General features: G+C 40.7%; 2 protein-coding genes across 2 annotated transcripts; one reads left to right on the top strand and one right to left on the bottom strand.

Moving 5' to 3' along the window:
* Nucleotides 1–1,784: 1,784 nt before the first annotated feature.
* On the bottom strand, nucleotides 1,785–4,373 carry LOC101745520 (cholinesterase 2). The gene is made up of 3 exons (XM_021347827.3): nucleotides 4,152–4,373; nucleotides 2,683–3,947; nucleotides 1,785–2,055 (listed from the first exon to the last, which is right to left on the bottom strand). The coding sequence occupies exons 1-3, from the start codon at nucleotides 4,338–4,340 to the stop codon at nucleotides 1,875–1,877; spliced, it is 1,635 nt and encodes a 544-aa protein (XP_021203502.2). The 5' UTR covers nucleotides 4,341–4,373; the 3' UTR covers nucleotides 1,785–1,874.
* Nucleotides 4,374–19,851: 15,478 nt separating this feature from the next.
* On the top strand, nucleotides 19,852–28,248 carry LOC101745376 (cholinesterase 2). Its single transcript, XM_038019040.2, has 3 exons — nucleotides 19,852–20,100; nucleotides 25,624–26,888; nucleotides 27,978–28,248. Exons 1-3 carry the CDS (start codon nucleotides 19,912–19,914, stop codon nucleotides 28,156–28,158), a joined length of 1,635 nt encoding a protein of 544 aa, XP_037874968.1. The 5' UTR covers nucleotides 19,852–19,911; the 3' UTR covers nucleotides 28,159–28,248.
* Nucleotides 28,249–63,851: the final 35,603 nt, after the last annotated feature.

Below are 63,851 nucleotides of genomic sequence, written 5' to 3' on the forward strand. Positions count from 1 at the left end.
TGATCGAACTACCTTGTCTGACTGTGCCCGCGCGGTCTCTTTCCCTCGATCTTCCCTGTCACGAATAATCGAATGTCTCTTTAAGCTATCGGGTGTTTTCCGAGCAATATGACCGAAGAAGTCTTGTCTTGATCTGCAATTGGTCTAAGATAGACATATTGGTTCTCTTCGCTGTCCAAGGTTTCCGGAGCATTCCTCTCTAGCACCACATCTCAATAGCATCCATGCGTTTACGATCAGCCGCTTTGAGAGTCCAAGGTCTCCGCTCCATATAGAAAAATGGAAAACACCAGAGTGAGCACCAGTTTTATCTTTGTTTTCTGGGTAATGTTACGGCCTTCCAGATTTTACCGAGCTGGGTTATGGCTCCCTTTGCCATTCCGATATGCCGTCATATTTCAGGTTCACTGGATCCGGTATTGTTGATGTTCGAGCCTAGGTAAATAAAGTTGTCAACGAGCTCAAGGCTTAGTACTCCACTAAGCTCCTACTTTTTTGTGCGATCAAAGACCATAATTTTAGTTTTAGATCTGTTGATGGCAAGTCCCATCTCCAACCCTATGTGATCCATCCTGTTCAAAAGCTCTGTCATCTCTGCTTCTATTGTGGCAAGTAGAGTTGTGTCATCTGCTTAGCGCAGGTTCGTCTACTGCACTAATCAAGTATTATTGTCTGTCTGCTCTGAACACACTCTACCTACCCCCAAATTTTAGAAAAGCCCAAGGTAATTTGTCACGTTCGCGCAGTCTAGAGAGCACAGGCTCCGATTAGTTCTAAACGCGTATGTAGTATAAGAGACACACAAAAGTGGTAATGTTAATGTTGCTGTTAATGGCTGACTTGTGTCAATTATTGAGCGTTTGAATAGATCGAGGAGATGGTTAAGTCTAGGACTGCTTAGTGCGTGCCGGGAAAAGTTTACAAAAGTTTAGATTTTATTTATTGCATAGTACATTGTATAATAAACAATGACTGTTTGGTCGGATTGCATCATTTTATGGAATCTCGATACATTACGCGCTAAAAGCAAGGGAAAATACCAGGTTAAGTAATATTAATAAGCTGTTAAGTCTAAACTCAGAAAATATAAAAGAATATCACGGTGAAAGTGTATATCTAAAGATGATTGTTTTTGTTACAAATTTGTGGCAAATTTGTTAAAGTGCGAGGTATGAAACTTGGGTTAAACAAGAATACGAACCTTTGTAAAGGCGAAAAGGCCTAGTTGAATTGTCCTATTTGGAATCTAGAGCAGTCATGGAGTCGCGTGGCTAACAAGGAGGGAACTTTAGGCAGGTAACAAAAAGAGAAAACTGAACGCATTGTTGAGCCTGAGAATGTGTTAGAGTCGACTCCGCTCCGCCACACACTGCCAATACTCAGTTACATTCAAATTACATATGTGGTTTTCACATTTTTAATTTATTTTTTCCCTAGTTGTTAGAAGCAAAAGGTAAAGCTACAATTTTTTTGGTCCTCAAATTTAATAAAAACATCGCCAGTGAAGAATTCTCACAATTATTAATTAATTTGCTATTAGTGTTGGAATTGTTTGAAAGTAATAATAGAGATGAAACCTAGAAAAACTAGTCAAAGTAATTTAGAACCATGAGCTGTCTTTGGATGGTAGGTTCAGTGAAGAACTGATCTTGATAGAGCTGCCCAAGTGTGTGTCATTTTTATGATTCTTACGCGACGAACTCGTAAATAAGGAAATTTTCGAAAACTGATAGTGGAACCCTTTGGAAAACTTGTGGAAAAGCCAATGATAGACAATACAAGCGTTTTTGAATAACACAGCATTTATTTTCGGTCGCTTCACATCTGACAAGGCTCTCTTCTCTCTTTATAAGCTATAACATTATTGCAAGGCATTAGTGAATGCGTTCCAGTTTTCCATACAGCTTGTAGAAGAGATCCCAGAAGGCCATGCGGTCGTGGAAAGGCCTGCTCTTGAGTCCGAAGTCGGCGCCGATCTCCAGGAAGGGCCGCCTGCTCGCCGTCACTGGCGACCACACGACTGGCAGCAGGTCAGATGTTTCAGGGGTCGGATTGCTGACAATGAAATGTGCACAATGAACAAATAATATCTACTTATAATAAATTTTACAATAATAAAGTAGCTTTTATTGTTACAGTTGCGCAGTCCAGTTAACGGCCCTTCTGGCGTTAAGTGGTTACCGGATGCTCGGACATCACGGCGCTAACGTATTTGATACCCTTTTCTTACTAATTTGGTAGAAATAGACAGGATTGTGGCACCTGCTCGCGCGGGCTCACAACGCGCCCTAGCGACAATGAAACATGTCGTAAATTTGAACATCATTTAACATTTATTGACTGTGTTAATTAATAACGCGGGATAGTTCATGACTCGTTTGCTCACCTCCTCTGTAATACGAGTATGTAGGCAGATAAATCATACTAAATGAAGATTTCAATTATCTACTAGTGAAACGCGGTCACGTTCCACAAATTGTATGCAAAACATCGATTTCTTAAAACAACTTGCGCGCTATCGACCGTGCGTTCATTGCTGCTGGTTCCAGGACAGAGAATCCAGTACCAACCGGAGTGCCGACAAAGGATTTATAGTTTAGCTGCGCAAAGAGGACAAACCAAGAGAAGTACGTAGACACATACAGGCTTAGTTTTATATTTAATAATATAAATCTGACATACCCGAACTTAGCAAAATTGGTCCAAAGCGTAGTGATTCTGTCAATGACTAGTTGATCCTCCTCCGCAACAAGCTCACCCGGCTGCAAGTCCACGGCCAGCAGGTAGCCGAGCTCGTCCGCGTGCGCCGCGCCCGGCGCTGTTATTCCAAGATGGTTTTTCATAGCGTTTCGACCGCCATCGTACGAGAATACATAGTAATATATGTCTTCGTTGCCCGCGTTCAATATCTTCTTAAGGGACCGCTCGACGGGATAATGAAAGTAGTAGTTTGAAGCAAAATTAATGAATTTATCAAAGACCTCCGGATTGAAGGGTTCGTCTGCGATGTAGAAATGAGTTACGTCTTCTTCTATCTCGTTCTCCTTCAAGTCGAAAGCTATATTCATGTAGTTTCTAATGGCCGGCTGCTCATATTCTTCCGGGCTGATCAAGGCGTGCAGAGTTAGCATTTCTCGATCGTTCATTCCGTAGATAACCGGAATATTGCGAAGCTTTTTAGGGTCTAAATTTTCTGGAGTATTAGCAAGAAATCTATAAACTCCATTATATTCATTTTCGATACAAGCTCTGAACAAGCCGAAGGTGGCGTCCGTCAAAGTGACCGGGCCATCAGATCTAGTCGCTCCGACCACCAGGAGCGGGTCTTGATCGGCTAAAAACGCTATAGCTTCTACGAAGTTGTCAGTTTCGAATCCCAATCGGCTGGCTATTCGTATCGGGATACTGTTGTCAGGTTTCATGATGGCTCCAGGAATAAAGGCGGATGCGCTCTGAACGATGACCTGGTTGAAGAACTTCTCTTGCTCGGTTAGTAGGTGTAGCTCGACGGCGACGCCTCCCGCACTTTCCCCGAACAGAGTTATCTTAGAGGTATCTCCCCCGAAAGCCTCGATATTTTCCTTGATCCATTTTAAAGCAAGAACTTGGTCCTTCAACCCCTGATTCCCAGGAACATCGGCGCTGTCCAAACAAAAGAATCCAAACGCTCCAAGCCGGTAGTTAACCGACACAATGATAACGTCATGTCGGACCAGATCTTCGAAGGAGTAATCTCTGCTAGTTCCGCTGCCAGACATGAAGCCCCCTCCGTGGATCCAAATCATCACCGGGCGCTTATTCCGCGACGTCGCCGTGTTGGGCACGTAGATGTTCAGGTTCAAGCACTGGAGGCTTCCGACCGCGACATTGTCGGTGAGTTGAGGACAAACCACGGAATCGTCGAACGCCTCGAATGTCTCCTCGAAGCCGGGGTGCGGCACTGAGGACTGAAACGAACACCGACAATTAGGTATTTATAATTTGTTATATTTGGTTATATTGGGTTACATTTGGTTATAATTGGTCATATTTATATTTGGTTTCTAATTACTTCTTCATCAGCGTCGAACGATTAACTCAGTATAATTGAAATGATTGGATGGTGTTTTATTCAAAGCGACATTAGTAATAAACCGAACTATCAAACTCACCCCAAAAGGATTATCCTCGTCTACTAACGCGTAGGGCACACCCAGGAACTTGGAGAACTCTCCATTTTCGGACCTAAGACCCTTGATGAGTCCCTTCCGGGTCTCAACGAGCGGGTCTACTCTCAGCCTCGCCCCCGCCGCCGACAACAAGGCGACCACGACCACCGCTAGAGTCACTGGTCGTAGCATGTTTGAACCAATAATACACTATTCGACGCTCTCAGATGTTTTATATAATACATTATCTCAAATTGATAATAGAACGATACTGTAATCTAGAATCTGAAAAATCTGACTTTGCATTTTAGTCATCGATAAATTCTCGAGTCATTCTTAAAAGATTAGCGTTAATTGGCTTGACTGTCTGGGACCGAGGATCGTGGGTTCGATTCACGCATCGGTCAAGCGTTCCTTGAATGTCATTAATATGTTTATTTGCTCTCTAAGCGTGTGTCGTCTTCCTCTTCTTCCTAGCGTTTTCCCAGTCTAGTGACAGGGTCCGCTTTCCAACTTAAACTCCTCCACTTTGAACGGTCTCTGCTTTAAGCCACACCGAGTTCTCACATAAGCTTGAGTTTTACCATAAATATTGTTAGTAGTTTTTTTTTCGCGTGAAATATTTACTAATTACTACTACTGTTTATATTATACATCAATAGAAGAGATTTTTTTAAATACCTATGTAATTAAACTCAGTAAAGCTTAAAACATGAACTTGCAAAAATATAAATCCTTCAAACATTGTTGCCAGATTTCAATTGAAACACGCACACTCTTTCTGTGGCTTTCGTTCCATCATATGGAATGTGTAAAAGCCCCCTTAAATTATCATAGCGCTTAGAGCACCTTATATTCTCTAAAAGATCCTATAAAGCATAATTAAGTTAATTAAGATAGTGTTAGTTGTAGGCTGGTGCCCAATCTTCAGTTCTGATGAAATCGGAAACATTCATTTTTACGTTTGTATGGATCGAGGTTTATTCCCGCTGCTGAGTTTTGCTGTGAGTAGTCCTCTTGGTTACGGAATATCGGATTGTTGAAAGGTTTGAGTATATCCTCAAGAATGGTTTTTGATAAATCAGGGCTTTTTTTAATAAAGTAGGTGGTATGGTAGGTAAAAGATATAGTGGTCAGTCACTCCTTGTATGCCAGCACCAAATTCAAAATCATTTATTTCAACTTAGATGTCAGTATAACACACTTGTTGAATGTCAAAATATAAATAACAACGTTAACTCTACCACCCCACCAAAACATCAGTGAAGCCGAATAAAGCTCACTTTGAGCCTTACTGAATAACTAAGGAGCTTCTGTATATGGAGCATATTTGAGCAGAGCTTGTTCATTCTGTTTATCGAAATTTTGCTTAGTAACTAAACTATTAGAGTCATTAGATCATGTTTATCTATTACCTCTTTTTACATAGAGTCTAAGAAGTTTTCTTGATTACTCTAGCGATATATGAATTATCGCTTAAGTAATAACCGGTTTCTCCAGCGTCTCTTACAAGCAGCAAGTTCTAAGTCATCTTTTAAAATATACGAAATGGTTCTTGATGTTATATACTCCTTACTACTATTTAAAGTCAAAAGGTACGATGATTTATGTTTGTACTAATATTTTTCCAAAATGTTCGATACCTTTGTTTCACTAACGTATATTCTGTTACCGCATTCTTTGGATCTTCCGCAACAAATAATATGTCACTCTGCGTCTTGTCTATTTCCTACCTGACCTACTTGAGAACAATATGAGAATGTATAATCATAGTGGTCAACAGTCGTTCAAGTTGACCGGAGCGCGCTTTGAGTTCATGCCGCTCAGCTACAACTGAATTTGTTTGTTCGATAGTAGACTTGACGGGGTCATCGACGCGACGGTCATAACCGCATTGTTGAGTCTAACAGGACAGACGCGCTCACTACCCCGTCGACGGTAAGCGGACACCCGAGCTCCCCGAGACCTCGCGAGTTGCGGCAGCCGTTGTGTATGCGAGGGTTAGGTATCATTTGCAGCATACAGAATAGCCTGCGGTGCCTGATCGCTAAAACGTTTGATGATTTGATAAACTGATAACACCGATAATTTAATAATTAATATTGTCTGATTGACTCCGATGTTGATGGAGCTAGATGACTGGCATTAGCGTGTGCACAATGAGTGTGCCGATCAATTATCAGTGTCAGCTAATTACGTGACGTTCGCACATAATTTCGCTGTCGCAACTTCCTGCGTTCGTTATCTCCCTCAACACATTTCCAATTCCACTTTGGTTTCAGATTTGCGAAGAGGATACGACACTGCCCATCGTATGTGTATTCTGCTGCGACTTTGTCACATTCATACTCATAATCTCGAACTAAGTAGTGGCATAAAATAAGGGATAACAAATCGAAATTTCAATAATTGTCATAAATTTGCAGCTACCTTCCGGCTCCACAACAAGAATGCACAAGATGATATTAACCGACGTGTGCCGGCAGCTCTTACACCGCTTATATGTACATATATGTATGTACATATCAAGGGGTGAAAAGCTATTTGGCTTAAGCAATATTTTTGCAACTTTACCATTTAAAGCCATTTAAAGTCAGAGTTAGAGCCATTTAAAGTTTAAAATTTGCACAAATATCATGACAAAAGAACTTATTCAGCTATTTGAATGTGTTAAACTTCATTGAAGTTCAATTAAAAACATCAAAATTTTGATACTTATGCCAAATAAAACGGACCTTTAATTACAACATTCATGTGTATTTCAGATTTCAGATGTAACGAGTTTTGGCTCTCGACGAAAAATTCAAACACTCCGTAGTTATACTTCTCTTTATTACTACAATTAATATAATACATAAATTGCCTTTTTCGGTACATTTTTCATGATCGTCCTAGTTCAGCTTTCAAATTATAATAATTGTTTGTAACTCCGCTCAATCCGTAACAAAGTCCGCCATCTTTTTGTGCGATCGCCCCGCGGTTTTCCACAGAGCGGAAGTGAACAAAGGCTTATTATAGTCATGAAACTAGTGGTTAAGTCATAAATCGTAATAAGTCTTAAGTCATAAGTCATAAGTCATAATAAGTCAAAAAAACGGCTGCCCCACCCTTCAAACCGAAACGCATTACTGTTTCACGGCAGAAATAGGCAGGGTGGTGGTACCCACCCGCGCGTATTCACAAGAGGTCTTACTACCAGTAAACTTGTTAATAGGTCCAGATACTCAGCGTAATGGGTATATGGCACCATCTACACGATGACGAAGTCTCAACGATTATCCTATCCTTTAATATCATAATAGGCAAGATGATGGTAACTTAACCTACACTTACAATACAAGGTATATGCATGTGTACCTCCAGTAATTCGCGTAAAAAAGGCCAACCTTCCGTTGTATTTATTCTTAATTCTGTAATTATTCTACAAGTTAATAGTCCGACTACTTTAATAATAATATTTACATAAATGAGGGGCATGAGTCTATTTAAAGTACACACTACAATTTAAATAAAATTATTCTAACAGTTTCATGCCTAGGTATAGTGTAGAAATGCAATCAGCAACTTATTTACAATAATGTTTTAGCTCGTTTATTTAAACTAGAGGTCCCGCAGTAGTCGAAATTCGACTATAATTAATTGGAATTGTAAGTTTGTACACTATTATGATTGTATTTTATACTTTTATAATCACAAATTTCGCCAAGACTACACTAAAAAAATATTAATAAAGACAAACAATATTTAATCTATTCTCAATTTGACAACAGACGTCAAGAACAATAGTTTGACAATAAATAAATAGTATGCATGCGTGTGTGCGTCAAATACATGGTATGTAGTGCGTGTAATGTTTTCTTTATTGATTTAATGTATCTTTTATGCATTATTTTCAAAAAATATGAGCATTGTGCACTTCTTCTCTATGTTCTCTATAAGTATGGAAAATTTCATACTACTCCGTCCGCATAATTTTCCGTAAAAAGGGATACAAAGTTTTTGCTTCACGTATTAATATAAAGATTACGTTAGTAAATATAATGTTCCTAACACGAGGAGTTTCCAGTTTGTTTCATAAATGTAGGTAAGGCGTTGCAGACTCTAGATGGGCAAACGAGCCCACGGCTCATCTGGTGTTAAGTGGGTTATCGAAGCCCATAAACATCAATAAGTAAGTGAATGTCACTAAAGATAAGATGTTTAAATCTGAATAATATAGTGTAACGGCTGTCCCAGCCTTCAACTCGGACGCAATAGTCCGGGTGTCGGTTCAGCCAGTACTCTCTCAGTACTCCTCTTATTAATGATATAACCATAAGCTACTCAAAATCACCATCAGGTGGGTCGTAAGAGTTTTTGGAAGATTATTGGAAGCTATCGAATGTCCTGGTGTTGAGTTATTGCCGCAGTCCGCTGCCTGGTAGCCGCTACAGTAAAATACGAAGACAGAGGCTCAATTGTGTTACGTTAATACAGTCCCTCCTCACTGTCTGCGGTGCAAGACTGCTTGCGGTAGAATCGAACTGCCGAACTCACTATACTATGTCTTTTTTGGATTTGGTTTATTATTACATGATGATTATTGATTAATTCAATACGAAAAAAATCAGCTGCGGCGTGTAGAATGTACTCGATAATGTCTTAAAACAGAACATACAGTAATCATAATAATCAAACGAATAAACACCAAATATTTTATTTTTGTATTGTTAAGATGGGTGGATCAACTCACAGCGCCTCTGGTATTAAATGGTGACCGGAGTACATTAACCGAGTTAATAACAGCACCCACCTTGAGATATGAGTTCTAAGTCTACAATACTTTACAATAAGTTTACAATTTCTACAATAATACGTTTCCTCACCCTTCAAACCGAGTCGCAAAACTGCTTCACGGCAGAAATAAGCAGTGGTACCTACCCATGCAGGCTTATAAAAAAAACAATTAATAAGATAAATGCATAATAAAATAGAATAAATCCAACAAAAACCTGAATCGCCCTACTTCATATTCACCAGAGACACTATCGTATTATAATATCCAAGTTCCGATCACCAACATTCGAGCAGACGATGTACCTACTCCAGCCTGCACCTGACCTACTTCAGAAAAAACTTTCGAGTGGCTGGTCGCAGTGGAGCAATGTCAGTAGTTGAGGTCCCCCGGGGCGCGCGGCGGGTCGCGGCGTGCAGCCACAGCCGAATATGATTTATTGACAGGTGAGTGCGCTCTCACATCCGACTAATCCAAAACACACTGCGAATATATTGACTACAAAGCAGTCGTACATTGTGTAGATATAACTAATTAGTTATAATAACATATAAATTATACTAATAAATTAATTTTTGTTTTTTAAGTTTTTTGGCAACCATATGAACCTAGTCAACTGGTTTTATATTAGTCTCATACAGAATTTAGTCAAAATAGGTTTAGAGGTTTGGTCGTGACAGGACAGTGAAGAAGCACTCTGAGTTACTATTGTATGTTAATTATATTATTGTAATGCAACGGTAATGTAACGGTACTACACACTACATATGCTCCTGTATTAATATATACGAGCTTATGGCCCAACTGATGGGGAGTGGTGACGGTCGCACATGGACGTCAAGAAGTCGTCGTGGCCTTAAGGATAAGACGTCCAGTGCATTCGTATCTAGCGATGCACCGGTGTTCGAATCCCGCAGGCGGGTACCAATTTTTCTAATGAAATACGTACTTAACAAATGTTCACGATTGACTTCCACGGTAAAGGAAACGCATTACTGCTTCACGGCAGAAATAGGCAGGGTGGTGGTACCCACCCGCGCGGACTCACAAGAGGTCCTACCACCAGTAATTACGCAAATTATAATTTTGCGGGTTTCATTTTTATTACACGATGTTATTCCTTCACCGTGGAAGTCAATCGTGAACATTTGTTGAGTACGTATTTCATTAGAAAAATTGGTACCCGTCAGCGGGATTCGAACACCGTTGCATCGCTACATACGAATGCACCGGACGTCTTATCCTTAAGGCCACGACGACTTCAACGGTGGGGCAGCCGTTGTAACTATAGGTAGTTTTCCAATGACAGCATAAGAGCGCATTATGCGGCATAATGCTCAACGTTGAATGTTCCAACTACAGCAACGCTTCGCACAATCGAGCAAAAGTACTGCTCTCGCGTGATACTCGCAATCGATACCGACTCAGTGACAGAAAATTGACAAGTGTTTTTTCTTTAAGTTGGCATTGATCGAAATTTTGTTTATACTATCGTTAGTAATATTATTTAATGTTGAAAAAAATTGTAAGGCTTTCGTTTCGTCGTAGTTTCTTAGAAATAATCAATGTTAATTAAAACTGTGCTAACTTAGCGCACTCTGCTGATGCATTTGAAAACTAATTCACGTTCCAATTAAGCTTCAGCATAATTCGGCATTGTGCGTCACTGAGTCGCATTATGCTCTGTAATTGGAAAACTACCATACTGAGACCTTAGAACTTATATCTCAAGGTGTGTAGCGCATTTACGTTGTAGATGTCTATGGGCTCCAGTAACCACTTAACACCGGGTGGGCTGTGAGCTCGTCCACACATCTAAGCAATAAATAAATAAAATTAAAAAAAACCAGGAACAGAACCAAGCTATTGCCTAACACCCGCCTGAACACTCTCAGAAAGCCTCCTTTGAAAAAGGGTATGTCATAGCGAAATTATAAAGGGTGCAATGTCTATATGTGCAACAACAAACAAAAAAACTAATAAAAATCTTGATAGATGTATTTCTTACCCATATAGGATTGAAAAGGTTCCAGTATATAAATCAGATAAAATAGACCTACTTCTACAAAAAATGAGCGTTCTAATGAACCTATGACTTTGTATCACTAAATTGATCAACAAGGCACCAAGGTGACGTTTTGAATAAGGCAGAAGTGGAAGTGTTGACGGTCCAGACAACAAGAAAAGTAGCATTGTTATCAAAGGACTTAATACATATGTACATACATATAAATAATACACACATATAGGTATATATACATATATGTTATCTTGAGTATTCGTGATGGTTCTGCGATAATTATTCAAAAATCAATAAAGCACCTGTTTCATGAATACAGAACAGACCAAATACAGCTACTGTTGCTGTAGGCGACCAGTTTGAATTATTTAAGCTGTATAAAATCTACTGCCCACCTGGGAATTAAATTTATTGCGCAACATTAACAAAATACATTGGGAGGTACTACATTCATTGCAGGAGGCGACCGAAAAATCAGCAAATAAATTCTGGGAAAAGTCCAGTACTATCCCAGACTATAAAAATGATAATGATACATGATAAATCAATATGATACATACAGCACGGAAACGTAATCATAACATTGGGTAAATTTTGAAAGTACACAGAATGTCACGCAAAAGTATTCATCCTAAACGTATTTTTGGCTTTAAACAGGAATTTGGAAGTTACTCGAAGATAGAGAGCGTTTTTCTTCGATATCCAAGAAGCTTTTGTTAGGAAATGGCGTAAAGTTGCCCTCCCGATACAACTTCGCGTACATATCCCACGCCGTATTAGGTTCGGCAACGCAGTTCCCCCTGTGGCGGTAGCCGTCTTAGAACACAAGATATTTGACAGACGCACGAATCTCGCTAACGGCATAAGCTTGCATATATATAAAATTCTGACAACAACGTTTGTGGCATTCGATCTACCCAGCAATTTCACCCGCTCGATGGAAGATCTTCCCTTTGTCGTAACCCCAAACCCCAAACCCGAGCCCCTCTTTGACCAGTTCATATCCCGGACCGCGAAGATTCGTCTACGGTGCTTTACTTACTCACTCTTACTTTTACTAGACTTTATCCGATAATTCCGATCTGGAAAAGATAATTGTTAAATGAGATACTATTCCATTAGAAATATACGTAAATAAAAATGAATACTCGTGTAAGCTCACCGCTGCTTTGGGAGCGTCGAGTGAGCGAGCGCTCGCGGCGGCTGTGACGTCACCGCTATCGTCTACATCAGCTGTAGCACCGTCCTAGCTGTGCAGTGTGTCGCCGGCCGCGCTCGGCCGCGACACATATTTTTTGCAGTTCCAGGAATTTCCGGCGGTCGCCCCTTTGAGGGCCACTCAGGAATTTAGTATCGTTCCTTATATTATACAGAAGATTCACATCGATTAGATCTCCATTTAACGTATTCATTTCGTAATACATTCGAATGAGAAAAAAAGAATTGAATATTTATCACGTCACCTGTTGGTTGCAAACATAAAGACAGAACCTACTGTTGTCAGCCGATGTGAAATCAATTAGGTAACGAGTGCATACATCATTTAACTCCGAGACACTCATTGTTGTATTTAATATATTGTTACTACTCGATATGTCAATATACATTATAAAAAAATCAGTGCTATTAAAGGGAGCGCACAAGGTGTTAAATAAAAAAATTAAGACGACTATATAGTGCGACACTCGCACGCAAGCGGACGACGCGACTGATACAGCGTAGCCAGTGTCGTGCGTAGCGCACATTGTGTTCATAATTGTTATGCAAATACTAATTAATGTAACAAATAACAATTAAGCATCTACGGGAATTTCAATAAAACATATAATCCGATGCGTGTGTATAGCGGTGGCCGGTCCGGGCGGTGCACGGAACTAAATTATGTCTTTATCGGCGTCTGGCCATCGTTAGACATTTGTCTACGATTTATTGTGTCGTGTGCTCGCTCCGCTGTGGGAACGCGTTCAGCATTTGTGTCGCCGGGGCTACAGTCGACACACCGTCATTTTTCCCCGGACACTGTCCTCCTTGTGAAACTGTTGTTGTTTCGATAGAGTCGAGACGCGGACGAATTATGCGTCGGCGGATTCCGACACTAATGTCGCCGTTAATGACACATTCCTTGCTCCGACCCGGAGTCACTTCGCCGTGATCTATTGTTTCCTCATTGCTTGAATTCATTGTGCAATGAATGCGAGTAAGCTCGATTGTGACGATGTGTCTTGAGTGAGGACGGGACACGGAATAGTTGGGTCCGCAGCGGGAGTCGGCCGGCGGGCCTGGGGTGGCGCCCGGCGCGGGTAAATAATGACATTTAATAATTGATTAATCGCGCGGGTGCCGCCGCGATGTTATCGGCGTCTCTCCTCCGTCGCTACGATCACTCGCTAATTAATTTAAATGAGTCGAAGGCTGAGCACAAAAACAGCGGCAGAGACAGAGCAGCGCCTATCGGGACATCGAAACCTCCACGCAAACGAAATGTACTTGATTTAGATGGTATCGACCGCTGACGATCTATGCGCTGCAGATATACTCAGCTGTCTTGAATTTGATCCTTGCTGAACGATTTGCTTCTGTTGCTTGTTCGTTTCAAATCTGTGTAGGTACTTATTATATACATTTTTGGAACACTTAATTTTGATAATTACCTACTGTTAAACATCGAAACTTGACAAATAGCGTATCCACAAGGTCACGTCGGCTATATCGACAGATTTTGTTTTCGAATAAATTGTTTTATGGAATTGGGATTTCTCTATTATTATATAATAGATACAATCAAAAATATATTAAAACGAGTATCAAATCCGGTCGGTCGTGGTATAGAACCCAATCACATTGACTAGAGATCATAGATTCGGAAGAGACTTTTATTGATTTACAATAATTCGACAATGTTCTGTAGAAGCAGCGGCCGCTCACAAATATTTATATTGGACTAGATTATGTACGTATGCTAATGGCTGCCTTTCAACGTATCGTTTCGCTGTAAGCATTCCGATCATTTTACCTTCAGTGTGTAATAATGTATTGCTACAAACTGTTGGGCGCCTTTAGGCAACAAACAAATACTATGTCAGTGTGATTCGTAGTGACGCATCGTCCCGTGGAGTCGAGTGGAAACATTTTCGGTCTCAAGTATCAGGACTTTATTGATCTTCGCGCGTGGGCTTCAGTAGCTGCCCAACACCAGATCAAACCTTTGCAGCACTCGTTTCTAGTCCTCTACTTATTTCTAATAATATTCTATGAATATTATTGTAACCATTAAAATTCCTAAAAGCCTTAGTATTATAATATACCTGGTATACCTACGTTAAACGTCAAACGTAAAATCGAAATAAGCGGAGCTAAGGTACCTGCACCAAATTATTTGCTATCCACACCTGATTTGTAGAAAATCAAAGACTAAAAACCAGAATATACGCTAACGATGTAGGTAATTGTTACAGTAATCCGTTGCTTAGTACTTAAACTGAGGCGCTACACTCTTAACTACAACTCATGCTCATTAACCACTCTTTGTAACTCTCTAAATAATAAGTATACAATACTAGAATGCGTTCCATTGGTGCAAATATGAGAAGAGCTAAGTGTGGGCAGGGCATAAAGATCTAGGCGTTCAATTATTTATGAATATTACAGCTTTTGAGCGCAGTTCTAATTGAAAGAACTACAGTGAAGTTGTTCGTTTGTTCATTTACGAGCGCTCTGAGATATTGAGGTGTATATACATATATATGTGTATGTAGGTAAACGAGCTGACTCCTGGCAGCGGTCCCCGGTAGCCGCAGCCCGGAGAGCGCAAGCCGGGACACGGGGTCGAACCTTCGATTGTATTGTACATCGGCTGTCTCGCGCTTCGAAAGCCGACCGACGGGCTCGAGTAATGACTCGGTGTCACCTAGTGGGCTCGCTCGTCTACACTTGTGATTGGCCCGCTGTTCAATCTCTGAGTAGGTACATTAGCACCTCGTCTGTGTCTGTCGCTCAGCTTTCGTGCACTTTAGTCTGGAAACCAGTGGAGCCTAAAGGTTAAAAAGCCCGGTGTATTTGCCGGTACAAGCGAATTCAAGCGATGCGACTACGCCGGCGCTCAAATCTTGCAGACAGGTACCACGTACTGTACACATGTCTGTAAAACATTTCCACGATTAAAGAATACCTACTTGGCCGGTGTTTAAATCCGCAGGAATAACCAACCAACCAACCAAAAGGGCCAAAAAAAATGGTGACTACTAATAACATTGTAAAGTCAATACAACATGATGCTCAGATTGTACTTATTTCCTCGTGTAGTCTCATTTCACTATATTACAATACATCTCTCTGCTGCAGTATTTTTGTTGGATTCTTTATTCATATAATACCTACGAAACTTCTTGATCCAGCAGACAGCACTTACAATGACAGAAATAGAACAGGTAGTCACAGCACAAGCAGTGACTTGAGTATTTAATACGTACGCGAATATTAATCTTATTAATTAATATCGATATAGATCTTCAAAGAAATAAAAAAAACCTCGGTAATACAGCAGTTGTTCGTGAGCGGCCCGACTGAGTTGAAACTCAAACTCCGCCTGGAAGAGATCGTTTTCATCGATGAGACCGCTTATTGTACAACTATACCTACCTTTTAACTGTAATTCAATGTTACTTAATTGTGTTTTCGTCTGCAATAAAATTGCATACTTTTTTAGTATAATTATATGCATATATACCTATATTATATATTATATGCATGAACCCCTCTCAGGTGAAGACCACCTCCAAAGATTTACATTTTGTTTTATCACGGATAACCACTGTTAACCGCTAATATAATATTAGAATAATAAATAAAATGTAGTTAATTAGTTTGGTACAAGAGAGCACATGTACCGACACGTTCCCGACGCATTGGCCGCGGTAGCAGCGGTACCGAAGGCCCTATGTAATATTTTGTAGCATTTTATAGACCAGTGGCAGTTCTCGGTAGCGATGCGGATCAGTGATAACGCGCGGAGTATCGCAGCGGCTCCGCACCACCTTGAGCCTTATCTTATCTCTTACATTAAGCATCGCTTTTTCTAGCCATCGGTCGATACGACTGCCAAGCATTTTGCGGATATCGACGCCTTATTCCGGAGTCTCTAAGTTATATAATCGCTTGAAATTTCTCAGACTAGGGAATCGTAATATAGGTCGTAAAAACAAAACGTGGTCGTATCGAAACCGGTCGTCGTCGGTAAATATTTTCAAAGTGTTCCGTTAATCAGCAGATTGAACTAATTAGTGAGGACTCGACTCGTTGCTCTGCTGCTAGTACTGCTAGTGCTGCTAGTGAGGCTTCAACAGAGAGTTCGACGAAACCCACACGCTGAATTAGTACTTTCCAACTTGCAGTTTGCATTCACGGCTGACACCTGCATAATGCGATCCACTAGTAGACTCACCTAAGAACACTCTTGTGTCATGAAACCTCACTCTGAATCGTTCTAGCCGTGTGTCTACTATGTATGGTATGTACTCGTATGGTAATGAGCGTTCGACAAGAAGGCTGGAGCGTGCTAGCTCACTTGAGGATTGTTCATGTCCGCGGACGAGTATAGTGAGTAGCGCCAGGAGAGGCGGGAGAGGCGGGCGGCTCACGTAGATGCCAGGCGAGTGTTTGTTCGAGACGCAGGAGCCGCAGGACATGGGGCGGCGCGCAAGATGGCCGGCGGATGCGGTAATTGGTTTCGTGGAAGCCGCCGCCAGCCGCATACAGATTGTGCTCGCAAAAACCAACGCTCGGCAATTAGGGCTCCATCGCCCCTCCGAGTGACACGCCTCCAGACGCACTTACACTCTCAATGCTATTGACTACCATATACAAGGTTCTGACTAATATCCAAAACAATGTCTCCAAGCCATTACTGTGTAAACCTTCCTTAACTTATGCCCTTTAATGTTATCGTGAGTGACTGCTATCAGACAACTCATACATAGCTTTCAACGGTGAAGCTAGAGATTTGAAAATGGAAGAAAATATTATTTTTATAACATGAACGTTGGATAGATAATAATTATAAAAAAAAACTTATTACAACACTCCCGGAAAGAATAATGCAAACGGGTGGGGATCAGGATTCAAATAATAAATACAACGGCAGAAAAGGACATTGACAACAAATTTAGGTCTGGCCCACGAGCCTGCCCCAGGTGTGTGTTGTTGAATCATGCTAGATTAGCAGGTAGTCTTAGTCTGTGTGCTAGACTGTGTCGGTGCACGGCTCACCTTAAGAACGCCTTTAAAAGCTAGCGCATGTAAGGCGGCTATTCTTGTGCCGGCGCGTATCGGCTCTACCCACTGCTGGCTTGGGTCGTATTTTATTATATTTAATTGAGTACGATATTAAATTAATATTAAATTAAAATAATATCGCTCATCAACCGTCATAGAATAATTAATATCATGTTCCTAAAAAAACTAATCCGGAACCATTGATTGTAACCACTTCAGAAATTTTGATTTGATTGAAATACATATGTGCATTAATTGACGGCATCGACATTTTTAACGACACGTGTCTTGGTCTCAAAAACAAACTAGTATCCAAGTTCCTTTGATTATAATTGATGGGAGAATGTTAAGTACCTAGTTAACTCTTGTTTTCATGTTCTTTTTAAATATTTTTTTCTTATGTCGTACTGTTAACATTTAAATTTAACCAATTTCTCCGTTGTTTGTAAAATTGCTGTAACATGTCATAGTGTGTTTATAAGAGATTGCTGTACATGCCTGTAACTGGCTTACATACCAGTACTTAATTTTATACTTGTTAGTTAAGCTAGAACGTTTTGTGTGTATTGCTCCTGGTGTGTCTAAATAAATAAATAAATTAATATTTGAATTTTTTACAACATAAAATAGGCTTATGTTCTTAAAAAAGTGTATTAAAAATATGTAAAACAAGTCCAAACTCTTTTGATGTAAGTCTATTTAATATACTTGTAATTAGCTGAAACTGATAATTGATCGGCAAACTCATCGCGCACACGCTAATGCCAGTCATCTAGCTCCATCAACATCGGAGTCAATCAGACAATATTAATTATTAAATTATCGGTGTTATCAGTTTATCAAATCATCAAACGTTTTAGCGATTAAGCACCGCAGGCTATTCCGCTGCAAATGATACCTAACCCTCGCATACCCAACGGCTGCCGCAACTCGCGAGGTCTCGGGGAGCTCGGGTGTCCGCTTACCGTCGACGGGGCAGAGAGCGCGTCTGTCCTGTTAGACTCAACAATGCGGTTATGACCGTCGCGTCGATGACCCCGTCAAGTCTACTATCGAACAAACAAATTCAGTTGTAGCTGAGCGGCATGAACTCAAAGCGCGCTCCGGTCAACTTGAACGACTGTTGACCACTATGATTATACATTCTCATATTGTTCTCAAGTAGGTCAGGTGGGAGATAGACAAGACGCAGAGTGACATATTATTTGTTGCGGAAGGTCCAAGGAATGCGGTAACAGAATATACGTTAGTGAAACAAAGGTATCGAACATTATGGAAACAAGTTAGTACAAACATAAATCATCGTACCTGTTGACTTCTAACTGGTAGTAAGGAGTATATAGCATCAAGAACCATTTCGTATATTTTAAAAGATGACTTAGAACTTGCTGCTTGTAAGAGACGCTGGAGAAACCGGTTATTACTTAAGCGATAATTCATATATCGCTAGAGTAATCAAGACAACTTCTTAGACTCTATGTAAAAAGAGGTAATAGATAAACATGATCTAATGACTCTAATAGTTTAGTTACTAAGCAATATTTCAATAAACAGAATGAACAAGCTCTGCTCAAATATGCTCCATATACAGAAGCTCCTTAGTTATTCAGTATTCAGGCTTCACTGATGTTTTGGTGGGGTGGTAGAGTTAACGTTGTTATTTATATTTTGACATTCAACAAGTGTGTTATACTGACATCTAAGTTGAAATAAATGATTTTGAATTTAAATTTGGTGCTGGCATACAAGGAGTGACTGACCACTATATCTTTTACCTACCATACCACCTACTTTATTAAAAAAGCCCTGATTTATCAAAAACCATTCTTGAGGATATACTCAAACCTTTCAACAATCCGATATTCCGTAACCAAGAGGTCAACTCACAGCAAAACTCAGCAGCGGGAATAAACCTCGATCCATACAAACGTGAAAATGAATGTTTCCGATTTCATCAGAACTGAAGATTGGGCACCAGCCTACAACTAACACTATCTTAATTAACTTAATTATGCTTTATAGGATCTTTTAGAGAATATAAGGTGCTCTAAGCGCTATGATAATTTTAGGGGGCTTTTACACATTCCATATGATGGAACGAAAGCCACAGAAAGAGTGTGCGTGTTTCAATTGAAATCTGGCAACAATGTTTGAAGGATTTATATTTTTGCAAGTTCATGTTTTAAGCTTTACTGAGTTTAATTACATAGGTATTTAATAAAATCTCTTCTATTGATGTATAATATAAACAGTAGTAGTAATTAGTAAATATTTCATGCGAAAAAAAAACTACTAACAATATTTATGGTAAAACTCAAGCTTATGTGAGAACTCGGTGTCGCTTAAAGCAGAGACCGTTCAAAGTGGAGGAGTTTAAGTTGGAAAGCGGATCCTGTCACTAGATAAGGAAAAGGCTAGGAAGAAGAGGAAGAAGACACACGCTTAGAGAGCAAATAAACATATTCATGACAAGAAAGCTTGACCGATGCGTGAATTGAATCCACGGCCCTCGGTCCGAGACAAAAAGCCAATTAACGCTAATATATCAAGAATGACTCGAGAATTTATCGATGACTAAAATGCAAAGTCAGATTTTTCAGATTCTATATTACAGTATCGTTCTATTATCAATTTGAGATAATGTATTATATAAAACATCTGAGAGCGTCGAATAGTGTATTACGAGTATTGGTTCAAACATGCTACGACCAGTGACTCTAGCGGTGGTCGTGGTCGCCTTGTTGTCGGCGGCGGGGGCGAGGCTCAGAGTAGACCCGCTCGTTGAGACCCGGAAGGGACTCATCAAGGGTCTTAGGTCCGAAAATGGAGAGTTCTCCAAGTTCCTGGGTGTGCCCTACGCGTTAGTAGACGAGGATAATCCTTTTGGGGTGAGTTTGATAGTTCGGTTTATTACTAATGTCGCTTTGAATAAAACACCATCCAATCATTTCAATTACACTGAGTTAATCGTTCGACGCTGATGAAGAAGTAGTTAGAAACCAAATATAAATATGACCAATTGTATGACGTGCGCGCACTCACCCGCGACGGTTGCGCATTTCGCATTTCCATAATTTGTAAAAATGACGTGTGTTTTAAAATGTAATAGCTGTAACGTTGTAATTATTGAGATGTTGCCGTAAATGTCGAACTTGCGTTCCTCTAATAATTTACTCCTTCACTGTCCCACGCACAACTCTAGTTTGGTCCGTACGTCTTTCGTAGTTCAATCTGTTCAACTTTGGAATTCACTTCCGCTTAATGTTAGGATGATCACTGATCGCCTAACTTTCAAAATAAAGATACGCCAACTTTTTCTGGAGAAACTTAAAAACTTAACAATTTGACCTGCAATGTAGTGTGTTCTGTGCAATATACTATTTTCTTGTACTATATATATATGTATATGTGGTTCTATTTCTCTGATAAATGTGTTATATTTTTAGGTTGTGTTTAAGTGTGTATATGAATATGTATGTGAATATGTGAGTATATGGTAGAGATTATATATAGATATGTGTAAATTTTATATTATTATCATGATATAAAATTGTGTACGTTGTTTATGTGATTATATATATATATATATATATATATATATTTACATCCTACAATCTTTTTGGCGTCTGCACGTCGTGCATCATTACGACGTCCTCCAGTTCCGATTGCTTTTTTTAACATGTCTTAATGAATATTGCTTAGTTTTTCGATTTCCAGCTCCGTGAGATACGTCATTTTCCGATAATTTTATTTTTCGCGATATTCTTCTTGCGTTCGTGCCGCAACATTTTTGAACCCCGAACCATGGTCATAAATTATAGGCGTCCTGGATATATTGATTGTGATTTACCTATGGCATCGACTATTTAGCATCCTCATAGGATGAACGACATTTGTAAGTGCGGCGTTGCCAGCTTTATGTTTACTTTCTCTTTCTTTGACAATCGCTTGTCTGTACATTTATACCAATTTCGTCAAATCTATACATATACGGATGCCCGATAATTTTATATAATTTATCTATCTACACGTATTAGTAACAATGGATTTTGATGAAGCTAAGTACACAAATAGTTTATAATAAGATAAAGAAAATTAAGCTCCTGTCTCTGAGATTTTTACATGAAAAATCGCATGTAGTAGCTAGAATAACAAGCATATAATAATTATGTACATGTTTGTCTAGTCTATTTTTTCATAAATTTAAAGCAAGTAGGTATGTAATAACTTCATTTGTGGGTTTAATATAAATATAGGTATGATAAAGTCGGCATTGTATCCTACTATGGCCTGAACCAATATTATATAATAAATAATATAGACGTCCAACATTATACACGGACTCCAATATCTACTTAGTCTGGCCATAAATACTGTTACAATCAAAAATTTAAAAAAATCTATTGTAAATAACATTTATTACTCTTACAGTGTGTTAGTTTAACACATATATATAAAACAATTTAAAGTATAAAAAGCTTATTCGAAGTAGTCTCCATTGGCTGCAATACAGTCCTTTAAACGTTGAGGCCAGTTATCAATAGAAGCACGCACTCTTTCCATGGGAACATTTTGCACTGCCAATCCTACGGATTGTTTTAGGGACTCCAAATTATCATGGCGTTTAGAGCAAGCCGTACTCTCTAAAACTGACCATAAATCATAATCCAGCGGATTAAGATTGGGTCTAGACGACGGCCAGTCTTCAGCTCTGATGAAGTCCGAAACGTTCATTTCCAACCAAGACTGCGTAGACTGAGCTTTATGACCTGGCTCCGAGTCTTGCTGGAAAGACCATTCTTGATTATTGAACATAGTGTTGTTAAGGGGCTTCACTACCTTCTCAAGAATGGTATCTTGATACACTTGTGCCAATGTTTTGATACCTTTTTCACAAAAGTATGGCTCAGTCACTCCTTCATAGCTAATACCCCACCAAACCATCACTGAAGTCGGATAGTGCCTACGTTGCACTCTGTCGACTAATTGGGAAGCTGCCTTAGAGCTTTGAGCATAAATACGGTCATTTTGTTTGTTAAAATGTTGGTCAATTGTAAAAAGTTTTCTCATCCGTAAACAAAAATTTTCTATGACCTCTTTTTGCGTACAGCTTCAGTAGTTGTTTCGATTTTACTACCCTATTCTCTTTTAAATTATCAGTTAAGAAATGACTAGTACGTCTTTTATAGGCTGCAAGTCCTAAGTCATCTTTTAAAATACGCGACATGGTTCTAGGTGCTGTCTTCATCTCCCGAGATAAAATCTTTTGCTTTCGGACAGGATTTTTTCGAATTCTTTCCCTTACTGCTTTGACCACCTTTTTCGTACGAATACTATGTGGACGGTCAAATCTTTTTCTGTCACAAGCAGAGGAGGTCTCATTGCATCTACTAATAGCCCGGTACACAAACATTTTACTAATACCAAGCGTATAGAGAGTTTTAAAAATTGCATTTGGCTCCATACCTACTTTGTGTAATGCAATCACAGCGATTCGGTTCTCTTTATCACCCCACTCCATTTTAATATCGCAAAATATTGTACAATTGGCGCCAAAATGAGAAAACTCAATGAGAAATCATATAAAAATGACAGATTCCAAATTCAAATGTAATATTTTTGTTATTTTTAATTGTAACGGTATTTACGGCCAGACTAAGTATATACGGACGCCTAATAGCTATATACGGACGCCTAATAGCTATATACGGACGCCTAATAGCTATATACGGACGCCTAATAGCTATATACGGACGCCTAATAGCTATATACGGACGCCTAATAGCTATATACGGACGCCTAATAGCTATATACGGACGCCCAATAACCTGGCTTTTTTTTTATTGCCGAGATGTGTGGACGAGCTCACAGCCCACCTGGTGTAGAGTGGTTACTGGAACCCAAAGACATCTACAACGTAAATGCGCCACCCACCTTGAGATATAAGTTTTAAGGTCTCAGTATAGTTACAACGGCTGCCCCACCCTTCAAACCGAAACGCATTACTGCTTCACGGCAGAAATAGGCGGGGCGGTGGTACCTACCCGTGCGGACTCACAAGAGGTCCTACCACCAGTAATTACGCAAATTATAATTTTGCGGGTTTGATCTTTATTACACGATGTTATTCCTTCACCGTGGAAATCAATCGTGAACAATTGTTAAGTACGTATTTCTACTACTTTAATTATACTTACTACTTTACTTATAACTTTATTTTTTTTACTACTTTAATTATACTTTACTTTAATTATAAAAATACGGCAGTATGTGAGGCAGTACTGTTTGGCTACAAGCTACTGTATGGTGGAAATACTGTTGCCAATCGTGTTGCACCATATTGGATTATTCCCATTTGTCCCCACAGATTTTCCCGGGACAAATGGGAATTATTGGCAGTTGGAAGAAATATTTTTAATCGACTTCTCTTGGGTATCATATTTAGCAGCTTTATCATCGTGTTTTAATTTACACTCGGTAAGCGGGTGCTGAGCTAGCTACACATAGGCACGACTCGGGAGCCGAGTAGTGCCTATATGTTTAAAATAAAATAACTTTATACAGGTGTATTTTTCAAGTGGAAGTGAGTGGCCAAATCCGAAATTATGAGCGCAAAACGAGTCTCGAGCCCGATTTTGAAGAAAACTACTATAACATCATTGGATGTTCGAAATATCAATATTCCTAGCCAGGAATCGAACTTCGTTATTTTGAAATAAAAGATACACTTGTATTATTACACCATTCGATAGTGTCGGTAACAAGGAAGAAAAATACAGAACGTGTCTTTTTTTCAGAATCACCGATTTCGATTCCTGGCTAGAAACATAGATATTTTTCAAATCCAATTATGCAGTTTCATTTTTCATCAAAATCGGCCTTGAGACTCCTTTGAGCGTTTTTCTTTGTTCTGACTTTTTAAAAGTTTAAATAAATTCGGGCTCCTAATGATACGCAACGCGAATACCACCTACGGCGAATATATTGTTTTGATTAAATATCGTGTGTTAATTGTGATCCAATGTTGCAAACGAGCTGGCAACGTCGCAGTTGTGGACGCCATATACGCGGATCCCTAGTCAGGAACTCCCCGAGATATGCGGCTGTCAATATACGCGCGACAGCAGTGCCACACCTGCGTTACGATTTCGTCGCGAACTGTTTAATATATTATTGCAGCCATTTAAGAGATAATTTGGCTTCTATCGATATTTGTCCTACGACTAGCGAGGACCAATGGGACGTAAACCCCACTGGCTATCAAAGTGGCGTCCAGTATGCGGACGCCAAAAGCAGGTGGACGCCAGTTTAAATGCATTTTTTTCTTCAGAGGACGTCTAATTGTTTGGGGGATAAATATATGTATATATACCGTATATGTGTTTGTATATTGTATAATGTAGTTTGGTTGTTTCACATTAAGTTATGCACCTACCACGGGATTCTCTACACCACCCTTGGTTGACTGGTAGAGAATGCCTCAGGCATTAAGTCCGCCATTGTACTTATGTGCATTAAGCTGAATAAATAAAAAATAAAAAAAATCCAAAAGAAAGTTTCGGTAATCGATGAGGAGACACTTGTGCGGATCTGTAAATCATCATTTAAAGGTGATGAAATTAAGAAGTCGAAGTCCTTTTTCGCACGTTCTTGTCTTACGTGATCCACTTTTCATCACCCGTTATCGGCTTCTTTAAAAATGGTTCGGTTTCATGACGTCGTAATAAAGAATTACAAATGAGTACACGGTTCATTAGGTTTTTTTTTTTTTTTTTTTTTTTATTGCCCTTGTAGGCAATTTATGTTTCTTTTAGTAGGCTCGTGAGGTACGTACCCAAATATCAAGCTTTATTGTGTACCCAGTTTTTTCAAATGCACCAAAGCTGTTTTGTGGTCAATTCTCAGTTCTTCAGCTACGTCGTAACTACTGATATGCCGAACTTGCTCCACTTTTTCAAAAAGGCATCCATTTTATCCGTTATAGGGCGACCAGAGCGACGTGCATCTTTGACATCAAAATTTCTTGATTGAAAACGCTTAAACCAAACATGTGCTACTCTCACAGACACTGCACTAGGTCCATAAACATCGCAAATGTTTTTCGCGGCTTGCGTTGCAGTTTTACCTTTTTAGTAGTAATATTTTAAAATGTATCGAATTTCTTCATTAGATTCACTCATCTTGACAGTACGAAACATAAATAAAAAATCACACATTTTCCTACTTTGAATTTGGAATTATGTATCTCTTTAAAATTTAAACTTTTAACGATACCAAAACCAGCCAGATACAAAATAAATAGTATAGCCAAAGAGATTTTATTACAAGTTCATACATACTATAATGCGAAAAGATCCATTCTAACCAAATACAACAAATTATAAATACCTAATTGTCGGTGTTCGTTTCAGTCCTCAGTGCCGCACCCCGGCTTCGAGGAGATATTCGAGGCGTTCGACGATTCCGTGGTTTGTCCTCAACTCACCGACAATGTCGCGGTCGGAAGCCTCCAGTGCTTGAACCTGAACATCTACGTGCCCAACACGGCAACGTCGCGGAATAAGCGCCCGGTGATGATTTGGATCCACGGAGGGGGCTTCATGTCCGGCAGCGGAACTAGCAGAGATTACTCCTTCGAAGATCTGGTCCGACATGACGTTATCATTGTGTCGGTTAACTACCGGCTTGGAGCGTTTGGATTCTTTTGTTTGGACAGCGCCGATGTTCCTGGGAATCAGGGGTTGAAGGACCAAGTTCTTGCTTTAAAATGGATCAAGGAAAATATCGAGGCTTTCGGGGGAGATACCTCTAAGATAACTCTGTTCGGGGAAAGTGCGGGAGGCGTCGCCGTCGAGCTACACCTACTAACAGAGCAAGAGAAGTTCTTCAATCGGGCCATCATTCAGAGCGGATCTGTCTTTATTCCTGGAGCCATCACGAAACCTGACAACAGTATCCCGATACGAATGGCCAGCCGATTGGGATTCGAAACTGACAATTTCGTAGAAGCTATAGCGTTTTTAGCCGATCAAGACCCGCTCCTGGTGGTCGAAGCGACTAAATCTGATGGCCCGGTCACTTTGACGGACGCCACCTTCGGCTCGTTCACAGCTTGTATCGAAAATGAATATAATGGAGTTTATAGATTTCTTGCTAATGCTCCAGAAAATATAGACCCTAAAAAGCTTCGCAATATTCCGGTTATCTACGGAGTGAACGATCATGAAATGCTAATTCTGCATGCCTTCATCAGCCCAGAGCAGTATGAGCAGCCGGCCATTAGAAACTACATGAAAATAGCTTTCGACTTGAAGGAGAACGAGATAGAAGAAGACGTAACTCATTTCTACATCGCAGACGAACCCTTCAATCCGGAGGTCTTTGATAAATTCATTAATTTTGCTTCAAACTACCTCTTTAATTATCCCGTCGAGCGGTCCCTTAAGAAGATATTGAGCGCGGGCAACGAAGACATATATTACTATGTATTCTCGTACGATGGCGGTCGAAACGTTATGAAGAAACATCTTGGAATAACAGCGCCGGGCGCGGCGCATGCGGACGAGCTCGGCTACCTGCTGGCCGTGGACTTGCAGCCGGGCGAGCTTGTTGCGGAGGAGGATCAACTAGTCATCGACAGAATCACTACGCTTTGGACCAATTTTGCTAAATTCGGGTATGTCAGATTTATATTATTAAATATAAAACTAAGCCTGTATGTGTCTACGTACTTCTCTTGGTTTGTCCTCTTTGCGCAGCTAAACTATTCATCCTTTGTCGGCACTCTGGTCGGTACTGGATTCTCTGTCCTGGAATCAGCAGCAATGAACGCATGGTCGATAGCCCGCAAGTTGTTTTAAGAAATCGATGTTTTGCATACAATTTGTGGAACGTATCCGCGTTTTACTAGTAGATAATTGAAATCTTCATTTAGTATGATATTTTTTTTTTTATTTTTTTTTTTTTTTATTACTTAGATGGGTGGACGAGCTCACAGCCCACCTGATGTTAAGTGGTTACTGGAGCCCATAGACATCTACAACGTAGACGCGCCACCCACCTTGAGATACAAGTTCTAAAGTCTCAGTATAGTTACAACGGCTACCCCACCCTTCAAACCGAAACGCATTACTGCTTCACGGCAGAAATAAGCAGGGCGGTGGTACCTATCCGCGCGGACTCACAAGAGGTCCTACCACCAGTAATTACGCAAATTATAATTTTGCGGGTTTGATTTTTATTACACGATGTTATTCCTTCACCGTGGAAGTCAATCCTGAACATTTGTTGAGTACATATTTCATTAGAAAAATTGGTACCCGCCTGCGGGATTCGAACACCGGTGCATCGCTTCAACACGAATGCACCGGACGTCTTATCCTTTAGGCCACGACGACTTGACTTATCTGCCTACATACTCGTATTACAGAGGAGGTGAGCAAACGAGTCATGAACTATCCCGCGTTATTAACTAACACAGTCAATAAATGTTAAATAATGTTCAAATTTACGACATGTTTCATTGTCGCTAGGGCGCGTTGTGAGCCCGCGCGAGCAGGTGCCACAATCCTGTCTATTTCTACCAAATTAGTAAGAAATGGGTATCAAATACGTTAGCGCCGTGATGTCCGAGCATCCGGTAACCACTTAACGCCAGAAGGGCCGTTAACTGGACTGCGCAACTGTAACAATAAAAGCTACTTTATTATTGTAAAATTTATTATAAGTAGATATTATTTGTTCATTGTGCACTTTTCATTGTCAGCAATCCGACCCCTGAAACATCTGACCTGCTGCCAGTCGTGTGGTCACCAGTGACGGCGAGCAGGCGGCCCTTCCTGGAGATCGGCGCCGACTTCGGACTCAAGAGCAGGCCTTTCCACGACCGCATGGCCTTCTGGGATCTCTTCTACAAGCTGTATGGAAAACTGGAACGCATTCACTAATGCCTTGCAATAATGTTATAGCTTATAAAGAGAGAAGAGAGCCTTGTCAGATGTGAAGCGACCGAAAATAAATGCTGTGTTATTCAAAAACGCTTGTATTGTCTATCATTGGCTTTTCCACAAGTTTTCCAAAGGGTTCCACTATCGGTTTTCGAAAATTTCCTTATTTACGAGTTCGTCGCGTAAGAATCATAAAAATGACACACACTTGGGCAGCTCTATCAAGATCAGTTCTTCACTGAACCTACCATCCAAAGACAGCTCATGGTTCTAAATTACTTTGACTAGTTTTTCTAGGTTTCTTCTCTATTATTACTTTCAAACAATTCCAACACTAATAGCAAATTAATTAATAATTGTGAGAATTCTTCACTGGCGATGTTTTTATTAAATTTGAGGACCAAAAAAAATTGTACCTTTACCTTTTGCTTCTAACAACTAGGGAAAAAATAAATTAAAAATGTGAAAACCACATATGTAATTTGAATGTAACTGAGTATTGGCAGTGTGTGGAGGAGCGGAGGCGACTCGAACACATTCTCAGGCTCAGCAATGCGTTCAGTTTTCTCTTTTTGTTACCTGCCTAAAGTTCCGTCCTTGTTAGCCACGCGACTCCATGGCTGCTCTAGATTCCAAATAGGACAATTCAACTAGGCCTTGTCGCCTTTACAAAGGTTCGTATTCTTGTTTAACCCAAGTTTCATACCTCGCACTTTAACAAATTTGCCACAAATTTGTAACAAAAACAATCATCTTTAGATATACACTTTCACCGTGATATTCTTTTATATTTTCTGAGTTTAGACTTAACAGCTTATTAATATTACTTAACCTGGTATTTTCCCTTGCTTTTAGCGCGTAATGTATCGAGATTCCATAAAATGATGCAATCCGACCAAACAGTCATTGTTTATTATACAATGTACTATGCAATAAATAAAATCTAAACTTTTGTAAACGTTTCCCGGCACGCACTAAGCAGTCCTAGACTTAACCATCTCCTCGATCTATTCAAACGCTCAATAATTGACACAAGTCAGCCATTAACAGCAACATTAACATTACCACTTTTGTGTGTCTCTTATACTACATACGTGTTTAGAACTAATCGGAGCCTGTGCTCTCTAGACTGCGCGAACGTGACAAATTACCTTGGGCTTTTCTAAAATTTGGGGGTAGGTAGAGTGTGTTCAGAGCAGACAGACTTGATTAGTGCAGTAGACGAACCTGCGCTAAGCAGATGACACAACTCTACTTGCCACAATAGAAGCAGAGATGACAGAGCAGGATGGAGTACATAGGGTTGGAGATGGGACTTGCCATCAACAGATCTAAAACTAAAATTATGGTCTTTGATCGCACAAAAAAGTTGGAGCTTAGTGGAGTACTAAGCCTTGAGCTCGTTGACAACTTTATTTACCTAGGCTCGAACATCAACAATACCGGATCCAGTGAACCTGAAATATGACGGCGTATCGGAATGGCAAAGGTAGCCATAACCCAGCTCGGTAAAATCTGGAAGGCCGTAACATTACCCAGAAAACAAAGATAAAACTGGTGCTCACTCTGGTGTTTTCCATTTTTCTATATGGAGCGGAGACCTTGGACCCTCAAAGCGGCTGATCGTAAACGCATGGATGCTATTGAGATGTGGTGCTGGAGAAGAATGCTCCGGAAACCTTGGACAGCGAAGAGAACCAATATGTCTATCTTAGACCAATTGCAGATCAAGACAAGACTTCTTCGGTCATATTGCTCGGAAAACACCCGATAGCTTAAAGAGACATTCGATTATTCGTGACAGGGAAGATCGAGGGAAAGAGACCGCGCGGGCACAGTCAGACAAGGTGGTTCGATCAAATCTGCACCACACTAGAGATCCCATTCCACGAAGCCCTTCATACGGCCAATGAAGATGGCGTGTGCGTGTGTGAGTGAGTGGGTAACGCATGCAGATGAAGCGATCATAGATGGGCGGCAGGACTCCGCGCCGCCGGGTGCGGGTTCGTGGCAAGGGATGTCGCGATCACGACGTCACCAGACTGGCACGCGATCCTTACTCTTACAAAACGTGCTTTACATACGCATTCGTTTAATTTCAATTTATATTTTGTATTCCTAACAAATGTATGGCCTTTCAAAGATTTCATATGTTATATAAGTATATTCGGTACGACTATTACGAAGAGGAAACGACAAAGGGAAGAAGCTCCACCTCGCGACCGAATGTACTCGGCAGACAATCCAAATGCCCTTATTGTCCGGAGCTTATGTTTAAGAACACTTATCTTGTTGCTCGCGCGACTAAGGTGTTGTTATATTTCTTCTGTTCTATGGTAACTACGGTTGGCCTCTGAGAAATCGTAACCTCGTAGAAACAGCATAATTTCTGAAAGTGGAACGTAAATTGTGCAGCTCGGAACTCTTATCTTCATAGATATGTAAATCAACTAAATTTCATTTTATTTCTTATTGCTTAGATGGGTGAATGAGTTTAAGGCCCAACAGATTTTAAGTGGCTACCGGACCTCCTGGTCGACGTCAGTCAACGTCTTGCCACCATCAGCCTCGAAACATGAAGACAGAATGGTACCTGTATTGAATAACGGCTGCCCCATACTTCTACACGGAATGCATGATTGCTTCGCGGCAGAAATAGGCTGGCGGTAGCCTGCGCGAGCTCACAATATGCATCGGTAAAGTATAAACATATTGCAAACTAGCTGTGCCCGCGACTCCGTCCGTGTGGAATAGCGACTTTGGGCAGCAGTTTTAGGACATATCTTTTGGTTTATAAGCACCGCCATTTGGGTATTTAGAAAAATCTAATTTAAAGTAATACTTCTCTATACACGACATTAGACGTATAGCCATCGGGGATCAAAGCATATAGGTTGCTAGGATTACTAATATATGACAGAGCTACATAACCGTGTGACCGAGTTGACTGTGTGAAAAGCAGATCTAACACTTAGATCTACACCCACAACTTTTAGTGTCTGACCTTGGGCTTTATTTATTATCATCACGAAACATAGGCTCACTGGAAACGCGATCGGTGGTGAGTCGTGCTTCCCGTTCTTCTAGTGTCTCCTGAGACCAGGCTTTTGCTGTCCGAACCCTCTGAAAGCACAGACGGATTTCCCTATCAGTAAAGGTCTCAGACTCAAGCGATAGTGCATGCGCCTCACGATCGGTAGTGAGACGTGCTTCTCGTTCTGCAAGTGTCTCCTGAGACCGGGCATTTGAGGTCCGAACCCTCTGAAAGCTCAGACGGATTTCCCTATTAGTAAATCAGACTCAAGTGATAGTGATAGTGCATGCGTCTCGCGATCGGCAGTGAGATGTACTTCTCGTTCTTTAAGTGTCTTCTGAGACGGGACATTTGCTGTCCGAACCCTCTGAAAGCTCAGACGGATTTCCCTATCAGTAAAGGTCTCAAACTCAAAAGCGGTAATGCATGCGGCTCGCGATCGGCAGTGAGACGTACTTCTCGTTCTTTAAGTGTCTTCTGAGACCGGACATTTGCTGTCCGAACCCTCTGAAAGCTCAGACGGATTTCCCTATCAGTAAAGGTCTCAGAGTCTCGTCTCATGATCTTCTTCAGATTCCTGTGATCGAATTAATCTCACCATTTTAGCATTCCTGCTGCACTGGGTCTTTTGGGGGGGGAAACAATTGTCAGGATGAAGGAGGCTGTGCGACGGGCAGCGGAATTCCCGTCGCCCCGATGCGCTCTGCGCTCGCCAGCGACTCGGGTGCAATCAACCCCACCAGACCATCGATGGGGAAAAGAAGGGCCGAAGAAGAACCCCATTACCAACTTCCGATGACGGCGGCGCGTCATCCTCCGGCACTGAGGTGCCGGAAAAGACGATGGCCGTCGAGGAGGTGACTCCGGTGGTTTCGGGGCCTGCTACTGCGTCGGAAGACGTGATGCTCGCCCCCCAGTGGGCACCAGTAAGGAGGAGGGGCGTGGTGTCACCGGCGACCGGTGGAGTCGATGTCGACATCGGCTGCGTCCCTGGCTAGCGGGGACGAGACGTTCCGGGACCTCGACCTTGCGCTTGTGAATTTGGGTAAGCTGCTGTCGACTGTGGCTGCCAAGGGCGCCGAGCCAGGCAGCAGCTCCAGGAAAAGGCTCCGGGAGGCGGCCGCTATGGTTAGAGCGAGGCTGATCCCCACCATGTCCAAGCTAGCCAGGCGCGCGCGGCCGTGAACTTAGCAAAAATCGGGGCAAAGGAAGGCCTCCGCTTCCGGCAGACCGCCAATGGAGCGAAGCTGCTGGAGTGTCCCGGTGCCGATAGTTCTGGCATCGCACTAGTGGCGACGCTCCGCGTGGCGCTGCCGGAGAATGAAGTGCACGTGCACAGGCCGGTGAGGATGGCCGAGATTAGGATCACCGGCCTGGACGACTGTGCCACCAAGGAGGAGGTGGCAGCCGCGATAGCCGCCCAAGGTGGATGTGCCTTGGAGAGCGTGACTGTGGGCGAACTTCGCTCAGGGTACTCCGGAGCTAGGTCGGCGTGGGCGCGCTGCCCTGTGGAGGCAGTCACTTCCTTGGCCACTCCTCCGCCGGGAAGACCGATGGGGGATCCGGGGATACTGCGCGTGGGCTGGATAGCGGCCCACGTGCGTCTCCAAGAACCACGTGCCTGGCGATGCCTGTGGTGATTTAGCACCGGGCACGGCCTCGCTAGGTGCACCAGCTTAGTTGACCGCAGCGGTTTGTGTTTCCGCTGTGGCCAGCCGGGTCATAATGCGGCGTCCTGCACGGCCGCCCCGCACTGCGCTCTGTGCGCTGCGGCCGGGCGCAGGGCAAGCCACCGGGCGGGAGGCAAGGCTTGCTTCCCGTCCAGTGATAATACTGAACGCAACCGACGCCGAAAATTAAAGCGCCGGCAGAAGAGAAGGTTGGCCAGAGGAGCACTGGGCAACGCTGCAATCCCCGCTGCGGTGCCAGTGCCGGAGGGTGTTGCAGCATTGAAGAGGAGGGGGCGATGGATGTGGTTCAACAGTAATGGACCGCACCTATCACTTCCTCCAAGGAAACCTGAACCACTCCGCCAGAGCTCAGGACATGCTGTCTCAGAGCATGGCGGAATGGTCCATAGACAGGGCTGTGGTCGCCGAGCCGTACTTCGTTCCCCCGGCAAATGATTGCTGGTTTGGGGACGATGGCGGCCTGGCAGCCATAGTTATAAGAAGAGACGCGGCGATCCCCCCCTTGGCGATGGTGACCAGAAGCCAAGGGTTCGTCGCTGTGCAGCTGGAAGGGACCGTCGTGATCGGGGCGTACTTCTCTCCGAACAGGCCTACTGTCGAGTTTGGGCATTTCCTGGGCGGGATCGGGGCGATTGCTCGCCGCCTCGCTCTTCGTCCAGTGATTCTCACGGGGGACCTCAATGCGAAATCTGTCGCATGGGGCTCCCCCCGTTCGGACGCTCGTGGTAGGCTACTGGAGAGGTGGGCGAACGCGGCCGGCCTCTATTTGTTGAATAGAGGGTCGGTTGCGACGTGCGTGCGGTGGCAAGGCGAGTCTATTGTATTGTGGACGTTACGTTTGCGAGCCCGGCCATCGTGCGCCGTATCCGTGACTGGAGGGTTCTGGAGGGGGCGGAGACGCTGTCAGATCACCGGTATATTCGGTTTGATCTCTCTGCCCGCTCCACAGTCGCGGTCGCCTACGGGGACCACCCCCGTGCTGCGTCCCGGTCATTCCCCAGGTGGGCACTGAAGCGCTTGAATAAGGCGCTACTGATGGCTGAGTTATTAAACACACACTTTATTGATTACATCAACAATGTCCATACTTCAAGTCGATATTAACAAGTAACTAACCGTCGGCACCCGTTGATGCACTTTCGTTTAACCTACATATTACTCAGAATAAATTAAAATCACATTTGAGTGTCCAAATAGCGGTCGCTGCAATGGGTTCACAACATCCTTGTAATGAGCATCAAACGCTAATCTTTGTAATGTTTGACGTGGAACCATAGGCACATCAGCAAGCGATCCCTAAACAGCAGTGCCTTAAAGTACAGCTCATCTCAATTGCATCAGAACAATCCCAACAACACTTGTAACCATCCGGGTGGTCGCCGGGATGACGTTGATGCCGTCCTTGACCCGACCTTGGGACAAAGAATCGAAGAATCATTGCGTTATATAGGCAATGGGTGTAGTACTTACTTTGTGACAGAAACAGGCAAAATGATGGGATCGGTGCGAGCTCTTAGGGTGTTCTTCCACCAGATAATGTGGTCCGATGATGGGAACACCCCCACATAATGCTCAGAGAATTCTACATTTCGTTCCCAGTGAATCTCTTAGTGGCCTATTAGTGGCGAAACCCGCGGGGACACGCTCCGCTATCAACGCGGGGCGGAACACCCTCTGTACTAACAAACAAAGCAACATAATATCGAGAGTTGTCTACTGTACAGCATTTACTATTTCATTTATTCAACAACAACAACAACAAGATGTTACGATGCATATTCATAGTGTTTTGAATCAGTGGAGGGACGGTACGGGTGCTGTGACGTCATAGTGCAGCGTGGGGTTTGAGGGGGTGATGTAGAATGCAGAAGTGAGGTGGGCGCAGCACTGACGTGTGCGGATGCGGTGAGGTGTGTATACTTATACTTAGTCTGGCCATAAATATATAGCCTATAAGAGACGTACTGGTCATTTCTTAACTGATAATTTAAAAGAGAATAGGGTGGTAAAATCGAAACAACTACTGCAGCGGTACACAAAGGGAGGTCATAAAAAAATTTTGTTTACGGATGAGAAATTTTTTACAATTGAGCAACATTTTAACAAACAAAATGACCGTATTTATGCTCAAAGTTCTAAGGAAGATTCCCAATTAGTTGACAGAGTGCAACGTGGGCACTATCCGACTTCATTGATGGTTTGGTGGGGTATTAGCTATGAAGGAGTGACTGAGCCATACTTTTGTGAAAAAGGTATCAAAACATCGGCACAAGTGTATCAAGATACCATTCTTGAGAAGGTAGTGAAGTCCCTTAACAACACCATGTTTAATAATCAAGAATGCTCCTTCCAGCAAGACTCGGCGCCAGGTCATAAAGCTCGGTCTACGCAGTCTTGGTTGGAAACGAACGTTTCGGACTTCATCAGAGCTGAAGACTGGTCGTCGGCTAGTCCCGATCTTAATCTGCTGGATTATGATTTATGGTCAGTTTTAGAGAGTACGGCTTGCTCTAAAATCCATGATAACTTGGAGTCCCTAAAACAATCCGTACGATTGGCAGTGAAAAATTTTCACATGGAAAGAGTGCGTGCTTCTATTGATAACTGGCCTCAACGTTTAAAGGACTGTATTGCAGCCAATGGAGACCACTTCGAATAAGCTTTTTATACTTTAAATTGTTTTATATTTATGTATTAAACTAACATACTGTAAAAGTAATAAATGTTATTTGCAATAGATTTTTGTTTGTTTTCCTTTGTAACAGTATTTATGGCCAGACTAAGTATATTATACCATAGCATAGCATAGTATTAGCATAGCATTTAGTAGATGACATAATTAATAGGTGTAATCTCGTATGTCCCCCTAATAAGGCGGACCATCCAGAAACATGGGCTACTTCATAATTGTAAACTAGGATTAAGATGATTATAAAACATGGAATACACCCAAGAAGACGTTTTCCTTTAACACCTCCCAAAGTACAACATTACAGCGGGTCTTTGCAAAAACTAGCAGATATGCAGATACCGGTCACACTGACATCAATACACCAAAACGCCACTTTGCCGGGACTGGATAAGCTGGAGGACGGACTCGACACGTGTCTATTATAATAGGTTGGGGAAAAAATTTCTTCGCATTTTTTAAGAAAATGCACAACATTTTTTAGTATAGTTTATTCACGTTTAACTAAAGTATATAGGTACCATTTTGTTCAATAGCTTTTTGCCATCTTGTAAGTAGGGACATGATCCCATTGCTATAGAAATTTTGGGGCTTCTGATCAAAATACTGCGACAATTGGTTTTGGCAGTCCTCTCGTGATGTTAACCTGACACTGCAGAATTCTGAAGAGACCGAAACAGGTAGAAATCTGAAGGTGCAAGGTCAGGACTATACGGCGGATGCATTAACACCTCCCAGCCAAGCTCTCCTAATTTTTGCTGACTGGCTAAAGATGTGTGAGGTCTAGCATTATCATGATGAAAAAGCACACCCCTTCTGTTGATTAATTCCAGCCGCTTTCTCTCAACTTCTTACGTTAATCTCATCAGTTGTTCGCAGTAGAGTTCAGATTCGATGGTCCTGCTTGGTGGTAACAGCTCATAATGAATAATGCCCTTCCAATCCCACCACATACAAAGCATCACTTTGTTGCGAGTTAACTCGGGTTTCGCCACAGTCTGTGAAGCCCGACCGGCCTTTGACCACGACCTTTTTCGCACGTTCTTGTCGTAAGTGATCCACTTTTCATCACCCGTTATCGGCTTTAAAAATGGTTCGGTTTCATTACGTCGTAATAAAGAATCACAAATGAGTATACGGTTCATTAGGTCTCTTTCAGTGTACCCAGTTTTTTTTTCAATTTTTTATTATTATTATTGCTTAGTTTTGTGAACGAGCTCACGGCCTGTTAAGCGGTTACCGGAACCCATAGACATCTTCACGGCAGAAATAGCCAGAGTGGTGGTAACTACACACGCGGACTCACAAGAGGTCCTACCACCGGTAAAAAAATGCGCCAAAACTGTTTTGTGGCCAATTCCCAGTTCTTCAGCTACGTCACAACTACTGAAATGCCGATCTTGCTCCACTTTTAAAAAAATGACATCCATTTTATCCGTAATAGTAGTAATATCCGTAATCCATTCTGTCTTTGACATCAAAATTTCCGGATTGAAAACGCTTAAACCAAACATGTGCTACTCCCACAGACACTGCACTAGGTCCATAAACATCGCAAATGTTTTTCGCGGCTTGCGTTGCTTTTTTACCTTTTTAGTAGTAATATTTTAAAATGTATCGAATTTCTTCATTAGATTCACTCATCTGGACAGTACGAAAAATAAATAAAAAATCACACATTTTCCTAATTTGAATTTGAATTATCTTTTTTTAAATTTAAACTTTTAATGATACCAAAACCAGCCAGATGCAATTAGTATATCTAGCCAAAGAGATTTTATTACAAATTCATACATACTATAATGCGAAAAGACTTTTCTCCAACCTATTATTATTATTAAAGTAGTTGGACTATTAACTTGTAGAATAATTTATGACTTAAACACTAGTTTCATGACTATAATAAGCCTTTGTTCACTTCCGCTCTGTGGAAAACCGCGGGGCGACCGCACAAAAAGATGGCGGACTTTGTTACGGATTGAGCGGAGTTACAAACAATTATTATAATTTGAAAGCTGAACCAGGACGATCATGAAAAATGTACCGAAAAAGGCAATTTATGTATTATATTAATTGTAGTAATAAAGAGAAGTATAACTACGGAGTGTTTGAATTTTTCGTCGAGAGCCAAAACTCGTTACATCTGAAATCTGAAATACACATGAATGTTGTAATTAAAGGTCCGTTTTATTTGGCATAAGTATCAAAAATTTGATGTTTTTAATTGAACTTCAATGAAGTTTAACACATTCAAATAGCTGAATAAGTTCTTTTGTCATGATATTTGTGCAAATTTTAAACTTTAAATGGCTCTAACTCTGACTTTAAATGGCTTTAAATGGTAAAGTTGCAAAAATATTGCTTAAGCCAAATAGCTTTTCACCCCTTGATATGTACATACATATATGTACATATAAGCGGTGTAAGAGCTGCCGGCACACGTCGGTTAATATCATCTTGTGCATTCTTGTTGTGGAGCCGGAAGGTAGCTGCAAATTTATGACAATTATTGAAATTTCGATTTGTTATCCCTTATTTTATGCCACTACTTAGTTCGAGATTATGAGTATGAATGTGACAAAGTCGCAGCAGAATACACATACGATGGGCAGTGTCATATCCTCTTCGCAAATCTGAAACCAAAGTGGAATTGGGAATGTGTTGAGGGAGATAACGAACGCAGGAAGTTGCGACAGCGAAATTATGTGCGAACGTCACGTAATTAGCTGACACTGATAATTGATCGGCACACTCATCGCGCACACGCTAATGCCAGTCATCTAGCTCCATCAACATCGGAGTCAATCAGACAATATTAATTATTAAATTATCGGTGTTATCAGTTTATCAAATCATCAAACGTTTTAGCGATCAGGCACCGCAGGCTATTCCGTATGCTGCAAATGATACCTAACCCTCGCATACACAACGGCTGCCGCAACTCGCGAGGTCTCGGGGAGCTCGGGTGTCCGCTTACCGTCGACGGGGCAGTGAGCGCGTCTGTCCTGTTAGACTCAATAATGCGGTTATGACCGTCGCGTCGATGACCCCGTCAAGTCTACTATCGAACAAACAAATTCAGTTGTAGCTGAGCGGCATGAACTCAAAGCGCGCCCCAGTTCACTTGAACGACTGTTGACCACTATGATTATACATTCTCATATTGTTCTCAAGTAGGTCAGGTAGGAAATAGACAAGACGCAGATTGACAAATTTATGTCCTGTGGAAGTTACTGAAAGAGGACTAAATAACTAAGGAGTAATAAAGTTTTCAATTATAGTAGAAGGTTCTTTTGTATTTTTTAATTTGAATACACATTTTAGTAAATTTTATGATATAATATCTATACATATAATAAAAATGTATTAAAATATCCTGTGTTCTGTTTTCGAAAAGAAATGTAATATTAAAACTATGCTGTCCATTGGAGGTTTACATTCTATAAGAGTATTGGTAGTAGTGAGTAGGTGTAGGTACAAACATCGTGGACTAAAGTTAAAAAATACACTTCGACCCCACATAAAAACGGTACTCGACCGCACCGCTTATATACTAGGACGCCTCTATCCGATGATTTGCAAGCGAAGTAAACTGTCCCTTCGTAATAAGGTGACACTCTACAAAACCTATGTGATGCACTTGCTTGCACTAATTTGAAACCCCTTTCAAGTCATTCAATCCCGTTTTTGCAGGATAGCCGTCGGTGCACTGTGGTTCGTAAGGAATGTGGATCTCCATGATGACCTGGAGGTTGATTGAATCAATCAGTATGTATATACTGTATAGTCGGCATCAATGGTAAACAGTGGACGTCACCTAAACACATCATTATGGATCCTCCCGATCCATTAACGGTGCTTTTAGGTACCTTAAGCACCATCACCGTCTTCGCCGAACCCGTCGCTTGCGACGAAGGGCTCGGCGAGTAAATTAACACACAAACACAGCCCGCTGAGTTTCTCGCCGGATCTTCTCAGAGGGTTGCGTTTTCGATCTAGTGGTAGATTTTACGAAGCACTGCTCTTCTTATGGCCAGTGTTAGCAACACCTTCGGTTTGAGCCCAGAGAGCTCACCTACACGCTAGGGTATAGCCTCTCAAGGCTAACGGCCTAGGTAGGAAGGAAAAAAATATCGTAACTTATGAAACATTGCACGAGAAAAGTATTTAGGATCAAATACCAGCGACATACCTACATATGTGCGTGTAAGACCAGTATAGAGCGCTACTGTGAGTGGACGCTCGGTCTCGGACGTGGGACTTTTTGCGACTCGTCCTTTATGCGGCGAGTTCTTTGATCTGCCGTCCTCCACTTAATTAATACGGGACGAAATCGGGGGTAAACAAATTTGCCTGCGCTCGGCGCGTTCGCACGGCTCCCGACGCGACGCGGCAGGCTTTAGTCAATTTATCGTGTTTATCTGTGAACATCGCGACGATGGAAACCAAACCAGAAACTAACATTTCTCGGATACAGAATATATGTGAGAACTCGGTGTCGCTTAAAGCTCGGTACACTTAAAAGGAATTCGGTCGCCGACCGATGGCGATGGGTTGCTCACTGATGATCGGGTTTCGTGATGATATTTGGGAGATCCACGAATGATACTTCAAGTTTCAAATTTGTAGATTTCATGATTCATGCATTTTCATTAATTCATTGATCAGCAGCAACATCTGTTTATTTTATGTAATAAGGAAGTAAGTAAGTAAAGAATAAGTGACAAGCCACATATGTTACAATTATCTGGCCCGAAACAAGGATTTCCTGAAGATACTATGGGCACTAAGGGCTAATATACATATGTACTTACATACGTTTAGAGAACGGTAGGCTCAAGATACGCTGGTTGGATGTAATAAAGGCGGATATGGAGGAAAATAACCTCACTCAGAAGAATGCCGAAGACCGGGCAAAGTGGAGGAGTTTAAGTTGGAAAGCGGACCCTGTCACTAGACTGGGAAAACGCTACGAAGAAGAGGAAGAAGACACACGCTTAGAGAGTAAATAAACATATTCATGACATTCAAGGAACGCTTGACCGATGCGTGCATCGAACCCACGGCCCTCAGTCCGGGACAGTCGAGCCAATTAACGCTAATCTTTTAAGAATGACTCGAGAATTCATCGGTGTCTAAAATGCAAGGTCAGACTTTCCAGATTCTCGATTACAGTATCGTTTTGTTATCATTTTGAGATAATGCTTGTACATACAATATATTACCGGCCGCCCCTACTTCAAGTCTGGACGCGTGCGGCTGACCGTTTGAACACCTCACAACAGTATGTCAAATGTGGAATGTTTGAACAAATCTGAAGCTCGCCTAGTCCATGGCTATCCTGTAATGAGATAATGTATTATATAAAATATCTGATCATAATGCCCTAACTTATGAAAAGACAAGAGAGCCTAGTCAGATGTGAAGCGATCGAAAATAAAAATGATTTGTTATTCAGAAACCTCCGCCAGTTCCTTTTCTCGAGACAGTTCGTGCGTGTCATAGTTCGTTAGTTCATTCATCTCCTGTTCGATGCTACTTGGTTCAAGTAAACATCTGTGTGGCTCCCTGCTTGTTCTGTCGACTCATTGCGCTTGTGGTGATTATGATGTCATTATGGAGCTGTTTAAAGAATCCTTTAATCGTGAGTTGTTGATAAATGAATAAAGTACTGTCTGTCGTGAATTTATTATTTGTTCTCTTTTAAAGGATAGGTTAGCTTATAGCCCCTACAGTGTTAAGTGGTCACCGAAGTCAGTAGACAGTTAAGTACAAACGCGTATGTCGCCACGCAACTCTTAGACACGAGAACGAATAGCGCAGTACAACGGCCGCCCCTACTTCAAGTCTGGACGCGTGCGGCTGACTGTTTGTTCGAACACCTCACAACAGTGGAATGTTTGAACAAATCTGAAGCTCGCCTTGTTCATAGCTATCTTGTAACTGGCCCATAGCTAGTCCGTAGCTAGCTGCAAACCTGCATGCTCATGAGGAGCACGGACGAGTGTGCCGACCGGCGACCTCAGCCGCTTATAACAAAAAAGCTCATGGTAACACCACGTGACTCTTATCATTCCTTATTTTAACATTCGGAGATGCACAAAATATAACAAATGATGCTGATGAATAAGATGATGGCCACACAGTGTAAATACATTTACGTAGCTCAAATCGCTACTGACAATCAAAACAATAAGCATGCGGAATTCCTTGAAAAACGAATTTCTATGATGTCAAGTGATTACCGGAGTCTATAATACGACTGTAGACCAGTAGATATAATGTTGTGAATATCACCGACCACCTTATAAACGTTACTTTATTACTTATTTAATAATTATACTTCTTTTGATTAAGTGATATTTTATTATTAATTACAGTGAATAACCTGAGCTCAACTGTGGGTCACTGCGGATCTAAATCGACCCGAGGAACTAGCACTTACTTCATATCGGCTAGTTGCTAGTGAAATCCCGTCTGTTTTCATGTTGTTACTTACTTACCAATGAAATTATAAAAAGTAACCAAATTGAAATGACTGCAGAGGGCAGCGTCTCTGTGGCGAGCGGTGCCGAAGATTGATGTGTGGTGGTTGGATAGAGATCTGAGTAGTTTTTGCGTGTGCGCACGGGCCCGCGCTCGCTCCCAGGCCGGCGCCGCGGGGCGCCTCCCTCGACATCGGTCTTGCACTGTCACCACCTTAAACTAACCACAAATTTATCTTCAAACAAATAAATATTAATAAATCTATGATAATATCAATTTTATTTAACGAAATATATCGCTGACCAACGAGACCTTTCATATATAAATTTGATATTTTGTTTTGTTAATTTAGATAATTACGCAGGCCCGTTTAGGGTTACATTAATACGAACTACAAGTACCTATTGTGCCGATGTTAAGTATTCATTTCAGCGACTGCTGCAGTGGTCAAACAAAGCCCGAGAGATACAATCTAAAGATTATATTCTGAATCATGATTGTTTCACACAACATTTGGTGGGTTCATATGTAGGTGAATCGAAGCCATATTCTGCTAAGACTAACTACGAGCACTAGTGCTAATTACAATTAATGATTAAGGAATAATTAAGTGTGTAAGAATATTTTCTATAAGAACAAAGTGGGTAAGAATATTGTCTCGTGCTGATTGTCATCCATCGTCATCTGTCTCGAGTCCGAGCACGCACACACGCACGCACTGTGTCGCTATGTCTCCCGAACTGCAAAGCCAATGTCTTGCGAGTGTGTGTAATCTAGCAAATCACGTTGTTCATTTCTTTAACAGGTTAAGGACCGGAGCGGTCCCTATGGGTGAATACTATTACTTTGCCAAAACAAAATTAGCAGTCTAGAATGCCATTAACCGCAAGTTTTCTATTGAATATGTAAGAAACGCGGACCGCCATGGCTCATCTAGACTAGTAAGTATAACATATTGAAAGGGGACTTGGAAATTCTAAAAGAAATATTTATTTATTAAACTTTGAAAGTAGTTACAATAAATTTGAAAGTCAAGCTAGTTGTAAATAAAGTTTTATTAGAAACAGTTCGTTTTATAACATAAAAAAGTATCACAACTTACACGAGATCCATATAAAATGAGTCGTACCTGTTTATTAAATCATGTTTTAATAAAAACAATTACTTTTTTGTCAAAAAAAAGATCAAAATTTGACTAGTAACTGAAAAAATAAACCAGACAAAAATTAGGTTGTCCTTCACATGTAAGGCAATAAGTTACCACTTTCTTTACATTGTTTTTAGGTATTACTTTATTTTATTTTGGTAACAATCTTTACAGTATTTCCTCACTTTATGGGCAGCTCCTCTTTTTTTTCTAGTTTATGTTTTCGTTGCCTGAATAAATAGTTTTATATATTCTAATATGATTTGTTTTTTTTTAGCTCGTATCTATGTATCTATGAGTCCGGAGTCACTTAAACAATAAATATAATATTATTATAATTTATGTCCTTACATTTTTTGTCGTGAATTAAAATGAAATCCATACTGATATTATAAAGCTGAAGAGTTTGTTTGTTTGTTTGAACGCGCTAATCTCAGGAACTACTGGTCCGATTTGAAAAATTATTTCGGTGTTAGATAGCTCATTTATTGAGGAAGGCTATATAACATCACGCTAAGACCAATACAAGCGGAGCACCAATAAATAATGTTTCAAAATCGAGGCTTTTTTCCCTTTTGAGAGTTTCCACTGCGTGCGCTGCGGAAACGGTTAAAGTTTCGCTAAAATAATGTATGAGAAGATGGTTCCCCTTTAAATCTTCTGATCTAAAAAAAGTTTGCGACAGCATATTATGTCTGGTTGGCTCACTATAACGTTTTTTATAGTTAAACAATTTTTTTTCTTTCTAAAGTAACGCATTATTTGTGAAGGTGTTTTTATAAAGACGATATTAATTCCTATACTATTATTCAAATTCGTTTAATTCAAATAAATCCGTCATTCATTACAACATTGAAACACCCAAATCACTTCAAGATAGGCTTTGACAATTATATATTTTTCTGGATTCCTCCAGGATCCCATCATCAAATCTTGATGATTACAGGACCATTCGGGAAGTCTACCCTTTCGAACAAAAAGAAAAAAAAGAATTATCAGAATCGGTTCAAGCATTCTCGAGAAATCGGTGAACATACATAGATAAAAAATTATGGTCGAATTGATAACTTTCTCTTTTGAAGTCGGTTAATAAGCGTGATTTTAGTACCTTAAATAGCACCTCAACATCCTCTATTATTCAAAAATATTTTCACTTTCTACGTAAATGAAGAGGCGGGTAAAATATAGCGCTACGCCAAAGTAACTATTCCACACGGACGAAGTCGCGGGCAAAAGCTAGTATTTTATATGAATCATGTTCATTTACCTTTTTTTGTTGTTATGTATGAGAAATAATGATATGTATTTATATGAGTTACCCCTCCCTATTTTTAAGATAGTTGAACGAGCTTACTGCCCATCTGGTGTTAAATGGTTACCGTTAAATGCCGCCATCCACCTTGAGATATGAGTTCTAAGGTTTCAGTATAGTTACAACGGCTGCCCCACTCTTCAAACCGAAACGCATTACTGCTTCACGTCTGAAATAGATGCGTGCGATAGTGCGGATTCATAAGACGTGCTACCACCAGCAATTACGCAAATTATAATTTTACGGGTTTCATTTTTATTACACGATGTTATTTCTTCACCGTGGAAGTCAATCGTTAAGTACGTATTTCATTAGAAAAATTGGCACCCGCCTGCGGAATTCGAACACCGGTGCATCGTTTGAAACGAATGCAGCGGACGTGTTATCCTCTAGGCCACGACGACTTCATTGGAATTTGAATGCTTCAAAAATATTTAAACTCGTAATAAATTAATTATGATAGTACTTTTCGACTTGTAGTAAGACTTTCACAAATACATTTGCTTATTACTAGGAATGCAAAATCATAAATAACCAAAAAGCAGAGATTTTTATCTTTTTTCGTTAAAAAGAAAACCAAGTTCACACTCGTTTCTCTTGTCTCGTTCTAGACGAGCTCTCCGTCCACCTGGTGTTAAGCGATGATGATTTTTGTTAGATTAGACTTCGAACTATTTCCCGATTAGTTTAATAATCGGCCAGATTGAAGTTCTCTGTCGCGCGGTCTAGTCGTGTAGTATCGAGGCGCTCGACTCCCGTCTCTGTTCCAGTACAAAAGCACAAGTTCCCCTCGACTCACCCTTCGAGGGATTCACTCGTAATCGCTTTATCGATGTTGACAATGTTGATTCCGCCGTTTAATAATAATTGTGCTGTAATTAAAGTGTCTTCGCGTTTCATGATCCGTCCGGGGGGATGCAGAGACACGTTCGCTGAGTGGCAGCTAGTGTGCTCGTATCGGCGGTCGCTTTGTTCCACATATTTTATAGTTGATTTTTTGGTCAAATGTCAACTATTTTTCAGTGTGTTTCAGTCTAGCTGGGCCTGGCGGGACCGGTCTATGCAAGATCAATTACAACAACTATTATTGTCGAGGCTGATATTGTTTTGATGGAAGATAAAATAGATCAAGTCATTTGTGACTCTAGCAGGCGGGCAGTGTTTTGATTTATTCTACCGGTACCCATGTATTAATTCTGGTTTCAATGATAGACCAGCCGCTAATTTAATTCAGTGGAAGCCTCGTGTCACGAGATGAGTGACAGCATTCGCATTGCGCCGTCTTTAGTCGTTTCGTTTAGCCCTAAACATATAGTGAAGCTTCCTTGATCGTTAATAATTCATTCATTCTACATTCGAATTTTGTCTAATCCTTATCCTAACTTCACAGCTTCAAATCCAAAAATATATATAAGATCTACTTATGATTACTTAATTTTCTAATTAACAAGCTTTCTTGGTATTAAATTCTTAATTGAAATATTAATACTAGTTTGAAATATATAAACAGAAAGATATATTTTCTAAGAAAGTTAAAGTTAAATTAGACAAACTGCAGACAAAATGTCCTGGATCAATTGAAGAGAACAACATGAGTTCGTTTGAGATTAAAAGCCTTTTATTCGTTTTATACAAGTTTATTCGTGTTAACCGTCACCTCGCGGCGGAACATAATGAGTAAGATTCATAAAGAGCGCGAAACAGTGCGGAGTGCTCGCCCGGAGGAGACGCTCCTCAAGACGCTTTTCATTAGAACAATCGAGGGGAGCTCTATTTCACGCTCGATTAACTCGACCTCCCTCCCGCTGCAGGGCTGGCCTGCACACCGACAATTCTTCTTGGGCGGGTTTTTAACTAAGTCACCAGCACCGGAAATATTCTCTAGCCTAGTGTTTATTTCTGTTGCAAATCGGAATGAAACAGTAAAGCATATCTATGAATATGTACTTGGTTTTAATGATAATATATGCTAAGTATCACGATATAACTTGTATTACAACCCGCCCGTACGGGTAGCGACTACCGTTCTGTCTATTTCACCTGTGGTTCATTCATTTATGCAATTATAATGCTACTAAGAAACATCGTCCACTCCTCGCAGCTGACAGCTGACCTTCGTGACAACGCAAGCGACCCACTTCTATTAATATCTCCAGTCACCATGAACTAATATTAAAACCCATAACATTGACGTGTACGTCGAGCAAATAATAGAAAGATGATTTGTTTATGGAGCATCAAAAAATCCAATAAAGCATTGACGATACCATCTGCAGTCCGCACGAGGGCGGTGCGTTCAGAGCTGCACCAGTGTGGGGCCACGTGTCCCGCGTCGGACCTGCCGCTAATATGTCCTACGAACCATTAGCCGGGGCACATCGTGCGTGCGACTGTGACTGCAGGTCACGTCGACAAAGCACTTTCAAACATTTGATTATTACCTACATAGATCCGTCTACACTTTTTTAAGGAAACAAAACATTTTGAAGCCCTTTATTGGACAGAGTTAGATAAATATGTGTGGTAGAAGATGTCGATAGTGCCCCGAAAATATATAATAAATATTTTTGTACTAGTTTTGTAATTATGTTACATTCGTCAATCCAAATCGATTTGTAGTCGTCGCGGCCTGAAGATCACCTTTGATTTTATGTCTCAAGGTGGGCGCGGCATTTACACTGTAATGTCATGGGTAGTTAATACCAACCACTAATCACCACTTAACGTAACCACTTAACACTAGGTTTGTCGCGAGCTAGTTCATTCGGCTATGCAATAAAAAAAAAAATAACTGAATGTACACTACGAACGTTATCTAACTGTATATTGAAGAAGGGGCACGAGCGCCCGTTTGTCGGGACAATATTAATTCGGTTTTATGACATGCGAAATTGCTCTCAATAAATTGTGCATTGAGATACCGTGGAGAGTGCGGGGTGAGGGGTGAGGAGCGAGGGACACACACGTGCGCTCGTTATTAAACTTTTCATTACCCGGAGCCAGGTCCTGCCCTCCTGCCCCTGCACTTGTCGGGCGAGGGTTTCATTACGCGAACACAACGGTCACTCGGCCGTCTACCTGCTTTTGTTTGAATCTCATCTCTTGTTACCGACCAGCCCGTGTCAGCCCTGACCCTCTGTCTAACTCTCGCACAATGACTGTCGGTATCAGAGGAAGTATTAAGTTGGCAAACTTTTGATGTCGAAACGATAACAATACCTTGCTGCTGATCATAGACCGCAACAGAGGCTTGTCACAAACGGTAATATATATAATAATATACTACGCCACTTCGACCGTACTTAAGTGTAAGAGCAGTATCATTATTATATATATTTTACGATTTAGATATTGTAATGTAATTGTATCCGTAGGAACCGTCTACACTTCCACCACGTGTCCTTGACTTGGGAACGCTCGCACTGGTCTCCAAGACTCGCTACATACGTCATAACGTTAGTAACTACCTTTCCATTTCCATTAGAATATCATAATTTACAAACAGCAAAAACAAAAGCATAAATCAAATTAATTCGTTGCTAAGTACAGTCTGTACTGTACTGAGAGGTGAAAGTAGGAGATTACGTAATTCCCCACGTACCCACGTATATTTGCTGTAAAAATTAGTATTGAAAATGAGCATTATGTATTCAAATGCAAATAAAACATCTGGCGGCATCTAAAGCTTTTTTTCAATTAAATGAGTCCTACCAACCCTCTGCGGAAGGGGTGCTCGCTAATTCGCTATACACAACATTATTTGATTTTTAATTTGACTCGGACCAAGAGGAATGCGTTTATTGAGTGAGTCGAGTGTTGCGCCCCTCGGGCTCTCCGCCCCAGTACTCGCGTTACACACTCGATCGAATGCGAACATACGCTGTCGATGAGACTGCCGACAACACTTTAGATTGATGGAAACAGAAGGATGCGAAGCGGAGAATGATCGAGGTTGTACCGCGAAGCGACGACGAGCGGGGGGTGGCGGCGGTGCGGGCGGGGGCGGGGGTGGTTGACGCGTGACATGCGTGGAATTGCGGGTTGCGGGTCGCGCCTCTAATATCGTCTTTTATTAGTTTTTTCGCGACGACAGCGATCCCTCGACGATTCGCATATTTGCTTTGAAGGTGCGCGACGTCCTCCACTTCCTCCGACCCTTGGAGGAGAAATGCGCCTCGATCCCATTATATTATTTATGATACAAATTATACAAGAAACGGTTTAATACCGTAGACCGATACGAGCCGGGTTCCCTGACACGATGGAATGCGCCGTGGAATGCGAGGCGCGCTCTCAATTAACATCGTCATCTGAATGTTTAGCAAATATTTAATTGAAACTGTGAATATTCGAAACAGCCGGAATGTAATGTGACGCGGCGAGCACGTTGCCGCCATGCCGGGGCGAATCTAGGGCGAGGACTGCTCCTTCAGTTCGACTAAAAAACTAGCAAAGAAGACCGCTCCTGTTCGGACTGAGCACAATTAGAGAAAACTGCGGCGGCTCGTGGGAACCGGCTCGTTTAGAATACAATTCGGTGATCGATACAGTTTTCCGAGAACAGCGTGCTTGGTAAGTCCGCCTCCTGTGACAAAACAGTACCAGCTCGCCAGCCCCGGCTCCGGCATTCCTCGAGGCGACGTGCCTAAGCGCGGTCGTATAGGTGGCCGGGGTGAGCGCGGTTCCACGAATGGATGATGTAGTGCCGCGGGGGCCGTTAGCATCAGTCAGCCGTCTATAAATCTGTCGCAAACTGAATACTGAGTTTATTGGCTTTGGTCGTCGCTTTGTTCTAGCTACTTTATTGGAGGTTGAGCTTAGATTTGGTTCTATTGGGTTTTATTGTATAGTGTACTCCGAGATGTTTGTAATCTCTATAACATTAATTACGTTAATGCAGGAAGTATTCTGAGCTGTCAACGCGACCTGAAGGTCATAAATCTTGTAGTTCGCAGTTCGTTTGGTTGCGCTTGTGAAGTTCTTATTCGAGAACTTTTATAACATCTTTATAATAACACATAGGCACTTTCTTATAGTTAGCTATGTTAGCTAGACATAATGGCTCTTTTAGATACACATGTGGCGGTAGCTATCACAGAACACAAGATATTTGACAGATGCCTGAATCTCGCTTACGACATTTTCAAGATAAGCTTGCATATATACAAATTCCGAACAATAACAGTTGGACTCTCGGTCTACCGAGCAATTTCACCCTCTCGGTAGAAGATCATCCCTTCGTCGTATACCTACCTCTAGTGTTGGCATGGACTCCGCGCGCTGTCTTACGGGTACCTATACCTAGTATTTTGGAACTGGCATACAGTTTTATCGCAGGCCGGCTGACTCACGATGTCAACCTTGCTTGGTCATGCAAATGGTATGACTGGGAACAGCAAATTACAGTTATAAATGATGTAATTGTTAAATTGTAATAAGGCCGAGAGTATTAGTACAGCAGACGAGCCCCGGGGCTGCACTGGTAAACAGCATCTCGATATTACGAAGCGATTTAAAAAATCTTACATTTGAGGATGAAGCAAACACAACACGTGTAGAACATAAATCTAATGTTCGTGTCTCAGAGCGTGAGAGCACTCATAGCTCGGATTGTCCTAATTGTCATATTGTTAAAATAAACACGTCGCATAAATCTGTTATTCCTAATACATTTATATTTATTAGCGTTGCGTCATATCTAGCAACTAGCAGCTGAGCTGGAGTAAGGCTATTAGAGTTCTAATTCATTTATTTAGAAGAATAACATGAAAAACAAAGGGTCCATCATGGGTCCATTATCTTTTGAAGACTGAATTTAGTTATAGTGTGTTCAAACATTTGTTTCATCTATTGCAGCTCTCGCGCAATCATTTGTCATATGCCTTTATTAGTTGTTATTCGCCGTTAATTGCGTTTATGAACCTTTTCTTCGGATTTTTTTACTTTTGTAATTATCTGTATGTTTTAGATATTTCTTTATTTGGAAAATTGTGCTACAAAGAGGAAGATGCTTTCAATCCTTTTTCTAAGCAACACTTATTGTGTTAGAATGCATCCATCATACAACTGATGGCGTGTCTCGCGCGGTACAGCGCCGGCATGTAGCGCGCCCATCCGTCCTCTTTACGATCCGACGGGAGCGGCCGCTTTGATCTGAACAATCTAACTGTTGCATTACGGTATCCGATTCATCTACACTTATTCTTCAGATCGGATTCGCGACGAGCCGATGCCGCGATGCGTTCCTTGCTGTCTTCAGTTTCATACGAGTACCTACGTAGCTTACAGTTCATATGAGTATCCATGTATGAAGCTTAGATCGCATGATCCTTTCAAAATGTATTCTTTTTAACTGAATAATTAATATTTAGTTTCGATAACGTTTAATTGCATTGTTAGAGCAATGTCTTCGTGTGTTCATGTTTTATCACAGAATTGTTGATTGGGCACATTTGGCCTCGCCTGGTTGTCACCTGTCACAGGTTTGGCGATCAATGTCCATCGACATGTAATAAATAGTGACAAATGACACAAAGCGAATTGATGAGTGCATGTACGAAGCACGTGTCGCGTGTGTCGTGCAAGCGGGGGAACAATGGCGGACGTCCCAGAATGTGGAGAGCGCGAGACGGGGCCGTTTGATGTGCGCCGCCCGACTCCTGACTCCATTGAGTCCAGTCATTATAGCTTAAATACCGTCGCTAATGTAGCGTTGCTGCGCGGAAAACGAGCTGCATCGATGTAAGCTGCTTGCGACTTGGACTCACTCAGCTTCCTGGACTTGGGAATTCTCATGCTTATATTCAGAGTATTCAATTCTAAAATTAATCTATATATATAAAAATGAATTGTTGTTCGTTAGTCTCGCTAAAACTCGAGAACGGCTGGACCGATTTGGATAATTTTGGTCTTGAGTTATTTGTGGACGTCCAGAGAAGGTTTAAAAGGTAGATAAATATAAAAATGCTAGGAAATAAATAAAAATAAGAATTTTGTTTTTCCTTAGACGTGTCTCCCGTCGGACGGCTTCCTTTTGTTTGTTTTAAGTTTATTTTATACAAAAGTTTAGATCTTTTATTTATCGATTGAGGCAGTAGGTACGAAGTCTGCCGGGTCAGCTAGTAGTTAATAAATTTTCTCAAGACATTATGATATTATTTTAAATATTATAAATAAATGGATAAATGCTATTTTGTTTTCAGTATCTTCAAATGCTATAATAAATTAAACTTGAGTAATTTACTTGAAACATTTATCTTTTTGGAGAGTAATTTCGAGTACGAACTCTCCCATAAATATGTACATACTCGTATGTACGTAGGAGTCAAGCCTGTCGTTGGTACATAACTTCAACACAATATGTATATTTGTTCTAAGTTCGGACGGCCGCGTGCAGTGTGCGCTCTATGAGGTATTTCTGCCTACCTGTTTGGTTGTGAGAAGCGTTAAGGTAATGTATGCGCTGTGATTGTGCACAAAACAAAAGCGTATGGGAAGTGTATGTCGATTGATTTAGAGCTGTCCGTTTGATTTACGATTGTTTAATTAAAGCGGCCGCAGCCGGAAGACGACGGATGAATCACTTCGAGATAAACGACGCACTATACGAGTACATATAAAGAACATTACCTTCTGCTGCGTTACAAGTATGGCTTTTATTGTCTTATTATTGGTATCTAGTGACTTGTATAGAAAAAAACAATCTATTTGTCACAATATGTTTACTTCCATGATTTTAATCTTTTATTAAGTTTTAAGTTCTTGACAGCATTAGCGGTGATTTACACAAGTAGAGTTTGCAGTAGGGAGTCGATTGGCAGTAAGAGATAATAGAACACGCCCTCTAAGACTTGTCTACATATACGTTAGTGGGTTATTATTTCACAAAAGGCGGTCGACTGTTGGCGGGTGGATATCTGCCTGAAAACGAAGTGTTAGGATTTTGATCTGGGGTCCACGACTTTTTGATTGACAGGTCTCATCATATAGCTCATAATTTCGTAGGTGCCGGACAGTTGGAAGTCGTGTTCGCGCCAAATTTACCTTGAAGCCCGCTCGGTGTTGGGATAGTCACCGCACCGCTGCAACCTACAGTACAGTACTGTTCAGTACTCAGCGCTTGTGTAAATTAACATAGACGACGTAACAAGTTCGCAGAATTCCGCCACCACATACGGCGATAGAAGGAGAAATACTGACACATGGCGTGTAGGGAACAGGTTCGAACTTGGACACACGCAACGTTAATGTCATGACAAGCATTTCAATTTTCAATTACTTCTACGATTTAATCTCACTTTTAGTAAATTTATTATATAAGCCACAACATTTCGTATCTATTTTAGTTTTTGTAGTAACAGAAAATATGTTTTAGTAATATCTGGGAAACCATAAAGCTTGCAGTTGCAGCTTGTTTTGGTTCACTCTTGATTGGCGAAGAGGGCAATGCAATACACTCATCTCGGCGAAACTAAAACTTAAAGTTGAGTTCTTTAAAACTAAAAGAACTCATATGACTAATGAGGCGATGCAATCTTTAAGCTGTAAAGTATATATTTGTAGCACACGCAAGCAAGATCGTTTTTTATCAGTTAGATTTACAATTCCTTTAGGTTTTCACAAGTCATAGACATGACTAAATTTGTGTTGTGACTAATTTATGACCTTCGTATACATTTGTTTTGTAATAACTTGGCGTTATTCATGTAAATTGAATTTGAATCTTGTGAATGTGATAGCGCTGCGGTATGTGTGCCGAGTCCGCGCCGTGTGGTGTCGTATTAGCGCGCGCCATATACATACGCGGCTCATTAGTTAGGGTAATTGTCGACGACTGCGGCCCGCATCAGATATCTTATTTACATGTCGCCACTCACTCCGAACCTCGCTAATACTAATAACATTTTACTGTCGATGACAGACGCGTGATGAGGAGTGACAGCTGTCGCTCAGCCCTCGGACATACGGAAACCGAACACTAACATAATAATATAGACGATATACATTATACTCAAATCAAACCAAACATTGTCCTCGGTTGTTTCAATTCAAAGCATTATACCACGGATACAAAAATGCAAATCTAATTAGGAGAGTTTGTGCAACAAGCTTCGGAACACAAAAAGGTTTATAAGAATAGGAATGCGGCAAATTGAATCCTCTCTTATTTAGCATCGTTTCTCGTTTCTCCGGGAAATTGCTCGATAACTGTGAAAAATTGAGGCAGCCTCGCTAACTGCGCAAATTGAGTGAAGTACTCCCCGCCACTCCACACCCCGCACCCCCCTTTCCTGGGCCTTAATACAGCCTGATATGATCGATGTTACGATACCTGCTATTATAAATTCATCGCGGTCGGTTCATATCGGCAGCCACAGCTTAAGCGTTTTTCATATTTTGCTTGTTTAAAACGACTGAGTTTTTCTCAAAGTTTTTCTAGACTGTGTTGGGAGTGTATCGTTTGCAGACAGGAGGGGACGCCGGCTGTGGGCGGCGGCTTTGAGCGGCGGCTGTGAAATTGATCCGTTCATGCTTCATAATCATTGGTGAGAGACGAGCGCTCACGCGACCCGCTCACGCTGTTGTACTACTTGTACACAGTCGTCACCCTGAGCCGAGACCCCATCGAATCTCTGGATACGCAGCTGAACTTCATTCTTGAATTGTAGGTTGGTTGATTTTGAGAATTTTTGATTTTGATTTGTTATATGTAATTAGCTTTTGATCGTTTTATTTTCATCGCGAGTCTACAGATTTTGAATGTTTTTAGAGCATATCCGAAATATTTGAACAGTTATGAAAACCATTCGGAAAATTGAAAAATGCAATTACAGCTGAGAATCACGAATGTAAATTTTTACGAACAATACTAGTAGGCTTCAAGCTGAAGTTGATTTATGCTACAAAGTGAGTTGTGTTGAGCGCGACACCGACGCCGGCGGTTCTTTGGCTAATAAATTAGTTGAAGTATACACACGCGGTTACATGTCTCGTATTAATTCATTACGCCGCAACTTTGATTTGTCGAGCCCAAGTTTGGTCATTAACGTATATTTATTGGGTAGTCGAGTAATAAATTACGTGAATTTATATCATAAATGATTAGTTCGATGTGTGTCCGGTGATATCAGATAGCGACCAGCTGTCCCGGGACCATTGTATGGTAATGTGCGGTCAAACCGCCCGTCCTAATACAGACCGAAGCGGGGAAAAAACGTTTCTGCAACATATTCCTTTATCGACCGTCAATCGCGACTGGCCACTGCGGAAGTAGTTTTTCTTCGCTTATTTTGATAACGATGGATTATTCGATTATGTCAATAAAAATACTGTAATGAAAGAGGCGGTCCCGGCAGTACTAGCGTGAGGAGTGCCAGCTCAACAAACCGCTGTTTGATATGGTTTCCTTCATAATGTAATACCTACATACAATAAATAAGATAAACCTCAGCACTGATGTAGGCGAAAATAGAGTATTTGGAAAATGAACAGGCCAGAAAACGACATTCTAGCCCCACCGAAACAACCTCAGGGTGTCAGCGCCGTAAGGACGACAGTCACCACCTGGCTTCGTGGTCCCGATTGTTTTTTCGCTAGAATATCAGAATAAAATATCACTGACCTTGATAAGTTCAATAATTAGGTACGTGCAAAAGGTGAGCGCGGTGGTATTTAATCAGAACGCATGTCGCAGATATAAGAACAACGAGCGAGTTAAGTAGGTAGTCGTGTAGTTGAATGCTATTTAATGGGCAATAAAACGGATCGTTGGCTGAGCTCGGGCGACTCACGACAAGCGGCCGGACCGGGATTAGATACCTATTGTGTGTATAGTGTGTGGTGTGTGCATACTATAGAGACGTCATAGTCATCACCGTCTTATTCTCCAAGCTCCAAGCTTAGTTCGATGTCGGTTGAATGTGAGTGTCACTGCCAGAAGTGACAACGTACATACACTGTTAGCACGTCAGTGCAGAGAGAGGACGATCGCTATAGTAAATACAAACAGCTCAAACTAAATTGCATAAATGTAAATGTTATTTATTTTGATTGCTCGGGCTTCACTAGTTAATCATCTCACTGAAATGCTGGGTTCTTTAGGTCCAGTAGGCGGGTTCAGTAGGTTTGTGCTTTTCGTCGGCTTGTGCACAATAACAGTTATTTACGAATTTTTCTCATCTTACACTACATGAGTAATATATAAAATTAATCTAAATCTTGAGATGTCAGTGAAAATGGTCGTATTTCAAAGATAGAGCGAGTGCTAATTACATAAAATAACTATCGTGACAACTTCTCGAAGTGGTTTGCATCATAATATACCTATTTATTGTAAGAGGACTCAGAGGGTTGTAATCACCTGATTTTAATCTGAAACTGTTATTGTTTTTCGAAGTGCCCCTGCGTTCGATATTAGGTCCACTTTTAATTTTGTTCATAAATTGAATTAAGTTGTTTTAAGTGTGTTTTCATAACTCATTATTGTTATAATAAGGTGGACATCAATGAAGCCCATATGAATAAACTGAATGATAATGACTGAATATTTGATTCTTTGCTTCTTCAACAAATTCTTACTACTGCCTTTTTCAACGGTGCTCCTATAATAAATATAACTAAATTATATCCAAATGTAGTGCTACAAAATTTACCAAAAATTCAATGTTATAGTATAATTTACAGCTATTATATAAAGAAAATATCACAAATGATGTTTGCTTCATTCGTGATTTATGCACTTGAGGATGTACTTCACGCTACACTTAGACCTGCATTTTCAGAACATCATCAATAAAGTGGTCTGTCAGGATGCACTTTTATCATATCACTCGTTCAAGGATATAGGCGTCCTTCTGATTCTTTAAAATATATTTAATCGATTTCAGTTGCTAGTTGGCGTTTCAATTAAAAGTCCTCTCCATCACAAATATATCGATAGACTGGTAATGTTACTATTCTTTTAGAAAATGTTATTTATAAATCAGATGTTTTTATTCTGGATTGGGTACCTTGTTTGCTATCATTGAAGATATATGGAATTTGAAATAGAGTGACGACCTCAGCAATACTATGCTCTTCGAGTATGTAGCATCTCCTGTAGAACAGAAACACAACGCGATGCGAGAATCGCATCAGCCCGCGGAGTTCCTCGCGGATCTCGGTCTCTCGGAGGATCTTCTCAGCGGGTCGCGGTTCCGATCCAGTAGTAGATTCGTTCGCGAAGCAGCTGCCCTTGAGTCATTAGGTCTCCTATGAAGGCGCTCGGGTCGCTGTTAGCAAGCCCCCTTCCCCACGGTAAAGCTTTTGCTCGCCCACCTGTCCTGGTGCAACTGGAAAGGACTCTGGGCCAACAGTAATCCTTCATTAAAAAAATAAAAGTGTGCATGACTTTACAAAATGTATTGTTATAACACACCCTTGCCAGTTGCAGACATTTTTGCACAGTAACAATCTAAATTTAAGAAATTAGCTAATCCGTTGAATTGAGGACTCCATGTGGATTTATTTAGTACCTTTTTTATTGATGTTGTTCTTTGGATTCAAAGGTACGCATTGATAAAAACATTGACCTTTGTTTAATGACAGCCTTCGCTGTTAAGTTTATTTTTTATTATTTTTTACATTTAGTAAAATAAAAAAATATATATTTACTACGTAGTTACCTATGTATTTTTTTTATATAATTTTTAATATAATTCACGCTGTGGATATTTCTATTTATCTATATAGTTTTAAATACATTACAGCTGCAATAATTTATCGGATTATTACTGAGGATCGTGATCCTCCTGATGAGAGATTCATTTATCTTTGATGTTCTTCCTCCATTTGTCTGGCCTCGGCGGCATGGAGAGCAGCGTGTAGCTTGGTGTTAAAAGTTGAGCGAATTAGGTCAGACCGTCTGATCGTGCTGCGGCCTCTTAGTATTCGTCCAACGATCTTCCCAGTACCTTCGGGTCATACGACAAAAAACTGAAGGATCCTCCGGCTGCAGGCGGTGGAAAGGTTTCCTTTTACACCGAGTCCTCTAATTTTATGTATCTAATTATAAGTAATTATGACATGTTACTACTATTTGCGCCAAAAAAGTTTCAAAGTACTTGAAGCATATGATGTTTTCGTTATTGGTCATGTAAGTTGTCATGGATGTGGCTGGGTGCGACGGGAGACAGGCGACAGGCGGGCTGGGAGGGCCTCCTGTGCTACAAAACAATAGGGTTCCGGTTCCGGTCCGGGCAGACCACGCGGCGCCCGAACACACTGCTTACATATTTATAAAACGCATTTAATACTTTTGTTTTTAGTGTTCGCCGCATGTCGACGCGGGTCTGTATCCTGACTACAGGGCAACTCGGAACGGAGTCAGTTCCCGGGATCTGATCTGTTTCTATTTGTCTTTGTTTCATATGTGATTGCAATATCCATATCAAAAGGAGTCCTTAATATACTCCTACATGTACATATATATAAGAATTTAGATATCGATCTCATGACCAAGGAGGTGATGGAATCATATTGTATACAAACATTACAGTACGTCGACTGGAGGGCCGGCCCGCTTACCTATTTACATTATTTATGTAAATCAAATCTAAGTACAACGATCATACGGTTTCTATTAAGTGAAACTTAATTATCAAAGTTTGAATTGGAATGGAAACTATCTTGCTCATCAAACCTAAACTATACTTACTACCAATTTTGAAAATATATCTAGCTACTTATTTTACATTAGGTACAATTATTATGATCCACGCGTGCACAGGTAGGTGTAGGTATTAGCACGTAGTAGTGCTGTATGAACTCAAGTAGAGGCGCGAGTGTGAATAGAGTCGGGAAATGTTCTGGAACTCACAAACTTGTGTAATGAAGCAGGATCATTGAGCTTTATATTCGCCTTCCTTCATTACGCACTCAGCAACGTATTCAGACTATACATTTTTAGGTGATTTCCTACAGACGTCAAACGGATAACTGAAACCTGGAAACATTCAATAAAAAAATTACAATTTATTACGCGTCGGTGGCATCGGACGGGATATGAGGATGCTAGTTCTGCAGACGGATGCCTGTCCACTAACCAATAAATGAGGTTTAATCCTGAGCTTATTTCTGTATTGTTCTAAATTTGTCTACTTATTTTATCTTACATTCATGCTGAACCTCAAACCCACCTGATACATGTATTAATGTACATATATGTTGATACACATATATCTTGATACAGATATAATATCTACATAAATACATAGCTACACAACCAATACCAACCAAGCTCTGAATTTTTTTATCAATAAAATATTGTTAAGGTTTAAAATGTAATGGAGCCTCCGCTCTACAGGTGTTATCGTTGCCCTGCTGCGCTCATGGACATTCCTCATAATTTCGGAATCTTCAAGCCGCATTTAGAAAACAATATGTCGCAACACCAGGCAAGCTCCCGGCCACTGGTTATCAAAACTCTGAAAGCGATGCAAGTAAAGTCTATTTAAAATTGTGTTTCATTTCTATACTATTTAGTTAACCTCGTGAGGGATCGGTATGAACACATTAAATGTAATGAAAACAATATCAAGAAGGGTGTTGCTAGGCAGCGGTTTGTTATTGTTCGGATTCTGAAACACTTGGAGTAAGTTCGAAAGGAAATGTACACGACACGCTGAGCTGACATGTGTATCGCTCGCCGGCCTCTGTCGCACAAGCTCACATGGAGGCCAGTGTTTGCGATTACTCCACGCGTGATTAAAAATCATACAGGATACATCAGTCTCAAATATTACGTGCAAATGTGAGAAAAGAAATGGGTTCGGGGCTAAATAGACTCATTTCAATGTGCTCCAACATAATTTCTTTACGTATAATCAAACAACTAATTGGTAATGAATTTATGAACCGGACACTTATATCTGTCTTAGGCGATCTCTCTGATAGTTACCTTGAGCACTGAAATCCTTGGGTCGGGTGCGATATTCCAGACTGGTAAGTAAATGTTCGCGAAGCTGTAACAAGAGAGAACATTAGGGTGGTAGCACGGGGCTGCTGAACGCGGAATAGCTCAATTTAAATTCCCAATTTCTGAGTACACATCTGTACAAAGTACTGAACGCACGTTGTTTTAAGACGACTCACGTTTTTAATATGTTCTACGCCCGTGAGGCGAGTAGCTCACGCTGTAGTAACGCACGCGGGGCTCTCTGGTACTTACACTTCATTACAAGCTTTCCTTACTTACATAAGATTTTAAAAAGATTTTTTAATAAACAGATATTTATAAAAAATTACCGCCATATGCCAGGAACTTGATGTAATACCCTGACTCATAATAATTAACGACAGATAATACAATTTATTTATTTTCTTTTTATTGCACTCACAGGAATCCTATTCTCAACCGTATAGAAACCTGTGTTTCTTCGTGTTCCTGTGTGTTGCGCATACGATTCAAATTTAGAAAGACGAATAACGTGATAAGTCAGATGGGCACATCACCACACTGCTTAGCTGGTTTTAACGGGTTACTCGAGCTTATGTAGCCATCTAGTGCAACGCTGCGCTCACAGTCCACGAACATTGCAATGTGAGTACCATTAAAGGGTAGTAAGCAGTAGAGCATCCAGTCCAACCCACCGCCTTGACACGCACGGAGGCTTCGGAACTGATAGAACACAATAATTATCGTTGCCACGTCTATGGGTTTCAGACACAGTTTAACAACACCAATTCGTTCGCCAATCCAATCCGTTAAAAGTCTGTGCACGATTCATGATCTGTCAAATTTATTTCATACATTAGATTTAAAGCGGTAGGCAGCGGCTTGGCTCTGCCCCTGGCATTGCTGAAGTCCATGGGTGACGGTAACCACTCACAATCAGGTGGGCCATATGTTCGTCTGCCTACAAGGGCTACGAAAAAAATATTTGAGCTATTTGTTGCAGAAATCAGAGTTTTCGCCCTAAGAATAGCATGGTTAATAATAGCATCTATAAAAACATGGGTATGGAATCAAATACAAAATGTCAATGAGTTCTCAGAGGCTGGCAGTCGCGCCGTGGGCCCTGGTAAATAAACGACACTGAAGACGGGCGCACATATGGACGCATCTTATTCGAGGGCAAATCAAACCAGTGGCTACATGAACATTCTGCGTATCTTACACCATTAAGTTACAACCTATTTATCTAAATTAAGCAGCGCATTCATTCAAAATATTCATTCAAATGGATATTAATTATCATTTCGTAATATTTAAATAAGCGAATACAAAAGAACGAACATTAAAATACCGAAACATTAAACGCGCTGTGTGTATGAGTAATTACGTCCGGAACAAGAATCCTAGATATTCTCATTAAAATTATCTCTTTACAAATTAAATTAAAACAAGACTAATTATACAGCTATTATTCGGAGAGTCGTTAGAGATATTCCCGCGGTTTCACTCGTAACTTCCAATATTTAGGCTTGTTATTGTGAAACTCAATCCGAAGAAAACGGCTTCCATCTTTATTGTTCCCGCACAGCTACAACACCACTCAACCAAATTGTTGTTATTATTTATATCTTACGATTTATCGTAGGATTATAATTGTTAGGAAGGAAGGATTGAAAAGAGGGAAGGATCAAACCGATGTTTTAAGTTTTCAAAACTTAGGCCAAGTTCAACAACAGTTTTGCAATGATTCGAAATGAACTCTTAGATCAGAGCATCTTATGAATGTCCTCAAGTCTCTTTGAATTGCTGAATGCTTATAATAACATGACCGTCACCGTCGCATTTTAGTATGGTTTACGTACGATTCCATTAGGTTCAATAAGTCGTGAACATGTGGGCTGACGATCTGGCGTTTCAGTCTCTGGGTTTATTTGTTCTGGTCAAGAGGAAATAAAGTAGGCACTAATGTTTTTAATTTTCAGATAGAACAAAATAGAATTATGTTCTTTTACATTACTTTAACCGAATCCCGCTAGTATTGTGTCGACTGGTGTAAATCGGCTGTTGATTGACACCATGCGTCGCCTCAGAGGTGGAGTATTCACTTTGTTTTCTCATAACGGCTTGTAAAATAGACGTCTTCCTAAGTATGTGAAAAATTATCCTCTCAATGGCTAATTAATTAATTTAATTTCTCTTCGGACTATTAAAATTATGGTAATTTGTTAGAGGGGGGCTTGGATTCTAATTATGTTTTTATTTTTTGTTCAATATTTTCACGGTTTGGCACTTTCTGCGCGGAGGTGGATGACTTATCAATGACCATCCTACAAAACTAATTACTCTTTTAAAAATGATTACCTTTTTACGATAATTACGACCAGAATAATTAGCATGACATTGTTATCATGATAAAATCAGTTTACATCTTCTAGGCAATAAACTTTAATCTTAATATTATATCTTTTAAATGAAATAAAACATACGTTGGATAGATATAGTGTGGATATTTAATATTATGGATCTTTCAGTGGAATTATAGAACATGCATATTATTTTTCGCTGTTCTACATTAGCTGTACCTACGTAGAACGGTGAAACGTAAAGTCGAAACGATTCACACAATTTCAGCCAACGCAAGAAACCACCCGGCGCGGCGGCGCGGCGCGACGCAACGCGGTGTAGGAAAGGTAAGATTTCTCTGTGAAATGTCTTTTTTTTTTAGTGTTGAAGTTAATTTATGAGCACACAATTGTTAGGAAATAGTTGATTCTGCTTTTGTAAATACATTCAAGCTTAACTTTACATTAAAATTCCATTAAATTTATTTTGAATGCATCTCATCGTGTAATGATTCCGTCATAAAACCGTAGCTTTCTACCGCCGCAAAGGGCCCGACGTTAGTGTAGTATGCGACGGCAGCCGCCTCTCCCTCTTCCAGTGAGAGCTCTGCTTCACAATCTGTATCCGAGGCTCAAGGTCGATCAGCTCGACCGGTATCAACACAAACATTACTCTAATACCAGTCAGACTTCAAATTCACGTCTAGGCAGCAGTCGCGTCAATGTATCTAAGGCCCGCGCTGTGGGTCTAGTTCAGAGCTTAGTATATGTACAATGTTTTAATGTTGGGATTTTATGTAAATAATTTCTGAATACGAAATCTGTGTAAGAGTGCATGCATTCCACTTCATCGGAAATTATAATAATTTAAATAGCTTTTAAATTGAAACAACAGAAATAAAGTATAAGTGCCTAAACCTAATAAATTATATTGATTAGATGCAGCAAGGAATGTGTGTTCGGGGCGCCTCCCTCGACCCACCGACACATGGTGAAGCGCCAGCTGAAGGGATGCTCACATTCCTGACATTACCGTTTGCTGCCTCGCGCCTTTCCTTACAGTTATGTATTATTTACTAGGATATATCGGGGACGCATCTATTATATAACTTATCCTCCTGGTACAAGCAAGACATCAAGCACGTGTCATGTTCATCCGTTATAAGAAATCGCAGTGACATCAATATGAGGAGTTTTTATAGAAGGAACTTACTATGTAAAGCTTCACAAATGCTCACGGTTAGAAATTTATTAGCGATTTTTAATAGATACATTATCGAGGGTGATTGATGGTCGCTTTACCGTAAAAAACACTCATTTGTGAATAGACGCCGAACATTTTATGCAAATTCAGCGAATGTTCAGTTTTGCCTCCACCATTGTTAATTTTTGGTAATTTTTTGCCTTTTTCTCAAATAAACTCGCCTTTTAGTAAAATTTTAAGTCAATGATCTTATCATTTTATTCAATTACCTAAATTGGAACCAGATTAATGGAGCTTATGACACCGACCGCAATTTTTTTGTTTTTCGATATAATAAAAATAGCAAGTCCTCTTGGAACATTATTTCATTGTTTTATAAATAATTTATTTAGATCTAAATTCAACATAACTCTATTTGTCAATGTTACAGCAGCGCTACGACACGTTCAAGCACTTAAGACTCTCTTCAATGAGGTGAGGCTCGCGGACGCCGGTGTTGCAACATATCAGCGGGATATGAACGTATCCCATATATTTATCCAGGCTAAATTTCTAAACTAAAAACTAATTAAGATAATTCAACCAACGTTGAACTATGTAGAAAACGACCCCCACTGACAAAAAAACAATGGAGTATTTAAATAAATAGGTATTTTAATGTACATATTTGCTACTGTTTCACATAAATACATATTATATTCTTTATTGTAATAATTGTGGAGGAGTCGTAAAAATTAAACTGCTTCATTATTGTTAAACTTGAAATTACTCACTTTTACGACTTAGACAGTAAAATGAAACTAACTTGTTGGTTTGTATTCACTTTTTATAGCCTATCTAATAATAATTAACATTT

Source organism: Bombyx mori, chromosome 22 (genome assembly GCF_030269925.1).
Source record: "Bombyx mori chromosome 22, ASM3026992v2".
Taxonomy (NCBI): domain Eukaryota; kingdom Metazoa; phylum Arthropoda; class Insecta; order Lepidoptera; family Bombycidae; genus Bombyx; species Bombyx mori.

Bases quoted from the DNA above. Each gene is read 5' to 3' on its own strand.
- LOC101745520 (XM_021347827.3), bottom strand. From the start codon at position 4,340: ATGCTACGACCAGTGACTCTAGCGGTGGTCGTGGTCGCCTTGTTGTCG. The intron at 3,948-4,151 runs GTGAGTTTGATA...TGTTCGTTTCAG, and splicing joins ACGAGGATAATCCTTTTGGG to TCCTCAGTGCCGCACCCCGG. The intron at 2,056-2,682 runs GTATGTCAGATT...TTTCATTGTCAG, and splicing joins ACCAATTTTGCTAAGTTCGG to CAATCCGACCCCTGAAACAT.
- LOC101745376 (XM_038019040.2), top strand. From the start codon at position 19,912: ATGCTACGACCAGTGACTCTAGCGGTGGTCGTGGTCGCCTTGTTGTCG. The intron at 20,101-25,623 runs GTGAGTTTGATA...TGTTCGTTTCAG, and splicing joins ACGAGGATAATCCTTTTGGG to TCCTCAGTGCCGCACCCCGG. The intron at 26,889-27,977 runs GTATGTCAGATT...TTTCATTGTCAG, and splicing joins ACCAATTTTGCTAAATTCGG to CAATCCGACCCCTGAAACAT.